This window comes from Papaver somniferum, chromosome 10 (assembly GCF_003573695.1).
Source record: "Papaver somniferum cultivar HN1 chromosome 10, ASM357369v1, whole genome shotgun sequence".
NCBI classification, from domain to species: domain Eukaryota; kingdom Viridiplantae; phylum Streptophyta; class Magnoliopsida; order Ranunculales; family Papaveraceae; genus Papaver; species Papaver somniferum.
Genome location: NC_039367.1, coordinates 107,462,143 through 107,534,231, shown reverse-complemented (window position 1 = coordinate 107,534,231; position 72,089 = coordinate 107,462,143). Strand labels below are relative to the sequence as shown.

The 72,089-nt window shown below is 36.0% G+C and overlaps 1 protein-coding gene and 2 non-coding genes across 3 annotated transcripts; 2 read left to right on the top strand and 1 right to left on the bottom strand.

The window, feature by feature from the left end:
• Positions 1-14,862: 14,862 nt before the first annotated feature.
• Positions 14,863-17,375, bottom strand: LOC113316065. The gene is made up of 3 exons (XM_026564297.1): positions 16,779-17,375; positions 15,590-16,658; positions 14,863-15,431 (listed from the first exon to the last, which is right to left on the bottom strand). Exons 1-3 carry the CDS (start codon positions 17,373-17,375, stop codon positions 14,863-14,865), a joined length of 2,235 nt encoding a protein of 744 aa, XP_026420082.1.
• Positions 17,376-45,870: 28,495 nt separating this feature from the next.
• LOC113319857 lies at positions 45,871-45,960 on the top strand. Its single transcript, XR_003345836.1, has one exon. It is a non-coding gene; the product is annotated as a small nucleolar RNA Z101 (small nucleolar RNA).
• A 1,038-nt stretch (positions 45,961-46,998) lies between these two features.
• On the top strand, positions 46,999-47,071 carry TRNAQ-UUG. The gene has a single exon. It is a non-coding gene; the product is annotated as a tRNA-Gln (tRNA).
• The last annotated feature ends 25,018 nt before the right edge of the window (positions 47,072-72,089 follow it).

The following is a 72,089-nucleotide window of genomic DNA, read 5'->3' as shown; positions in this document are numbered from 1 at the left end:
CTGGCACGCATATCACTCACGACACGCAAGATAACGCCTACTTGCATGGTTAAAGCATAAGCACGCCCAGGATTCCTGTCAACGATCATGTGGCCAAACTTCTTCCATATTGTCTCGTACAAGCGTGCATATCCAATGGGAACGTTGAATCCACCGATCAGTTCATGATATGGGAGTGAAGTGTCAAATGGAGGATCGAAAGCAACTCCTGCAGTTGGATATTCATACACTATTATACGGTTCTCAGTCACTGGAGCGGCTTCCACAACCAAAGCAATAATTCCTTCGGTATTCTCCGCTGCTGTCTCGGTTTCTTCTATCACTGAGGCAACAACCATCTGGGTTTCCATAACATCAGTAGCGACCTTCTCATGGCCTTGAAGTGCAGGGATGGTTGTCTCTTCATCAATAACTCCAGAATGGTTAGAGTTATCATCGTTGGCTCCAGTATCCTCAACTTCGGTATTTAGCACCTAATACGAAGATTACATGAGGTTAGAGTCACGAATCCAAAGGATATTATGAAACACAGTATACCAGCAAGGCAACATCATCAAGGTTCATCATAATACATTCAAGGCACGAGCAAATAACATAAAAGTCATGAAAACACGTTTTACGATGAGTCCGTCTGAAGAAACTGAACTCTGCTCTGTACTAAGAGACGAACTGGGAGCAATCTACAAGGAATTTGAGGATGGACATATACCATTCTCTTCGTATGGATGTCCTCTACGACATGTCAAAATTTCATGACAATCCGATGAACGAGCAAGTAGATGTGGAAACATATCATGTGATGCGCAATCTGAAAAAGTCCTGGAAGTCTCCTGGAAGTTTACTATTTCGCCTTTTTCAAGCTCTGAACGTGCTCAAAACTTAAAAAGCTTCTTTTCTAAAGCTTGGAAATTTTCCGGGTTTGAGTTTGCACATGCAGATCATCAAAATCCGATTCCAGACGAAGATGTTACGGCATTTTTACTAAAAGCTGGGTTCCGAATTTTCTGACGACGAAATTTGACTAAGTTTTCATATACGCACATGGATTCACATTCATTCATTCAAAAATCAGCACTTTTATACTTCTATGAAGAAGGTACAGGTATATGCTTACTTGAGAGGTATCCAAAGCGTTCAAGGAGTTGGGATTGTCCGTGTCAACGATGGGAGGATCATTACTTTCATTCGGCTCCAAATCCTTGGCACCGCCTGTGTCTCTATTCTCAAGAGACGGTCGAGTAGCAGCACTCTCCATTCCATAACGACATCCTCCTGGACATATTCTCAAACAATTAGCGTTTCATCAATAAAGCATCATAATCGAACATGTGAAGAGATACTTACAGCTTCTTCTTCATCGCTCAAGTCAGGAATTGCTTGCTCAAGGCGGAGAACCGAAGACCATCAATACTTGATGGAGCAAAATCTGCAACGGAATAACAATATCGGTTTCAAGATCCTAATAATATGGGCGAGAAAGAGTCACAACGAGGAAAATATTGGAAACTCACCAAAGCACCAACTGGGGACTTTACGGTATTAGGTAACAGCTTATAACCTTTATGCCTGCCTTCTCCGCCATGAATAACCGCCTCAGTCTCTGAGAAATCTACACCGATTCGAGGTCGTATATTACGACCGTCCTGTGGTGAAATCCAGTAATATAATCAGAATACAGTTCTTATAATTTCGTGAAGATTATATGAAGAAACATACCTGAGAGCATCCTGGAGACGACTTTCGTTATACACCAGAAAGATACTTCAATCTTGGTCGACTGGAAATCATCTCAGCCGAAGGAAGATCCTTGAATGGAGGTCTGGGAAATCTTACAAAGCCACGCAAACCCAAGTTGTGATCCCAGAATTCTACATAACCTGGGGTTACATAGGCGAATCTATCAGAACCAGGAAACCAGTAGCTACTCCCTTCCACGTGAGTATGATCCAAATGAGTCCTAGTTGCTCAACTGATGGCTTCCTTCTCCGTATGGTTGGAACACACTGATCCATACCATTTGTCGAGCCTCTATCAATATTATACTCCTCCACTGAAAGCTCTCCAAACGTGGCTGATAGCAAATGACCAGGGGTGCAACTCAACATGAAAGATCTTTCGCCATCACTCAGATCGCACCAGATCAAACTCGTGCTTTCTCCAGTATTGAAAGTCATCGGCTGAGAAACATAATCAGGGACTGACACCCACGGGCGAAAATTGAACTCAGATTCTTCATCTAACACATCAATGAAGCGTATTTTAGAACGAGGCTGCTTTGTGGACCAACGCATGATCCTAGCATTATCTTTCTCAGGGAAAGTATGGCGCGCATCAGTATTCGGTCCTTGCAGAACATTACGTGGAATAGGTGCATAATTCTTAAAGTGCTCCCACATCAAAGCTTGAAGAAACATCGTGTTGGCATAACACTCAATCTTCATAGAGCCGTTCGACACACTGGAGTCTATAATCAAGGAGTCCAGGTTGTAATACAAGGAGCCTATAAAACTACCTATCGGAAGTTGCTCACCTTGAGCCATCTTAATAGCAAAGGGAATCACAAAAGGCTTCAACAAGTTTCCATGTCTTCAAAAAGTCTCTGGACAACCATAAACATAAGAAAGCAGCAATGGGTAACATACCGTCGATGGGTTTATCAGAAACCTCGTCTTTGGGCCACCAGTGTGTCAACCAGGAAGCATAGCATCCTTTACTACCAGCCTTATTCGCTTTCTCCATTGCAGCTGTCAAGACATGAGAAACGGCGGTCTCCTCATCTGAAAGATCCCCAGGAGATTGCCCGTGATTGGGAGATGCATCAGAGGCCACGTCTTCCAAGGTAATGGTAAACTCTCCCCATCTACATATGAAAGTGTGAGTGGGAATGCACCAGCGAGCAAACAGAGCCACAATACCACTTGCGTCATGATAAATGAACAACTCTCCAGAAGCTTGAATAGCTCTCGTCACCTGCGCCTGGTCGAGCATAGTCCTCACATGAGGAAAACCCAACATATGCCTCGCCCAGCCGCAAATTTCTCCAAAGGTCGTCGAGAAAGCTTAAACTCTATGATTGATGAGGTGAAGATCCCTCGTTCAAGACAAAATCGAATCACTGTCTTAGGAGTCACCAATTTCTTCTGAGTAACAGTTCTGGGATTTATCAAAAGACGATACACTGGGATTTCAAATGTTGCTCAGCTCCTGGAATATCTTTTTCAAATGCATCATCTATGTTCGGGACATTCTTAATCCCAGGGATTTCGTCTTCGTCTCCCCCAACAAAGTTTCATCCATGCATGTCTCATCTCTAGAGATACATCATCAACGCACATCTCTTCCCTCGAGGCGTCGTCAGCTTGGGAATTGGTCATCTTTGCTGAGTAGCTGAAAAGGTTCACACTACATTCTACTTCAGTATGCCGTCCAGATATAAATCAAGGAAATACAAGCAAAAATGGTAATCTTAACTCTTACCTTTTATACTTCCACTAACAATAGTGATAGTAATGCTAGAGTTAACACCTCAAAATCGTTCGTCTCTTCGAAAACTGCAAAAACGAACGAAACTTTATTAATTTCCGAAACTGATTTTTCATGAAATCACGGACACAATTTTCATAATGTGAACATTCACACAACTGACCTATGAAGTTTATAACAATAAAATATTTCATCATAAATATTTGTCTATCTTCGAAGGTTCCTCAAAACACGTTTGATTTTTCGAAAAACAGCAATTAATGCAACTTGCATACATAAACTCAAGGATTTTATTAATGAAAACAAATCATGAAATAAAATATATCATCATATTTTGCACAATATATGTCACGGCTGCATATATATAAAAAAAAACTATTTTTCCTTCGTATCGTCGTTATTTGTCTTTAAAACGAAGGTTTATTTCAAAATACTGTGAAAGCTCACATCTCATACATATGATAAAGTTTTGTATTTACATGAAAGCTCATAAGAAAATTTTATCACTGGACACAAGTTCATCATATGAATTTTCCTTCGAGTCGTCGTAATTTGCTTTAAAACGAAGGATTATTTCGATTTCGTGAAAATTTACTCCTTTTATGATAAAACCGTGGTACACATGAGAACTCATACACTAAGTTTTATCACTGGACCTAAGTTCATATATTAAAAAATAATCTCTCCTAAATCAGGGATTATAGTTAGTTTTCAAAACTAACAATCGAACGAACATACGTTTTCAAAAACGAGGGTTTTTCATAAAACTCACACCAATATATACACACATGTATATGGTTTCATCATGACCAAAAACATGAACAACTCATGAAGGTCACAACATCAGGAAAAAAAAAACGCATGAACCTGGTCGGCCGGAAGTTGGTCGGTGGCAACGGCGACGGCGGCGGCGATCAGGTGGCGGCGCAACTTCAAGCTTTTCCTGCTGGCGTGAAGGAGGAGAGGTGATGGAGAGCTGGACGTGGAAAAATTAAAAAAAAAAAAGGATTAATTCCTTTTATACAATTTTTTTTTATTTCCAAAACCTAATTTTCCAAGGATTTCCTTATTGGGCCCGGCCCGCGAATCCTAACCGACCACGGACTCGTCGTCCAAACCAGCGGTTCAACACCAATTTATGCTCATCAAACGACGCTCCAATCATGACATCGAAGCCTTCATCAAGTCGTGGTTTGCTCATGCTCTCTAAATCCGGTAACGTCTCAACTTACGACTAAGTTCAATTACTAGTATTATTATTTATGGCCGGAAAATCACCATTTAATGCTGACTGAGGAACACAGCTTTCCTCAGTAAGCAGGGGACTTAATGTAGATGGTGGATTTTCGACAAGGGCTAAAATCGTAAACTATATTATACGAAGCTCTGATCCAGCAATCAGACGTGAGTATTGAGACACGGGTCTCTCATCGAATTCTCAACGGAGAGTACTTTCTCTCAGAGTACATGTAGATATGTAGTCTCACGACTGGACAACGACATATCTCATGAATACTGAACACTTTCAGTGATTATTTCTATATAGTATCACGAGATGGACGGCTCCTAGACAGCTTGCTCTGCTAGTATAGAGCGATAACGTCTTCAGGAACAAACAACGAGTTTACCCTGACTATATAAAGGATATGACTTACCGACAAGCTCATATCGGGATAATTAATGCTCCTAGACAGCTTGCTCTGCTAGTATAGAGCCACAAAGTTAATTATTCCTAATTAAGATTAATTCTGCCGTGACATTCACTACTGAATTCCCAGAATAATCTATTATTGCTCCTATTCCATGGTCGAATCCACGACTGGTCCCATGGAATGGCAATAACAATTGCTCCTATTCCATGGTCGAATCCACGACTGGTCCCATGGAATGGCAATAAAATTGTTCTGATTCTATGATCGAATCCACGGCTTGATCTCATAGAATAGCAATAACTATATTATCTCATTACTCCGATTTCATGATCGAATCCACAACTGGTCTCATAAATGGTAATAGATAAATCTTAATTACTCCGATTCTATGGTCGAATCTACGATCCCATGGAATGGTAATGCTCACTTTATTATTCTGAATTCGTAGTCGAATCCTCAGCTGATCTATGAATTAATAATAAACATCTTATTACTCAGTTTTGTGAATTATTCTCCGAATTCCACAATTAGTAATAAATAATCAACAACCGGGCGTCTGAGCTACCTCTAAGTAAGCCCCGATTCAAATGGTGAAGGTATTCAACGACGATACACTAACAGTCACCGCACGAACGAGTATTTCAAAATACAACGAAACGATGAACCTATGCAAAATAGGGAAGAAAATAATAAATAATTAAAAATATTGACCAGGTGCTGGGAGCACGGACACACGACCGACCGACCGTGTCGTGGTCAATCCCACGCCAGTTTTATATTTTTAATGCATTTTTATTATTTTCCATGATTTGATGAAAATTCTCTCATTTTATCAAATCTCCTTCGTCTCAAGGAAACTCCTCGGTTTCATGGTATTTTCATAAATTCGTAAAAAATAATATAAAATTAAGGAAAGAAGTGTGGGCGTGACCGTTGGCCAACCGGCCATGCCTTGGTCCCAGCCGGCCCCACACCTCACGGTTCCTCACGGTTCCTCATTATTTTATTATTATTATTATTTCTCTAATTTCATGAAAAAAACTCCTTGATTTCATGGTATTTTGCACAAATCATTAAATAATAAATAAAATTATGAAAACTTGTGGGACCGGGTCACTAGCCGGTCGTCCATGCCCTAGCCAGTCCCACATGCCCCTTGTTTTATTATTTTATTTTATTTTTCCTTGAATTCATCAAATTCCTTGATTTCATGGTATTTCTCTCAAATTAGGAAATTTTTTCTCAAATCATGAAAAATACTTAAAAAATATAAAAAATTATGAAAACTTGTGGGACCGGGCCCCTAGCCGGCCGGCCACGCCCCCACGGTCCCGCATGCCCGTGTTTTTATTATTTTAATATTTTTTGCTTCCTTGAACTCATGAAAACTCCTTAAATTCATGGAAACTCCCTAAATTCATCAAATTTCTTAAAATTCATGAATTCTTCATAAAATCATCAAAAATATTATAAAATTAAGTAAAATGGCACCACGGGACTGTGGTCACGATCGGCCGACCATGCCTTCGCCTCGGTGGTCCCACGCCTCCTTATTCCTTATTTTATAATTATTTTCCATCATTTCATGGTGTTTTCCTCAGTTTCGTCGAAACCCTAATTTTGGCATATTTTCTCGAATGGATGCTCAATTGCACGCCAGAAAATATCAAAATTCTCAGGACTGGGACACGGACGCCTTAGGGACACGAGCACACTATCTTGACCGACCAAGATTGGCTATTTGGCTTACAGAAGCCGGTCCCATCAAGTTTCACAGTTTTGACCTAATTTGCACAATTGCACGTATTAGGTCCAAGACTCTTCCAAACACTTTGGATTTTCATGAAGTGATCATTAGGCGGTCACGTGACTACCCAGGGCCGGTTTCATGACCCCATGGTCGGTCCCTCACTCCGTCATAATTAATTAGGTTTTCTCACCTAAGGCTCAGACGAGCATTTTCGAATAAATGATTAAACCAACATTTAATCATTCTTTCACCAACAAATCGTCAACTCTTCAGGAGTTCTTTGTATTTTCAAACTTGAGCATATGGACACTACATGGTTGATCCACGGTCCCATGTAGTCGCTCCCTCCTTCATCCCATGGTTAAACTTTTGACGAACCATGAATTAATCATCAATTGATCAAATTAGGGTTTCTGAATCCAAGGATCATCATTCCAGATTCCAACCTTAATAATTTTACGACGACCTCATGGTCATTAATTTTATTAATTATGCTCAGTTCAACGACCAGTATTCTAATTAATATTTTTGGCATGCTGCCAATAATCCATCAGATGAGCAACACATGCTCATACGATCAAATATTCAACAATTCATCACATGAGCAACACTTGCTCATATGATAAATATTTGCTCAAACCAAGGAATATTGGTTCAAAAATCAATATTCAACGATCCATCGAATGACCAATACTTGCTCACTTCATCGTAAGAACTATACCTCTGTCTCATGACATGTTCAATTCATGAGTTTCAGAATATCATGTTCAACTCAGCAACTACATGGACTCATCGTCCCATCAAACCACGAAGTCATCAATTGACTAACATACCACGAGACGTCAATCGTGTCACTTTAGGGGGATATCACTTAGGGTTTTGGTCTGGCGGTCTACGGCACGTGTGTTCAAACACACGATGGAATGTGAGCAAGTCGTGCAATCAGTTGAAGGAATTCACGAGGTAGTGGGTGGAAAATCGACCAAGTCTCCACACGTTGAGAAACTGGTTTCAAACACGATCTCCACTTCCCCACTCCTTGACTCCATCAACTATCACACTTCATGGGGTCATGGTGCCTAAAATTCCAGCAATATAAATAAGTCTCTGAATCATGATTGAGGGATCAGCATCAACAATATCATCAATCTCACGTCTCATCGACAACACGAGATCATCAACTCATCAATTGAGAAACTACTCTCAATTGAGCAATTTCAATCATTCAGAGCTTATCATATTCAGAATTCACACACCCACAATCTTTGATTACCATTGATTCCACACATTTCCCAGCTTCCCTCCTACAAATCAACCCATCCTCTCTTGTGACCGAATTTACTCTGGAACGGTCATTGTCTTGATTTAGGACGGAGTACTACAGATTGATCTCTCGAATATAAATCACCCCCTTTGCAGCGGTGCATCTTTTTGAGGTTTAACATTCGCTCGGTTTGAGGAGTCTCCTCCGTACGGTCGTCTCCTCAATTCCTTAAAAACCAGCAAATCGTTTTTCCCCATCTACAAAGTCGTGTTACGATATAGTTTTCTCTATACACATTTGAGATTTCGAGTTGAGTATATCTCGCTTACATATTTCTCGAAATATGTGTTGGTAAGCTTTCTCTTCGACCAAGTTCATCTTATATCATGAGAAAATTGCCTAGTAACATCTTACATGGTTTGTGTGATACAATCATTTGATGTAGGATTGGAATGTTTCGATAACGATTATTTCAATATCTTCAAAATTGTTTTGATGGTAATAGTGTGTGAAAATGGCTATTGTCATTATAGAAGAATGTTTCAATGACTGAAATAAATAGTTGATGATGTAACCATTTTTAGATATAAGCATATATAGTGTGTTCGCACATTAGTGTATAAATCCATAAACCGGGAACCAAGAGTATGCATATGTGTGTATACGAACTTGGAGAAGGAAACAAGATAAGTATGCGTACCCGTACGCATACTGGCGGAAGTTTTCGAACCGAAAATATCTGATGAGTTTGGGAATTACAAACTCCTAAACTAGTCACCTTAAGTATGCGTACCCGTACGCATACTGACGGAAGTTTTCGAACAGAAAATTTCTGCTGAGTTTGGAAACTTAACAAACTCAAAATCCGGTTGCTTAAGTACGCATACCCGTAGGCATACTTAAGCTGGTTACTTTGTCAAATCGGTCAGTTCATGAATTTAAACATTTAAATCATAAGGAATGCAATCTTTGCAAACCGTGGCTATAATGCTCATGATTGATTCAAGTGAATCAAACCGATTTGGTTTCGATTGTGTTTTCGATACAATTGAACAACTCTTTAACTAGTTTCATTTGAGTCATTTGAACTAGTTATGGTTAAGATGAATAAGGTTGATATGAGAGTAATCATATGGCTAACCTCGGTTAACTATTTGTGAACCAACCCGGTGTACACGTTTAGGTACGGTTACATAAACCTAAATGAGGGTACATTTCATTTGTGTGTAACAAGCTAAGTTCGATCTAACGGTTCAAAGATATTAGCTTGGTTGAATCAGTTTTTTCATCTAACGGTGAATATTGAATGCTTTGTTACCAAGGTAAATTGGATTGCAAACCCTGATTTGAAAACTATATAAAGGAGAACTCTAGCAACTGGGAAACCTAATCCCCACACCTCATTTGTGTTACTAGTTGCATAACTATAGTCTATTCTCCTTTAACCTTAGGTTTCTTCTCGAGACCCTGTAGGTTAACGACTTAAAGACTTCATTGGGATCGTGAAGCCAGACCCAACTATTATCTTTGTAGTTGCGTGATCTGATCTTGTTGTTTCTATCGTGCTAGTGCAATTGAAATAATTGGATCGAGATTTTATATCTCCGATAGGCAAGATAGAAAAGTAATCACAAACAAACTTCGTCTCATCGTTTGTGATTCCACAATAACTTGTTCCGCTAGTCGATTAAGTTTATTGTGAGGTGATTGATAATTCTAGGTTGTTCTTCGGGAATATAAGTCCGGGTTATCAATTGGTTCCTGTTCACCTTGATTTATCAAAATACGGAACAAAAACTCTTGGGTATTTATGTGGGAGACAGATTTATTCAATCTTATAGACTTTTCTGTGTGAGACAGATTTGTCTATCAAGTCTTCGACTTTGGGTCGCAGCAACTCTTAGTTGTGGGTGAGATCAGCTAATGGAATCAAGTGCGTAGTATCCTGCTGGGATCAGATACTAAGGAGCACAATTGTACCTTGAATCAGTGTGAGATTGATTAGGGTTCAACTACAGTCCAGTCCGAAGTTAATTGGTAGTGGGCTAGTGTCTGTAGCGGCTTAATACAGTGTGGTGTCCAATCTGGACTAGGTCCCGGGGTTTTTCTGCATTTGCGGTTTCCTCGTTAACAAAATTCTGGTGTCTGTGTTATTTCTTTTCCGCATTATATTTTGTTATATAATTGAAATATCATAGGTTGTGCATTAAGATCAATCAATTAGAATATCCAACCTTGGGTTGTTGATTTACATTGATTGACACTTGAACATTGGTCTTTGGTACCGTTCAAGTTACTCCTCTTATTCAATCGTGCTCGTAGATTTCTATTTGCTGATTGCGGATTGAATTAAGAGTTAGAGATATTAAACTCTTTGATATACTTTACTCTAGATTGAGTCTTAATGTCTAGTTGATTCTCTAGAAAGTATATTGGAGTAAGTCCTCTCATATTGCCAAAAGAATTATTGGGTGTGGTTGTTAGACCCCCGCATTTTCATATACTGTCATTCCAGACCGAAGTCAGGTGAAACAGTTTGCAAACGGGCATGCAAACTTGGTTCCCGGAATTTAACAGTTAAAATCGTTCGCATATAGGTATGCATACTTGGTTCTCGGACCTGAATCACTCTTACAACAGTTTGCATACGGGTATGCATACTATGCTATATCCAGACAATGGTTATTTGTTCGAAACTCCCATTTCAATCATTGAAACATCTTTAGAAGACGACAATAGCTGTCTCACACGAAATATTAGCTTATAAGTAATTTTCAAGTGATCGAATGATCAATACGAAACATTCCGAGTCTACATCAAATGACTTCCTCACACAAATCATGTAAGATGTTACAAGGCGATTTTCACATGATCATCTTTTGACTCATTATTTAGTTTCCAACAAATAAACTGTTTCCAACTAAACTCGTCAAGTATAATGATGAACGTAGTTAAAGCAAAAAACTTTCCAACGCATATTTCGAGAAAGATATAAGCGAGTTAAACTCAGCTCGAAATATCAAATGTGTATAATGTAAAGTCCATATATCTATACGAGTTAGTCTCAATAGGATATAAAATAGAATGGACTTCTGAGTGATAGATGAGTTCAAGTGTCTACTTACCTTTTGTTGATGAAGTTCCTCCAAGCTCCCCTTAGTAGATCTTCGTCTTCGATCGATGTAAGCTGTGAAGTCTAAATCTACTACACATTCTATCCTAATCCGAGACATAGCTATAAGTAGACTATAAATCAAGACTTATAGTTTTGACACTTAAACTTGACAAACAAGCTTGAGATAGCAACACTTGCGATTTTGACCGAGTAGTGCTCTAACAATCTTCCTTTTTTTTCAATTTTAGTGACAAAACTATCAATATGCATGGATACAAAATAAATAAACTTTGTAGCTTCTCATCCTAATGCTTGATTTCCTTGGTTATTCAACATTCCTTGAATTCTTCGTCACTCCAAGTACTCCAGTGATTCTGAACGTGTTCAACTCAGCATCATAGTTGTTGAAGATCCGTAGCCATAACAATAAGAAAACATATATTCTCAATTATTGTTATACAGTGACATAGTATTATTACACAACATCAAAGTTCAATTGTATCACAACTTTGACAATAATACTGCGGTGATATGTATCACTCCCCCTTAGTCAATACTTCATATCACAATGAAAACCACTCCCACTTACATAATGATCCGTAAACCATATGTATGTAGTGTGAACTACAAAATAATTCTCCCCCTTTTTGTCAATGTAAATTGGCATAGGTACAAAAATTAACGTGATCATAATGAAATTCTCATAAAGACACTTCATGACTAAAAGAGAACATATCAACTTTGTTTCGATGATTTCACATACTAGAAACTTAGTGTATTCATAAAGGAGTTTATAAAGATACAAGATAACTCCTACTATATTCCACAGCCGCACTCCCCACAAAGATTTGGCAATTAAGCACAAGTTCAATTAAGAACCCTTCACCATAAGATGTCATTCCCGAAAGAACAACAAGAGCGACCTTACTTTTACGAGAAAAGAAGGATTTCTTTGGACATTAACAAGTCACATGAAACATGAATTTGTATCCAGAAAACTCGAATAAATTAACCACAAGAGAACCTTAATGATTAATTTAATCGAAAACGCTCAACATAAGAAAACTTACGGAGCCATACAGTACTTTCACATAGAAGTGGATCAGGGAAAGATCGATACTGTGGAATATACAAAAGCTCATTCTATCTTTTATCAGTATTTCCATAATGACATAATAGACTTAACTTTTGACATATATGCGACAATCATAGTTCACGGACGTAAACACACATATCCCATAAATTTTTTGCAATATTTAAAACCATAAAGATTAATACTCCAAAATCATCTTCCAAATAATTTAGAAATTAAATAAATAACTCTAAAACATTACAAGATGAAAATCGTTGGCAATAGCTATGTGTAATCACAATATTTTTCATTCCAAACCCTAGTATCCTTCTTAAAACATAAGAATAAATTCTCATAATAAGTTTCCTAGACATTAATATTCTTGAAAAATTCTTTATCGTCCCCCAACTCCTTGTTGTCAATAGACATTGAAACATAAGGTTAATGAAGAAAGGAGTCAATTCGAACGAACCTTCTAAACTGATGTCGAACCAGGGCCTTCTGAATTTCAAGAGTTCTTAAAACAATAGCTTTTATTTGTTGAATCTCCTTCCTTGTTTCCTTCAACTCTTCAAGAACACCCGAAAACTTCCGAAGATTAGAGGGGATAGCCCTTGGTTTCTTCGTATTCTTCTTTTTTCTCTTCAAAGTTGTAGCGGAAAGGGATTTATCTTTTTTCCTTCATGATTGATGGATTAACAATCGTGTTAACATCTTTCCATCAGAAGATATGATGCTTGGAGTCATTCAATTATGGAATTGCGAGAGAAATACACAATTCAAGCTCTACAAGCAATCTTGTGACAAAAAGAATTTTCAGGGAAGGAAAAAAGGAATGTAGGGTTACGAAACCTATATACAGAGTAGGATTCACGTACGACCAACTCTTAACCCTAAAGAAGGTAGAATTGTCGATTTTAACCCTCTTTCAATGATCAAACAAGGGAAAAACCTTTTCAATACCAATTTATGATATGAAAAGATCAACAGAATTCCAGAAAAAAAAAATCTTTTCCTAATGCCTGATTCGTGCTCAACTCTTGTCTCTTTGAAACCAGGCACATGAGAAAAGATGCACCTTCAACACAATTAAGCTGTGTTGGGGTGAACAATAATCTGTCCACCATACAATTCTTATACAGAATTCTTAATACCCTTTTTCATTGATTGTTTAGACCTTGTTCTTTTCTGTAGAGGTTTATCTTTTACTTTAGAAATTAACTTCTTCGGAGAAATGTTGAGTTTACATACCTTAGATGAATTCAACTTCTGAACAAGTATGAGCTTGTTTGCTAATCGATTCTCTCTCTGTTGAAGTTTGTTGACATATCTTATTTTATGTTTTTACTTGAAACACTTAGAGAGTTCATGACCCTTAAAAGTACAATAAGAACATGTCAATGTGGATGCCGGTTCAGACACCATAGTTGAGCATGCTGCTAAAAAATTGAGGTACCTGAAACATGTGAGATGGAATTTTCAGTAGACAGGGAAAATCCATTTTATCCTCCAAAGTGGTTGAAGAAGTTTCTTTAGGAAGAACATCAAGATTAATTGATGTACGTATTGCTACAATTATCAAAGTCAATATTTTCACCAAGGAGTGCAACACTTGATTTTTCATCTTCATTTGAATCATCGTGATCATACATTTCATCAAGAGTTGCAGCAAGACCTTTGTTCCCAATGTATTTTCTACGATTTTGACACTCATTAGCAAAATGACCAAAACCTTTACACTTGAATGTTTTGAGGACAAATTAGACACATAAATGTGTCTATCATATGGGTAGAGGTTGCAAAAATCCAGGAGGAGCTATAGCTTCTGACTTATTACGCTGGCAAATATCACAGTGATTAATAAATTCCTTGATGGATTGTTTCATACCTTTCCAGTGAAAATTGAGTTGTAGGCGTTTGAATGTACGTAGAAATCCCGAATGACCACCAAGAGGAGAAGAATGAAACTCATGGAGTAATTTGGTATACCAAGCAGATGAAGGAGGTACTATAATAAGCCCTTTATAACGGGAGAACACCATCATTATAAGAATATTTGGATTGCATAGTTGTAGACTGCTAAATTTTATTGATAAGAATACTGAGTTCAGCATCATTATGGAATTCAGTAATGATGTCATTAATCCCTTCAAACACAGGAGCAGTGATTGCTAGTAGATGAATATCAGCTAATCGTGAAAGAACATCTGCAGTTTTATTTAAAGATCCACTTCGATAAATTATCTCATAGTCATAGCCAATGAGTTTACATAACCATCTTTGTTGATCAATAGAAGATAATATTTGCTCCAAGAAGTATTTTAAACTTCTATGATCTGTGTAAATTTTAAAGTGACGGCCAAGTAGATAGGGTCTCCACTTTTACGCTGAAGAGACAATAGCTAACATCTCCTTATCATAGACTGACAAATTCAAAAAAATTCCAGATAATGGTTTATTATAAAATGCAATAGGCTTACCAGATTGCATCAGCACTCCTCCTAATCCATTCCCAGAAGCATCACATTACAAATAAAAATCTTTAGAGAAATCTGGAAATGCTAAGACAGGAGTAGTGGTTAAAGCCAGTTTTAACTTGTTGAAAGCTTCTGTAGCTTCATCACTCCAAGTAAAGCAATCTTTCTTCAAAAGTTTGGTCAGTGCAGCACTTATCTTCCCATAGTCACACACAAATTTTCGATAATATCCTGCTAATCCTAAGAATCCTCTGAGATCTTTGATTGTAGAAGGAATGAGCCAATTTGTGATAGCTGAAATTTTATCAGGTTCAACTGCAATTCCATCTGCTGAAACAATGTGCCCTAAATAACTAATTGATGTCTTAGCAAAATCACACTTAGATTCTTTGAGGAATAACTTGTTTTCCGTGAGTAATTGAAAAACAATTTGTAGATGTTGAAGATATTCAGACATAGAATTGTTGTATATCAAAATATCGTCAAAAAATACAAGAACAAACTTGCGAAGATAAGGGCGAAATATATCATTCATGAGGCTCTGAAATGTTGCAGGAGCATTAGATAACCCAGACGGCATTACTAGGAACTCATAATGGACATCATGAGTCCTAAAAGCTGTTTTTTTCAATGTCTGAATCATATACTCTTATCTGATGATATCCAAAACACATGCCTTTTTACCATGAATTTCATCAATCAATTCATCAACCACAGGAATGGGAAATTATCTTTCATAGTAACCTTATTTAATGCTCTATAATCGACACACATACACCAAGTGCCATCTTTCTTGCGTACTAATAATGCTGGAGAAGAATATGGGCTACAGCTATGCCGAATGAACGCTGATGTTTGTAATTCTTGCACAATTTTCTCAATTTCTTCCTTTTGAAAGTGAGGGTATCGATAAGGTCTGACATTAATAGGGGCAATGTTTGGTAGTAGAGGAATATGATGATCATACAATCTTGAAGGTGGTAAAGAAGTAGGAGTGCAAAAAATATCATAAAAACTAGATAAGAGTTCTGAAATTTCTATAGATACCTTTGAAGTAGTTGTGGAAGAACCAGAAGTAGGAACCAATTGTAGAAGAATACCCTGATGTTCATGATGAATTAGTTTCTGCATTGAGATATTGTCAAGCAACACTACGGAAGTTGAGTTATCACCAATGAGAAGGTAATTGCGATCAGCTGAGTTGAATCGCATTTGTAACTTTGAAAAATCCCAACTGATATTCCCCAGAGATCGTAACCAGTGAACCCCAAGAACTGCATCACAACCACTTACTGGTAAGAGAAAAAATTCCGTAGAGAAACTATAATCTTGTAGCTTAACTGGAATATTTTTACATGATCCTTGAGTCTCAAGAAACCCACCATCACCCACCATTACTCGGATAGAAGTAGATTGATCAATAAAGCCACATCTCTTAGCAATTGTGGGATGTAAGAAATTATGGGTGGATCCAGAATCGATGAGAATTGTAATAATTTGGCCTTTGATATGACCTTGAATTCGCATTGTGTTGGGAAAAGGAGAACCCAATAGAGAATGTAATGAAATAGTAGTTGCAGGTTCTTTTGGAGAAGAAACCTCAGTTTCATTAATGGTAGTTGTCTGGGTCTCATTAATGAGTTCAATATCTTCTTCAGAGTCTTCTGGGGCACCCTCTAAAATAAGTAGTTTAGGTTTTTCACATAGATGACTTGGTTTGTATAACTGATCACAGTTGAAACAAAGACCTTGATCTCTTCTTATACGTTGCTCTTCTAACGTTAAGCGTTTAGCTCCAGGAGGAATAGTATTTCTTCGCTGTTGTGCACCTGTTGATTTAAGGATCTGTCGGAAAGGATTTGGTCGAGCAAAAGTTTAGGAAGAAGAATTTTGTAAAAATTCTTCCTGCTTAATAGCTTTCTTGAAAGCCATTGACAAAGTTGGAGGCTCCAATACTTAAACAACAGATCGAATCTCAGTTTTTAAGGATCGAATAAAAAGATCAATAATATATTCTTCAGGTAAATCAGTTACAAAATTCAAAATTTGTTCGAATTCTGCAATGTGGTCACGTACTGAACCAATTTGAAATATTGTGGATAAAGCCATACGAGGATTGACAAACTTTTTATCTGCAAAACGATCACAAATAAGAGAACAAAAGTGCAACCAAGTAGCGTCTGTTACCTTTCCTTGAACCCATCTATACCAAGCATTGGCTTCTCCCTTAAAGTGAGCAGTAGCAATTGATATTTTGTAAGCTTCAGCAACATTATGTAGATTGAAGTATTGATCAGCTTGAAAAATCCATCTTGCTGGATCTTTTCCATCAAATGTAGGGAACTTCAAATTGATGGGTGCTGCTCGAAGAGGAGAAATATTATCTGTAAAGTTAATTCCACCAGTGGAACCAAGCGCACCATTGTTGCCATGAGGAGTAGTAAAACCAGGTGGAGTTGTATTAAGAGGAAAACGTGGCAAAAGAATTTGTGTCATACTTCTAGCGATAGTATCACCAAGGGAATCTATGTCTTGCTTATTTGCTTGCAGCATAGTAGCCATTGCCTATTATCGTCCATTAGCGCAGCCATATGTTTGGTGTTCGAAGACTGTAATCTAGCAAATAAAAGTTCCATAGATCCTTCCAAATCATCATGACTTTCTGCCATAGCATGCATGAAATCATTGACTGATTTGGTGAGAGTTTCCTGGCTTGTTTTTAGACTTTGAACCTCCTCAGTTATCGTCATAAAAAAAAATTGGGTGAAAAATCGAACCTACTCTGAAATACCAGATGTCAGGATTCTAAACCTAACCAAGAGATGAGTAACACAAAACTTAAGAAAATCGAGAAATAACCCTTTTGATTTGGGACAAGCAACCTCAGAATAACAAAAATTAAAAGAAAAAACGATTGTATATTGATTGATTGCCTAAACAGACTTGAATTCTAAGTATTTATAATCAAACTAACTTGTGAAGCACGTAAACTAATTATAGGTTGTCTTAATTAAAGTAGTTGTTCAAAATATGGAAATATGGCATTGCAACACTAGCAAGCACACAACTCTCTGAGGCATTAAAAAGAAGAATTAGGCAGGAAACTAAACTGTCGGTCACAGCTGAATGGATAATAAGGTGGCCCTTATCCTAACGCGTGGGGTGCCAATAACCGTCCCATATATTTTGACCTTATCAACTAGGTCGAGAAGAAGAGAGCATTTTTCTTCCCCAATTTCAGTCTGTTGCTTCTGTGAGAGAAGAGGGAGGCAGGGCTGGAGAGATTTTAACCTAAATCGAGAATGAGAAGATCATGAGGAGTATTTACAAAGGATTTGGAAATTGGGGTTGTTCTCAGACTTCAAATTCAGAAAGAAGATGAGATTAAAACGAGGTGTTGCTGGTGGTGGAAGAGATCGATGGGTTTCATGGCTGCTGATGAAAGGATGGTTCGATTTTGACTGAAATTTGAGATGTGTTTGCAGTGGTGATGAACAATGTAACTGCAAATGTTGAATGAAGAACAAGAAAGGGCTGAGTTACTAGCAAGAAGAACTCGTGAGTGTTGTGGTCTGTTTGTGAAGGTTTTGGTCAGAAAATTAACAGGCAATGATGGATGGCGACATCTGGCGCAGTTTATTGATGTTGCAACTATATGCAGGTGAAACTGGAGAAAATATTGTTACTATGGCTAAGTTATGGTAGAATGGAGATGTAATTTGGGTGAGAAGCAGATGGTGTTGTTCCCCTTGATTCATTATGTTTGAATGGTTGGAACGAACTGAATATGCAGGGAACTCAAAGTACAAGGAAATCAGTCAAGCTGGTGTTTACTGTTGAAGTGGAGATGGACTTGAAGGAATTGCTGCGACTGAATGGGTTGGATTGAACAGAAAGCTGAGGATGATGGTTGTTGTTGTAGTTGCAAGTATTATTGTGTTATAGTGAGGACTTAACTGCAGGAGCTGGAGTTGAAGTATAGGATGATTTGTGTTTGCTGTGACAGTGTGGTTGAGCCGAGAAGGAGACGGGGTTTATGTTTTGCTGGTGGGTTGTCTGCCGGTGGAGATTAGAACCTGAAATAGTGAAGGGAGAAGGAATGTTGGTGATGCAGTATGTATGAAATTGTTGGGAATGATTGCAGTGAATAAACAAGTCAGGAAGAACAAGGATCTGAATTGTTGTTGCAGTTGGGATGAAGTGCAGTGGTAACTGGTGCCGGTAGACGAGGTGTTGCAGGCTAAACGTAAGAGATGGTGGATGATTTAAGTCAGGTGGTATGGTGAGATTATGGAGCTGTAAATGGATGGGGTTGAATCTGTTTTATCAAGAAGAGCATGAGTTTGTTGCTGCTAAATGTGGGATTGCAGTCAAGATTAGCTGAAATTGGTTGCGCTGGTGTTGGCCGAGAAAACGGTTTAGGCTGTGAGGTTATTTGCCCATGGTTCAATGTGTGAGTCGAGACTAGATGTGAACATGTCGTGTCTTGTAGGTGCTGGTAGGGCTGCAACATACTCCGGTACGACCCGATTCTCCCATGGAACCGGTCCCTGTACATGGTGTTGATCGGTACTGAAATTTGAGTATCGATACCTGTACTTGTACCAGGTGTTGTACCGGTACTCATGTACAAGTACGGTACCGGATTTTTTACCTGAAAAGAAACAATTCAAAATACTAAAAATAACGTTTCCAATTTTCCATAAGTTCAATGTTTCATAAGTTCATAATGCTAAAAAACAGTTCATTCTGTTACATATTTTCAATTTCCATAAGTTCATAATACTAATTAGATTATTCTAAGTACTTAAACAGCTAAACTGCATTGCTTTGTTCAGCTGAACCAAAGCACCATTTCCTCACCAACTCATCCATCCAGTCATCAAAGCACCACTTCTTCACTGCATTGCTTCTGTTAATCTGAGTCACTACCTGCAACTACCAACTCCTTATGTACCTTCCTGCCTGCAACAACAACCATATATACCATTCAGTTTTATCCCCACAATACATACTCAGCATCCCCACATCAACAACTTCAAAAATGCATCATTTCTTAAGAGATTGCAATCAATACTACTTTCATATGCATACAAAGAAAGTTGTTTCTACTCCTATGTATAGTTATTGTGTCCTGTCTCGAACAAAGTTTTCAAGAATAAATTTAAGGAAGTTGTTACATAAGAAAACAACCTTAAAAAAAGACTACACAGAAAGCTACCAACCTTGCTGTTGGGATTTTATGGACATCTATTCAAATGCTTTTGTAATCCAGCAGTGCCATTTACTTCATTGTGAGCAGCCTATCTTCTGTGGCAATGATGACATTCAGCATGAGTATCATTTATCCTAGTCATTTCCAACCAAACACTTGATCTCACTTTGCCGTGCTTCTTTTTGCTATCTTCAACTTCAACTGCTTCAGTTGTACTTGTTGGAGTTGCAGTTTCAGTTTCATCATTTGTGTGAGATGCAGCTTGAGAGGATGATCCAACCTCTATGTGTTGAGTTGTACTTGTAGTCGGAGTTGCATTTGATGTGGAATCTAACAAACATAAAATACAAACACAATGTTAGACTGAGATAAAATAATGCATTGTAAGGAAAAACATTAACTGAGTAACTGTCAAAAAGCAAGAACATACAATAATTTAGGTAAAAATTCAGACTATCAAATTTCAGTCATTATTAAATAATGGTAATTTACTAATTTGTCAGAAGATGTAGAGTACCCTGCATTTGCTACTCTGCTAGTTAAATGAATCTGTAAAATCTTTCAAAAGCAATGAAACAAGACTAAAAGGGTTTAGAAACAACCATGTATTTTCATTCAAAAGCTCAAGCACCAAATTACAAATCGAGGGCATCACTGGTACTCTGCTAGTATGAAAAAGAATAGAAAAGAGAAGTTCAAGCCAGACGCACTAAAAACCCCAAATCAATCTCATACAGAACTATATTCAAACAAACCCTAAAAACACCAAATCAATCTCATACAGAACGATATTCAAACAAACCTAAAAACCCCAAATCAATCTCAAACAAAACAATATTCAATCAAACCCTTAATCAATTTCAAATCCATTCAAACCCTAAATCAATCCATGAAGATTCAAACAAATTGAAGAAGAAGATGCAGAATAATTACCTGAGACTCAGATATGGTAAGGAAGAAGAACCAATCGAAGTATCGAACAGAGAGAAGAGTTAAGAAGAGATGTTGTTGCTGCTCTTCGAGAGAAAAAAAAGAAGAAGAAGATGAATGAATTGATTCTCGAACTCGATAGTCTATTATACTATACCTAGTAAGGACGATTGAGATTAAATCTATATCTAGATCTTACGGCTCACACTAACCGGTACTTATGGTACGGTTCAAGTCCGGTCCTCCCCAAGAACCGGTGTATGTACCGGTGTAGGCCGGTTCTCAACTTCCAGTACCGGTGTCTGTACCGGCTACACCGGTTCCGGTCCGGTCCCGGTCCGGTATTTCCGGTTCCACTCCAGTCCAGGTCATCTCAACCGGTTCTTGTGCAGCCCTAGGTGCTGGAATAACTTGTCAGTTTTGTGACTGATGGTTCTTTCATGGGCTTGTTCTAGTTATTTTGGGCCAAGCTTCAGCTGAGCAAATATTAGCCTGTGTTTGGATGTGGTGTAGATGGAGAAATCAGGGAAGGCAGAGATATATCTATCATCTTCCCCCCTTTAATGTCAGCAAGGGAAACAAAATCCTTAGCCATTTTTGGTATTCCGCACATATTTTTCGCCTCCTGCACGTATGTTTCGTACCCCGCACGTATGTTTGGTCTACCCACGTACTTTTGATTTATGTCGTGCGATTTGAAGTTCTTAAAAATCAGTCGTTTGATCGACATGGATCTCTCTGTAAACAAGCAACAACTGGGAGGACTAAAACTGAAATACTATTTATATATTTGTAAGGACCAGAAACGTAAAAAAGATGATTTCTCCCCGAGAGGTTCTTCTAGAGTTGCAGAATGGTGATTTTTTCATCGTCTAATCGTACCGATTCTTCTAATCATGCGCTGGTAATAATATCAATCTACTTAGGCTAACCCTACGGGCTAGATTTGATTGCTAGATTGGCCAAAAAGTGTTGCAAATCAAGAAAAAAGTGTGGGAAAAAAGTTAACACTCTATCTGGCTACTTCTCTCTTCTAGCATTTGCTCGCAGTTTAACTATCAGCGAGATTGAAACGCTGAACAGTGCGGCGGTCAAAAAGTGACAAAAACTCTGGATGATTCGGCGTTATGCGAATATTCCAGAGAATCAACACCGAACTGTTAGGCGCTAGTTTGGACGTTGTTCCATTCGGCGTTCTTCTCTGACGCTGCACCATCCAGCGCTTGAATATTTTTTTAACCAACGGCTATTTTTTCCTAGAATTATATTTCTACATGTTTTGCAATTTCTTTCAATCGTAGTTTGTTTCAAAATTTGAAAATTTATCAAAGTAAATGTAGCCGTTTGAGAATTTGTAATCTTCCATTACATTGCAAAACAAATGTTTAGAATAAATTTAAAAAATACATTAAATTAAAATAACTTAAAACATAAAAAGCTACATTGAAATTGAAATCCTACTTCTAAATAACTTAAAACATTATCACTTTAGTTTAGGGGATAGGGTCCAATCCATTACGGGCTAAAGTCTCGTTCTTCCATAATTTGTAGACGGGTCTCTCTCATCTATGGCTTCAACTAAGGCTCTATCCCCATTGGCGAAATCAAACTCAAAAACAGAGGAAAAGCCACAATTATCACAAAATTGTTTTGCTACCAGATTATCTTGCACTACAATTTTATAATACTTTTCAATATCTTTGAAACTACCTCTAAAGCTTACACTGCGAGACTCTTTCGTAACATCTTGACATACATGTCTATCACATTTCTTTGTCGAAACTATATCCAACTGGTCTTCTCTGAATGTATCGAGTCTTCTCAACGCCGAACAGAGCGGCGCGTCAACTTAGCTGACTATGGTCAAACGTCGGTTGGTTCGGCGTTCCCCAAACGCTCTACTGTTCGGCGTTTCACTGCTACATTGACCATCCCATAGCGGTTAGGAGGTTGCCCTATCTGACGTGGATGACCAATCTAGCCGCTAAATATTTAGCCCATAGGACTAAGCCTTATATTATGATTTCTATTGTGTTGGATTTGATTTCAAAATTGATTTGGGTTTAGATCTTGGTTGTATATGAATTGATTTAGATTTTTCTTTATGAATCTGATATGATTTAAGCTCTCTATCGAGATCTTATTTTGAGCATCAGTGATTCTATTTGCTAGATTTGTTAAAATAAAGCTGGACATTGTTTATCACTTAGTAGTGAGCCTGGGAAATCTGTCAAGTTCGTTTACACTTATGCATGCAAATCTGTAAAATTTTATCGATTGTTGTTTGATGAATTGAACGAGATATTTCTCTCTTTCTTTAAAGCTTATGACTCATATATCTACTTACTTTATGATTCAACATAAAGTTTGATATGGATGTCCTTTTGAGTGTTTTTTTTGGATTTGATAATGAATCGTGCCTTTGATTGTTAGTAGTGCAATCCATTGATTTAGCCTTGGTAACATTTTTTGAACTCTCTTCGTTCTTTGTAAATGTTGATTAATGTCTAAGAAAATCCGATAACTTTGATCATGCAGGAAGGCATTATCATTTCTTTGACCTTCAATTTTTTTCAAGACTTTGTTTGCTTGAGTATTTCAAAGCTCTAAGCCAACAACTGACCTATAAGGGTAATATTAGAGAATCATGACTGTGTGAATGTGTATGAATTAGAATAATGTTGCAGTAAGAACGAAACTTTCTAAAAACATGCTTTAGGAATTTTGCAGTCTCTTAGTCGCAAGAGAACTTTTCGTGACTTGCTTTCTCCATCATTTCTTATGTGACATGGAATGGTCTAACCGGATTGGTGTATTTGAAACCCAACGTTTGACGTGCAACGCACGTACATTCTACTTGTTGTTATAAAAAGGTATGGTGTTTGTCACCATGATGACAAAAGCTATCAGACATACGACGTTTAATATAGACCTGATCCAAAGGTCGGGAAGCTCCGTATGGAATAATAATCATTAGACGACCCAGAAAGGCTCACGGTATTCAAAAAGTAATACCAATTTTTTTTTAAAAAAACACGGGATTCTGTTACATAGATATATATTTTTCAAATCAATAAAAATTATGTGTTCATCGTTCCTGTCCCCGGATCTCTTTCTGCCTTAAACCTCTCTCCCGCTCTCCGTGTTTCCCAATTTTGTCAGCACACACAAAAAAAAATCAACAGTTAGCATAAGTGTTATTATTGACCTCATGGATTTCAGAGTAAGTGAAGCATTGGTTTAGCTCGATTAGGACTCCGCTACCGTTGTTTCTCTTATTGTAGCTGATAATAGGACTATTTGATGATTGGGTTATCTAATTTTGTGCATTCACGTTCTTTTTACTTTTGGTTTATAAAATTCCTAATTGGTCGATTGATATATAACAGGTAACTGATTTTAGGATCTCTTTTGTTGTTTCTCACTAACATAAATCAAGCAAAAGACGATCTCCATAATGGAGTCCCCGCCTAAAGGTAATATATTCTTAACATTATTTTTGATGGATAAGGTTTAAGCACATTTGATTCTCAGAGGTACTAATTTTGGTTTATTTTTCATCATAAAAAGAGTTTATTATCGAGGAATAAGGTTCACATCTTTATATTTTGATTTTCGCAGCGAGGGACTAAGTCATTCTGATTACTTTCTTCTGCTATTTCTTCTTCTTTGGGAATCAAATACCTTGGTGAGACAGATCAATTTCAAATTGAAGTTTGATGAATAAACAAAGAAAATAGTTAGAGAAATAAATTAATTTGTTTATTTTTAATCTTTTTGATAGGAACCGGAAGGTCTTATATGATGAGTGAGTGAATCCAATACACCTTCTGGTATAACTTCGACGGCAATTGGTAATTTTATCAATTTATATAGAAATATCTTGCAGAATCTAACATATATCAGTGCATTTTTTTTTAATGTAATACCTAATAGAATACCTAGACTTAATGTCATGTCCCATGTAGTAGTTAAGGGCACCCACCGTGTTAGGGGCACCCTTGGTAATGTTGGCTTGCTAGCTCGTGTGTGTGGCACGTTGTGTGTGGCGTGTCGTAGAGTTGTTACCCTAGTTAATAAAGATTTTGTACTCCTCTTTGAAGATATCGAATAGAATTATTGTTTTGTTGTTCATCCCTCTTTGAGGTTTATCCTTCATTTTCACAGTGTAGATCCTGTGGATCTGAGTCTGATTATCCATTTGTAGTGTAGATAACTACAATTGGCATCAGAGCAGTTCCGGTCCTTAGAAATTTTCCATGGCGGAGCTTGAAGAAGATACACCGCTGCAGCTCGAAGCCTTGAAGAAAGAAGGTAAAACAAGAGCAGAATTAGAAAATTTTTGTTGTTTGTATCGGTTTCATTATGAAGAGAATCAATCTCCATGAAGAGAATCAATCTCCAACCAGAGAGTGCAATCTTAAGAAGTTTTCTCAGCTCGTGGACAAGGCAAGGAAGAGGTTGATATTGATCCTTTACTTTAAGGGTACTACAACAATTCCTAAGCAATCATCTGTAACAGTGGATAAAATTGGTGAAGAAGAGAAAGAAGAATCTTCCGATTTTGGGTTAATTCCTTCTTATTTCTTTGAAGAAAAAGAGGATTCAGATGCTGATTTGAGTTTTCAATTTCATGAAATTTCCAAAGCTGTAGTTAATGATTTCGTTAAGAAGAATTTTGTCAAATTGAGCAAGGAGAGTCTCAAACAGGTACTATTAACCCTAACTCACAGACTATTAATGGGTAACTATTCTTCCAGTATTATGAATTCTTCTCGTTGCTTATTCGATCGTGGAAAATACAGATTGAAGTTTGATTCTAAATTGAGGTTTCCTGATTGCATGGGTTTTCAATTTTTGGATAGATTGTATAGGAAAATTGTTCAAAAGCTGGTTTATCATGGTGGGTATCAATCAAATGGGTTTTCTAGTGATTCAGTTGCTTGTATGCTAGCGATTGATGGTGTTTTTACTACTGTTTGGTATATGTTTGATAAAATGCTTCACTGCGAAGTTATGAGAAGGTTATTTGATCGTGGAAAGCAGTTTGAAGCTATTAACAGGTTGTATTTCGTCACACACCTAACTCAAATTACTTCTATGTGTGATACTTCATCCAGTGATTTGTATACTCGACTGATATTTGATCTAGGAAGAGATTTAGAGGGATCTATTTTAGTGGATCGATACACTGATGAAATGGTGTCGAATTTTGTTCATTAGTGCCGGCTAGAACGTTTGCTGGTGATATCAAATACGTTTTTAATCTTTATAGATGGTGACAATTGTTATTGTGCGAAGATGTGTAGAGGTAAATGTCTTCGCTGTGGCTTTGGTTTTGCTCGAATCTTATTGATCGTGGTAAACCAATTGAATCTGTTGTGAGGTGTTTTTCTTATAAGGGAAATATTCCCAAATTCTGCGTTGCTCCTTGTTTATTTGTTGGTAATGGATTGAATTTCGTGGATGGTCATGATGGAAAATATGCTTATGAGCTTAATTTCAAACTTGGGTACCGTTTCGCAGTGGTAATTTATTCCACGAATATGGTTCTGTTTGTTAAATACGGTGACCAAAGTGATGGTGGTAAGATGTTTGAGGGCTCGGTGTTTCGGTTGGATAAAGAGATTAAGAATGGTGATGTCAGCAAGTTGTTTGCTAAATATATCAGTCGCCGTACACAACTGAAAGAGGCTTGGAAGGTAATCATTCGACAGTACAAACTATTTCCCTTCTTAACAGGATATGAATTAACCTTGTTTACTTTCGGCTTATGGATTGTGAGACATGGTGGTGGTACTATCTGGCTCCTCATTGAGTTACCTAGATCACTTCGATCTCTATATGGTTTTGATCAGTACAGAGAAGTGAAAATTTTGAAAGAGGCTTGGAAGGTAATCATTCGACAGTACAACCTATTTCCCTTCTTAACAGGATATGAATTAACCTTGTTTACTTTCGGCTTATGGATTGTGAGACATGGTGGTGGTACTATCTGGCTCCTCATTGAGTTACCTAGATCACTTCGATCTCTATATGGTTTTGATCAGTACAGAGAAGTGAAAATTTTGAAAGTACAATATGGGTCCTATAGAAGTATTTGTGATTATTATCAGCTTATCAGCAGTTAAACATGGTTTATCTACACTTGTCAAAAGCTTATTGTTGAGTTTATTATATGTACCATGGTGGTGTTCCAGCAGAATGGAATCATCTGAATGGGGAAGGGCTATCCTGAACAAGGTCGTAGAAAATGAGGCAATGGTGGGTGGTGCTCTACATAGTTCGGGCAGATTGCAAGACAAGATTGAATCAAAAGAGGTTGTGAAAGCCGTTGAAAGAGCCTTGTCTGCTATGGGAATTATGGGATCATTTTTCTTCTCACCGATTATTGAATTCAATTTAGTCGAAAATGATGCGTGGGTCCTAAAAGAAAAGTCCAAACTGGCTCGACTGGGCACGACAGAACTAAGAGAGATGGTGATGATAGCGCTCTTGGTTACCATTGTTATGTTATTGTTCGATTGCAGCTATCCTCGTTATGTAGCTGACCTGGGAATTTATAGAAATCCAGATGGTGCTGGTGTATGTGATGAGAGACGGAAAATGTCAGATTTTGCTTCATCCTTTGCGAATTATAAAAGAGAGTTATATAATCCAATGGCTGCTGATAGTGGAAAATTCCTTCGCAGTCAGTTGTGTTCTTTCATTGTTTCTCAAATGGGCTTTCGTATTGAAGATGTTGGAGCTCTGTATGTTGGACAATTAGAGGTTGAGGAGGAGAATATTAAGGCATTTTTGAAATGTACTGAGCTGGGTATTCTAGCCTTGACTGTTGTTCGATAGTACTTCACTTTTCACACTCGAGTATTAGGTCTGCCATTTCCAAACAACAGATGTTATAGATGAGTGGAGTTCTGCAAACGAGGTGTGGGGTTCAAGAATGAAACCACAAATGCTGATGGAATTCCTTATGAACAACTATGTGTGTTGTGGTACCAGGCAACAAAAGGTTATAAATGGACAGAACTGGTGGTAAAGAAAGTGAATTTTCTTATCGTCATTCACAAGATACTGAACCTGATGCATCATGAGTTCAAGCAAATTCTTATATTCCTGGTAGGTAAGGTACAAGTTCAGAATGGTAACAAGACAAGGTGCAATGGCGGAACATCTGTAAAGGTGCAAACAATGTTAATACAGAGAATCTAAAGGAATTTTGTAGTACTTGATTCTAAACTAGTAAAAGACCGTGCAGTTATGAAAAAGGGGATCAAGGTGCTACAATGGGAAAAAGAAGAAGCTGTAGTCATTATCATAATAGATAACCGGGTGCAGAATGGAAGTATAGCTCCTAGAGCGGTGACAAGTAGCTTCAAGCAGCCGAAGACTTTTTGTTTTAGAAAATATAAGAAACTTGAGTTGCTTGTCGGCAATGAAATAATATTTTTATCACTTGACTAAAAGATGGAGAAATATGTGTAGCGAAATGGCTGGCCTTGTAGATGAGAGATATCTCATATTATCATTTATCAATGCTATGTTTGCAACAAACTTGTTGTATGTCCAAATTTTCAGAATCAAGAATACGATTACAATGACTGAATTGTGAGAACTTCAAGAAGAATGCATTGCTCTAGAGGAAAGACAAAATGAAATGGAATCATATCCAGTTGCGAACACCAGCTCACAAACAACGAATGAAAGCTTATTACCCAAGCTAATAAACACAGTGGAGAATACTTCGCAAGTATAACAAGAAAAGGTGACAAGTAACAATCAGCAGAAATTGGTAGCTATGGGGAGCCGAGATCAAGAAGAGTATGAAAGAGAAAGAAATTTCTACAATCGTGGAGGAAATAATAAGATTCAAAGACTCGATCAACCGCAAGAAACTTATGGAGGTCAAAGACCAAACTTTAATAGAGGACAAGGAGGTCACAAAATAATATGGGAAGAAATCAAGATGCCACCTCTAAAGGCAAGTGTGGAGAAGATATGGGAAGCTATAATTTTGATGGAGAATATACCAACACCATGGAACATGGGAACGGAACCACTTCCAAACCACAGAAATCATGAATTTTGTTCTTATCATCATTTTCATGGACATACCACAAACGATTGCAGAAATGTAAAGAGATTCATTTTGAGAATGATAAATCAAGGAAAACTAAACGACTTTCTGGTAGGGCATCCGCAATCTCAACCATTACCACCACCGCCAGAACATCACAAAGTGAATACGATGAAAAAGAAAGAAACATTCTTCATAGAAGTTGGTGCAAAAGCAAAAAATCTATTCTGTCACTCTATCGTACATTCATATAAGACAATTGAAGATTTTCATGTTAATGTTTTGTGTAGAGTGTTCGCAAGAGATAATAATGGAAGAGAAATTATGAATATTGCGAAAATCTCGCCACTAGAGGAATGGCAGAAACGGATCATTTCTTTTACTGCAGAAGAAATTCCCGAAGGAGAAGAGGTGCATGACAATCCATTGGTAATAAAATTAGAAATTAATCCAAAACTAAAAGAAGATGAGGATGATGAAGCTGAAGATTCATGGGCAATCAATAGAATTCTAGTCGATACTGGAAGCTCTGTGAACATCTTATTTTATCATACTTATAAAACCATGGGTGGAAGAGATGATGATCTTATACCATCAACATATAAGATATATGGTTTTAATGATACTGCTAACAAGCCTAAAGGGGAGGTTACTGTGCAAATTCCATTGAAGGGAATATCTTCTGAAATCTCATTCTGTGTCGTTATTAATTGGTCGACCTTGGCTACATGGGATTCTAGGTGTATCTTCAACTTTCCACCAATGTATCAAATTCCCTCACCCCAATGGTGTAGGAATCATAAAGGGAGATTGGGTTGAAGGAAAGAGATGTTACAAAACTGAGATAGAATCTTGCGAAGGAAGAGCAAACAAGAAGGAAAACTGGCGACACAAAATCAAAGATGTACAAAGAAGTGAGAGGTTGATGGTGGATACAATCGAAAAGAAAGGAGAAGAGATGTTGCGAAATTAATGCTAGCTCAGAATAAAAAGGATGAACATACCACTACAAAGGAAGCAGTAGCAGAAAATAATAAAGAAGCAGAGGATGGCAAAGGTAATAAAAACAAGAAATGTATGAATGATTAAGTTGTTGCGATAATCTCGCAATAAGTAAAATTCTCAAAAACACATTTGATTGAACAACAAAATTGAGATTGCGAAATTCAGATACAATATAATGATTTGCGATACTCTCACAGAGATAATAAATTTTACAGAAAATAATCAGAGAAGAATGACAAAACAGAAAGAGGCGAACCTTTATGGCGTACACCCTAGTTCGCGAATACAATTTCGCAAGAGGAAAATGTAAGACCTAAAGTACGTCATATAAGGGGGTACCTATTGCATGGCTCAGGGAAAGGCTACACTGTCACCGGAACCTGAGTCATGGAGATTTGGGGTCAATAAAGCCCATTCGGCAGAGGCACCTTGGATTCTCAGCTTAAGCATATGACTTAGGTTGGGCGACTAAGGTAATAAGGACTCTCCCAAGGAGTGCATAATCTGATCAAGGCGCCGAGGTACACGGTTGAGTCAAGAGTTCCGGGGGCGTTTGAAGCGTCCTTGCCATTCTTGACAAGTCTCGACTCATACTGCACTCGGCCTGAAGAAAACCCCACTTAGGGTGCAATCTCGCAACCATAAACCCTATAGGTAAAAGGTATAAGAGGCTGCAAAAACAACTGGTTGTTGTTAAGACTGGATGGGAGGAGCTAACCTTGTATGGTAGAAGTACGCCTCCTTGAAGGGGCAACTAGGGGGAAGATAAGGGCGGCACCCTCCATTAGGGAGCTGATAAGTGTCTTAAGACGCAAATGTCATAAGGATTTTTATTCGTAAGAATATCAAGGCTTGTCATATTTGTGCAACAATCCTGAAGAGGCAATAATACAAAAGAAAAAGATAAGACGAGATCAATGGGTTTTCGCATGATAGTGCGAAGATGTCCTGCGATTTCGTCGCAAGACGGCAATGTCATGCGGCTTTATTTTCGCAAGAATATTTAGGCCTGTCATATTGTCGCAACATTCCTGAAGAGGCTATAATACAAAAGAAAAAGTTAAGGCAATATCAATGGGTTTTTGCATGAAAGTGTAAGGACGTCCTGCGATTTTGTCGCAATGACAAGAGGTGGCATAATAAGACCTTTAATTAGGAAGGCAAAATAAGACCACACAGGAATGAGAAAAGAAACAAAATTCACTTCGCAAAAGGTTGCGAAATTATACAATAAGAAAAATTGTATGAAATCTCTCATTTGGATTCAAATGACAGAGGCAAGTATGAGAATGTATGAAATTAGAAAATGTTATTTGTCTCCATATGAGAGATTTACTCAAAAATTCAAGAATTAATGATTATATCGATTAACTATATTGCAAAGAAGAATTTTTTTAATTTACGCAGGTCAAAATGAAAGAAAACAAATATACAGAAGGAAGAAATAAATGTACAAGTATTACAAAGAATCAAAGAAAGAAGTAAAGACTATTTCTTGGTTAATCCTTCATTATCCTTATCAGACTTGTTTTCTTCTTCATCTGCGTCAGAATCTTCATCACCATCAGAACTTCCATCACTATCAGATTCTTCATCGTCAGCTTCGCTATCAGAGATAATCAAACTGGGAGTATTCTGTGGGATTTCTTCTAGAAGACAAGGATAATCAGAATGTGGGATATTATGATCATCACAAACCATTTGGATGGTTTGATTGCGAAAATGCATAGTGTTATTCTTAAAATTCGCAACGGTGATCTTGATTTGATTCTTTAATCTAGAATACTTGTCGTTGCGAGAAGAAAGATTCTTTGCGAGTTCCTCCTTTTCAGCTTCAAGTTCTTCAATCTTTTCACGATATTTATTTTCAGAATCTGCGAACAAAAGACAATCAATTATTAACTTGATGAAAATTCATAAGAAGCAAAAGATTAGTGAAGAAGAGCAATTAGCAACCTTCTCTGTCAGAAATCATATCTCTAATCAAGGCTGTATGTTCAACTTGGAGACTAACATTTACGCCTAAATATTTTCTAGCATCATCTATAATTTTCGCATCCCAGACAAATTTATCCTCACTAATTATGAGAAGACGAGAACGAATTTGATTTTCCCTTTCGCAGAGTTCAATATTCTTGCGGTTAGCTTCATCTCGCTCAAGTTGAACTTCAAGGAGAGCCTCTTGGAATTTCGCCAAAGCCTTGGCACCTTGATCAGAGATACGATCCTTATCATCTATGAGACCGCTAATTTTGGTTCTTAACTCTTTGGTTTTCTCTTTGGAATCAATAAGGAGACGCTTAAATCTGTTGGCTAAGCCTAAACTGGATCTATGATCAATTTCTAAGAGGCGAAATTTCGATCTAAGTTCATCTAGAGAAAGAGATGAAATTCTATCATTTGAGAAGCTATTTAAGGAATTGTTAAGACGTTCAAGAAGGGTATCACTATCAAAGGCATTAGGAAATGAGCGAAGAAGGGTAGCTTCATCAGAAAGACCATAAATGTCTGCAAAAAAGATCATTTAAATAAGATAAAACAATAGGTGAATGAATAAAGAGAAAAGATAAAAGTAACATACCGTAAAGCTGATTATTAGCTTGTTGAAGACTAGAAATTTTATTCTTATACGAGGAAGAATCAATTTCTAATTGTCTATTTTTCTCGCGAAGACCTTTAACTTCAGCTTCCAATTCTTCATTTTTTTGCGAAGTTGAAGATTCTTCTTTTCAAGATTTTCGCGTCTTCTCTCTAGATCTGAGGCAACGGCAAAAGAAGCTTTTCCAGCCTGTGAAAATATATAAAAAAATATTAATATAGAAAGAGATTTTGAGTTATAACAATGAAGAAGTAAAAGGATAAAAGTATACCAGACTATTGAGAGAATGCAAGAAGTCGGGAGTCATTGATCTAGAAACTCCACGAAGAGAGCTATCACCATCTAGTAAAGGGACATCACAAAGGGTAGCGAGAGATTTGCAGGTATTTGCGAATTGTATATCTCCCATTCCTTGTATAGAATCAGAAAAGAGGCCAGAAAGCTTAGCCATAGAAGATTCAGGTGGAGAATCTTCAGTTGCAGTAAGATCATCGTTATCCTCATCACCCTTGTCACTTTCGGAATTTTCGTTAGGAGGAACATTTGAAGGAGAAGAAGAACAAACTTTTCTTTTCTTTGGAGGAGGACCAGTTGATTTTTCCCTGCGAAGAGCAGCTTTACCTTTATCACCAATCTTCGCAGCATCAGCAGTTTCTTCTACTTCAGCGATAATCTTCACACACAGATAGAAATAAGAAATGGAAGCATGGAAGTAACAGTACTATTTAAAGTCATAAGAGAAAATTTCTTACCTCATCTGTGTATGAGCGAAGAGCTAACATGGTACTAGATTTCCCAGTCCTGTTATAACTATCCTTCAGTTTTTGGATCTGCGGAATGTCACAAGAGTTAGCGAACAGAATAGTAAAAATCAATAAAGAAATATAAAATGAGTTAAAGGGGAGAAACATACCTCTTTCTCCTTCTCGGGCCAAGAGAAAACCCAAGGTTGATATGCAGCGAGATTCGCAGGAAGAACGTTTGATCCAGCAATGTAGGGTCCCTTTAGCATTAAAGGAAAAACACACCATTTATCATCTTTGGATTGGCGAGGAGTTGTGTTTTACCAGAATGGCGGTAAATATCTTGCATAAGAATTTTGGCTTCATCAATGTTATATTTCCTTTTTAATCGAATACCCCAGCGAGTATTCTCTTTCTTCATGGAGATAAGTTTGTATTTCTCAAAGAAATTCGCCACTGTATACTTCTCAGCAACTATCTCTAGGTTTGCGAATTTTGGATCCCTAAGTTCTTTGGAGTAAAGAGATCCTCTACCAGCACCACGATTAGCGAACTCTAGCATCAGATGGATGCAATCCCCACTTAGTTGGAAGATGGCTCGCGAAAATCCCGAATGAGCGAAAATTTCATAAAATAAAGGAAGATCTGGGTTATAAAGAGTAAAAGGAGACCTGCAAGAATCTGACCTAGCGAAATTATGATTGATTCATCATCACAATATTGATCAGAGAAAAGCTTGACAGAAAGAATTGATTTGGCATTCTCACCAGAAATGGTGGAGAGTGTGAAACCTTTATCAGCAAGATCTTTTTGGACATCTTGTAAATTCTTCTCATATCTATGACCACTTGGAGCCATGTTTGAATATAGAGTATGGGAATGTATAGAAAGTAAAGGGATTGAAGGAAGAAAAAATTACAGCAGCAGAATTTGCAGAAGAATAACAGAGATGCAGAGATGAGAGAATAAAAATAGAAGAGAGAGTAAAAAGAAAAGTGGAAAAAAGGGGTAAGAAGAGTATATAAAGAAGATTTTTTACTCGAAGAAATAAATACCATTAAGACGAAGAGACGTGAGCGGTTGAAAAGTAGCGGTTACAGAAGACGTGTCGAGAAATAAATGGAAGAGAGAGTACGTGTGATAAATGTGGAATATGAAAAGATAAGCAGCTGCGGCATTTCTCACATCATTCTCTACTTTGCAGATAAGATATGAGAAGAGGCAAGATGTAGGATCAGAATTTCGCAATGACAATGTTTCAGCGAAGTTATCAACGACACAGTATAACAGCGTCGCAGAACAGTTTCAGAAATGATAGAATAAATGACGTCATCTAAGGTCACGAGAAAGATGTGATAGTCTTGCGAATATTAGAGAGTTTGCGAAATTAAGATCTGTAAGGTTGCGAGAATGTCGCAAACCATATCCGAAAATAAAGGGAAGATTAGCTGTCATCCACTATGTATTTCCTTATAAATAGTCATTTGAGTTGTAAAGAATGGGGGAGATCTTTTTTGAGTAAGAAACAAGTAAATAGGAGAGAGAAAGTTCAGAGCAGAGATCATTCTTGACTTCTTTATCTTTCTTGTAAGAACATTCAAAAATTAATCAATAAAATTAAGAATATAAACCTAAAAATGAGTTGATCAACAATGAAATCATATGAGGGGAGTAGTGTAGGATTTCCTGCAACTATAATTTTCTAGAAGCAATTGGCAGAAGAAGTTTCCTTTGCTAGAGGTGGGAGTATATTTGTGTCAACAGCTCTATGTGCAAGCTAATTACGAAGAACCCGTGAAGATTTACGTTCATGCCCAGATGGAAGACAACAACTTTCTCGGATTGCGGGCAACCTTATTCAGCAGATGGAGATTGAGAAGTGCAAGGTAGTCAGAGAAAATCATTTCAACTTCAGTCTCATCCTTGAGGACAAGGATGTCTTAGATGGGTTGGTATTTGTCATGTCCCATGTAGTAGTTAAGGGCACCCACCGTGTTAGGGGCACCCTTGGTAATGTTATCTTGCTAGCTCGTGTGTGTGGCATATTGTAGAGTTGTTGCCCTAGTTAATAAAGAGTCTGTACTCCTCTTTGAAGATATCGAATAGAATTATTTTTTTGTTGTCCATCCCTCTTTGGGGTTTATCCTTCATTTTCACAGTGTATATCCTGTGGGTCTGAGTCTGATTATCCATTTGTAGTGTAGATCACTACACTTAATACTAATTGGCATGTGTTCCTTCCTTACCATAGATTTATGTTTCCGTCCTCTGATAATATGTCGAATAACTTCAAGTTCCAGTCATGTTGATTATGATTAGTAATACCCTTGGTGTGATTATTAATATTTAGAACTTACCCTTGGTGTGATTATTAATATTTAGAACTTACCCTTGGTGTGATTATTTAGTGTATCCAAGTTCTCTGAGTTGCATTCAAACTTGATATTGTGTGAAAAAGTTCGCTTGCTTATGTTTCAAGAGCTATGGGAGATGAGCTCACTGTTATAATTGGTGCAAATGTGTCTCGGGTATTTTTTTTTCCTCATTTATCTTACCTGTAAGCAAGATCTTGGAGATATTAGGTGTTTAGCATTGGAAAAAGTAGTCGACGTCCTTTAGCTTCCCTATAGGTATGGATCCCTGGGATGCCCCTAGATAGTAACCGGTGATAAATCAAGTTGGTGAGTAGATATGTACATTTTCTATACCTGCCACATCTGGATGCAACATCAGCAATATGGGTATGGTTTATTGGTTGGGAAAATTAGGCTAAGGCCCAACCCATGGATAACCCATAATATGAGGTCCTTAATTAAAAAAAGCTTAAATCTAGGCCCCGAGTTATTAAAAGACATCCATGCCCTTTTATATATTGTCAAGCCCCAAATTAAATAAAATTTAAATTTAAGCCCAAAATTATTAAATGTAGGCCCAAAATTATTAAAGTATAGTGTGAGTGTGTAAAAAGAAGTTACACATGCATATGGTATGTGTATCCAGAAGTTACACATCCTTATATCATGTGTAATGCAAAGTTACACATCAAAAAAAAGACATTAAAAAGAACGCATACAAAAAATACATGTATTACTTTAATATTCATTTATAATAATTTTTTAGCATGTGTAACTAGAAGTTACACATGCATGTTGAGAGTTACATATGCATATATCTAGTGTAATTGAGAGTTACACATGTATCTGACTTGCGTATTCAGCGTCAACTTCAATTCCAGCGAGACCAATACCAAAAATAAGCAATTAGCTTTTATGAATTTATCGGAAACCTGAAATATAACAACAAACAATCAGTTTTTATAAGATTAAATGAACAGTACATACAATAATGTATAGTTTCACATGAATCTGACTAATGTAACTCCTAGTTACACATTCATATTGGAATTCAGCACCAGAAACAACCACTACTTCTGGTTCTGGTTCTACTTTTTCTTCCTTTCTAACCACAATCACATTAGATTTCACAACTGAATCTAGCAAAATCCACATCTTCCCAGTGTAATTGGTAATGCACATGCATTTTCCTAGTGTAATTAAGAGTTCACATGCATTTTCCTCATGTAACTAAGAGCTACAGATGTTCATAGAATGTTAAGAACTGAGAAGAGAATCAAATTTCTTGGAGTTCAGATTTACCTCCTAGAGTTGTGCTGCAGTATCTTGAATCTAACACCTTGCATTACTAATTTTAGCACGAAAAGTTACCTGAAAAGCAAAATTAAACAGCAAAAAAGGCTTAGCTGAAGTATAAGAACTTAACCCTATAACAACTAAAAGTTACACATATTAAACCTAAACCTGAAGTATGAGGAAAAAAAAAAAGCTCACGTGCAATACTTCATGTATGATTTCACACTAAATCTATCAAAATCTCAGCATCTTCCTAGTGTAACTGGCAGTTACACGTGCATTTTCCTAGTGTAACTAAGAGTTACACATGCATTTTCCTAATGTAACTAAAAGTTACACATGCTCGTATACAAATCACCTCGGAGACATGAATACTAGATACTTCAGTTGTAGAAGGCTAAGGAAATACATATACAGATATAACCCAAGAATCCTTTCTCATGGTTTTCATTGACAAAACCATTTAAAGAATCAGATCAAAGAAAAAATTTACTAAAAAGAATCAATCAATAATATTACAAGAACAATCAAAGTGAAACCAATTTTTCGTTGAACTCTACAAACACTGAAAATCAGATTCATACAGAAACTTAGTACACCAGCGACTTGTGTAACTGAGAGTTACACATGCATGTGTGTAACTAGGAGATACCCATGCATCTGACTTGGTGTAACTGACAGTTACACATGCATATGACTAGCTGATGGAATGTTGGCTATTCTGAATTTTAGCTATGATAACTTAGAAAATGAAAAATTAAAGCCTTGTTTCTTATATGGCTCGTTATACCCGGAATACCATTCCATTGAGAAAGATCATCCTTACCCTAAATCTGCTAAGTGTATGCAAGAAGATAGTGTCGATAGTCTCCACCACTATATATCTTGTTAAGTATAGTAGCCCACTACTTAAATATCAAAATGTTTTGATGTAAAAGATACCCAATTACAAAGTAAACTCTCATACCTTATTTTCAGTTTTGTCCAAGTCTATCATAGCCTGGTCAATTTGGGACTGCAGTGTTGGATCCATTCCAACTAGAACTTCAGACACCTTCTCGTTGATATTTTTAACAACTCTTCTAACAACTTTTCCAAGATATTTTTCTTTTGTCACCATCACGTAACTCACGAGCCTCATACCTGAGATCAACATATGCAGATAAGAATTTTCACAAAGATCTAAAAACAAATGTACTTTTTTATTACAGGGAACATTGCTAAAACCTACATTCCATAAGAAGTTCCGCTCGGAGCTGCAGCTCTAAACATCCCTTTATTCGTGTAAAGGTCGACTATAATGTGGACTCCAGAAGTTACATTATGGAAGAATGTAATCAGCAGATACACATACTTAAATGCATGTGTAATAAACAATTATCAGCGACCAGAGCAGGATCATTTAAGGAAGTGTAATAAAATGATACACATACTTAAATACATGTGTAATCAGCAATTACACATCCAAAATGCAAGTGTAACCAGAAATTACACATCATAATGCATCTGTAACTAAAAAATCAATAGATAATAACATCAAATCGATTACACTTCAATAGGAGGATAATCTAAGTAAATTGTAATGAACAAAACTCATCATACATTATTCAAGTTTCAAACCAAACAAACACAACCAATTTTTGAATGAGAAAAGGCACATTAGATTGCAGTACCATTTTGATCTAGCTTGTGCTCCATCCATGGGTAAGCGGTGTCCAAGCAATCTTTGTAAATCATGAGCTTCAGAGGTGCTTTCCTCTGATAATCTCAAACATCTCGATATACTAACAGCTGGACCACCTACACGAAATCACATTATATCATGTTAAAGAAACTGTTGTTTCAAAGTGGTTCAGTACAGATCAATAATCAGAAAATATTGTAGAAGATAAAGCAAAAGAATTTAGAATGAGACATTTCATATATTAAATATGTATAAAAGTAAGCACCATAAAATCTAATAGTCTCTACCGACACGTTACAATCTAACAACGAGCCATTGTTCAGTCACACCATCACAACTAAATTTATTCAGTCACGTCATCTTCTCAACCAACTAAATTTGATCATTTTAGCATGTGTAACTAGGAGTTACACATGCATCTTGCTAGTGTAATTAATAGTTACACATGCATATAAAATGTGTAACTAGGAGTCACACATACATACGAGTCAAATGATATATTAAGTCAGATGGTATACACATACAAAATGCATGTGAGATCGACTGTTACACATATAAAATACGTGTGTTTCTAGCTTACAATAACTAAGAGACTGCAACCGTAATGTGTGTTTCTAATATGATTATAGACAACAAATGTAAGTGGATGTAATAACCGCTACTTAAATAGACACAAAAACAACTGCAATTTATTAAAATAAACATAAACATGCAAGTAGCCTTTACAATATTTGGAAAACGTAAGCCAGCAAAATAATAAATGGTCTTTGTAGTTCGTTTCTTAATCAACACACGACATGTTTTACCTTTCTAACAATACATTTTTATATTAAACAAAAATAATTAATATAAAGTCAAAATTACACATACTTTGTGATAAAAGCAGTACAAAAATCTGTGGAAGGTGATAAATGATTGACACTTTTCTGTCCTAAAAGTGCATTTTAAACCACCTACTCAACTAACAGTTCATTAACATACCTGATGAGCATGATAGGAAATGCCATTAAATAACCTGGAGTTTTTAGTGGCCACTCAAAAGGAATTAGGGGCCAACAATAAAACAAAAAAGGTCACCCAATCCTAAATTGTGTTCACCCCTTATCTCCCATATTTCGTAATGGAAAAATTACCCTTCAATATTCGGTAGTTTGAGCAGGATTCGGGTGATAAAAAAATTTGAGGGATTTTTTTTTTTTTTTTTTTTTTTTTTTTTTTTTCGAACTTTGGTACAACCATAATCGGTAGTAAAGTGTGTTACTTTAACTTCCGAATGTATATTGGTCCCAAAATGAGATTTTTCCAAAATCCTTTAATTTTCGACTTTGGTACAACCATAATCGGTAGTAAAGTCTGTTACTTTAACTTCCGAATGTATATTGGTCCCAAAATGAGATTTTTCCAAAATCCTTTAATTTTCGACTTTGGTACAACCATAATCGGTAATAAAGTGTGTTACTTTAACCTCCGAATATACTAAATTTTCGAATTTTAGCACTACCATAATCGGTAGTAAATTTGACTTCCGAACGTATATTGGCCCCAAAATGAGATTTTTCCAAAATCCTAAAATTTTCGAACTTTGGTACTACCATAATCGGTAGTAAAGTGTGTTACTTTAACCTCCGAATATACTCAATTTTCGAACTTTTAGCACTACCATAATCGGTAGTAAATTTGATTTCCGAATGTATATTGGCCCCAAAATGTGATTTTGCAAAATCCTAAACTTTTCGAATTTTGGTACTACCATAATCGGTAGTAAAGTGTGTTACTTTAACCTCCGAATATATTCAATTTTCGAATATTAGTACTACCATAATCGGTAGTAAATTTGACTTCCGAATGTATATTGGCCCCAAAATATGATTTTGCCAAAATCCTAAAATTTTCGAACTTTAGTACTACCATAATCGGTAGTAAAGTGTGTTACTTTAACCTCCGAATATACTAAATTTTCGAATTTTAGTACTACCATAATCGGAAGTGAATTGTGTTAATAAATGATGCTTATTATCTGCCGATTGTGTTCATGGCCTCAAATTCAAATTTTCAAAACTTAACAAAAATTTCAAAATTTTCTACTTTCACAATCGGTAGTTGATGGTGTTCATTATCTATCGATTGTGCGTAACTTTTTGTACAGAGAAATTTAATTTTTAGAATCAAGAATAATCGGTAGATAATAATCTACTTTACCTACCGATTATGGTTGATGTTCTTAAGAAACGAAGAACATCAACCATACTCGGTAGGTAAAGTAGATTATTATCTACCGATTATGTTTCTGCTAGTGTAAATCCAAGAACATCAACCATAATCGGTAGGTAAAATAGATAGTTATCTACCGATTATGTTTCTGCTACTGTAAATCCAAGAAAATTTTCGGATCAAATTTTTGATTTCAAGTAATCAAATCCTAATTTTGAACCACAACTACTATCATCTGTTCGTTTTGTTTGTTGAACTCCTTTTTTTTTGATGTTCTAAGTTTCAACTTTAAGATTAATGAATTTTGGGTTTTAATTTTAAACAATCAATCATAACATTTGTTTGATCGATGATCTTTGTTTTCAATCAAAATTAAAATGATGGAAAAAAATTTCAATGGGTGGAAAAGAGAAGAAGAAGTGGAATGATATGATTATGAAAATAAAGGATATAAGTTTAGATTTAGTATAAAGGTGAAGGACAATATAGACAACTTTTTATTTTTAAGACATCCCTTAACCTCCTTCAATGGATGGGAATAAAAAGGTGGCCCCTAATTCTTTTTGAGTGGCCCCTAAAAACGCCAGGTTAAATAAGTGATCATGAGAACATGTGGCCTTCCAGCAGGATTAATTTTGAATGGTATATAAGACTCCACCTCCATAATTGGGGATTCATCTCTGCAAATAAAAAGGCAGGTGTCAGAATGCGCACACTATATCTGTACCATGTGAATACATATAATACAATAGAAAACAGATGTTCATGTATTATGACTATTAGTTTATTTTCTCAATTTTCCCTTCCACAAGCCTACTTGAGTAAATTTGTTGCTTCTAGTTATATCTACAAGTACTTCGTAGAGATCTGTACAAGGTCCTGCAACCTTTTGTACAACTTAGTAAATGAATAGCTTTTTTAAGATACACAACATTTCCTATCATGCAAGTTAGATCAGCAGTTGCAATAGCATGTGGCATCTACCGATTCAAAGCAATTAGAGATTATAAAAACAAAACATTGTAATGCTTCAATAACTGCTTGTGTTTTAAGAAACATTAGCTTAAATTAAATAAATTACGCATATACATTTAATTTAAGATAATATTAAAGATTTTCCGAATTAAAAAAATTGCACAAATTAAAGAAGAGAGTGAATACTTAACTTCTCAATTTTCTGTTATGTCATATGTTGCTCTTAGAAAATTCATTTTGTAATCGTTGTGGGTCAACCATTCCATCACCAATAGTGGTTGTCCTGTAGATAAAATTTTTGTCAAAACCAATTAAATACTTGTTTCATGTCTCATATAATAAAATTCATATACTTCAAACAGATGAAGAACATTTATGAGTTTAATCTAGCTCGAAATTTGAATGTATAATAAACTCGGATCCTATTTAACGGGTCATAGAGATTAATAAGCTCTGAGTTCATAAACGAACTTAGATTTTCGATCGGAAAAACAGATTAAAAGTTGGATCGAGTTTCAGTTTGAAACCCTAGAAAAATTTTTGACAAAATTTTTCGAAAATTTTAATCTCAAAAGAGAGATTAACATGAAATAGTTATAGATCTATACTCTGATTATGTTTTGAATAAAGATTTCTAGATGAAATCAGATCGATTAGGTTTCAAAAACAAAACAGAAATATTTTTTTACGATATCGATTTGGAAATCAACAAATCAGAAGTTTAAATCGAATGAAAAGATGAAGATACATTAAACTTATCTTTCTCATCATGATTTGATGATTAAGTTTTCATTTCTAGTAGTTGCTAACGATTTTCATTTAGTTTCTTCATCAATATGCACTGAATCCTCAAGAACAAGAATAATTGACGATGTCGTTATGTTTGAATTCGATTTTGAGTGAAAAATCTCGTTTGAGATCTGAAAATGAAAAATCTAAAGAGAAACCATCTCTGCAGAAAGTGAATCTCGTCTGAAAGAGAGAGAATAAAATTTGAAAATGAAAATCTTATTATGATTTTTCCTCTTGTATATATTCAAAAGGGTAGTATTGTCATTACTAAAATTCATAATAATTAATTATGGGCCAAATCTGAAGAAAATTTGATTTTCTGGGCCTAGCAATATCATTTCCCTAAAGTATGAAGCTGACAATGAATGATCCATTTAATGGGGCTTCTATATGTTAAACCCATATAGAAGGGGGTTACAGTATTTTTCACTTATTGGTTTTGGTGTTTGTGCTTGTTTTTTCCTTTAATAAAGCTTTTGTGTGAGTTTGTCGAACAATTACTGTAAAAGTAAATTTTGGAAATAAGCATAGGCTAGCATGTTGTAGTTTTTTTCCCCAAAATTCACAATATAAAGTAGATTTGGGCATCAAATGTTGTATATATTGATCTTTTTGTATTCATGAGAGACCGAATTATGGAACTGCAGTATTCTCTTGGTCATATACCCGGCTTGACGCAACTACATGACTTTATGCGTCTTCCAGTAATCCATTTGATCATAAAGTCATCAGTCTCAGAATTTCACCTGCCATCATGTAGTTTACTATTGACCTTTCTCAACCATCTCTTGCTAACCTCTCACTTTTTTATTATTTGTTTGCTTTTAAGCCTCCATTGTACCAAAAGTACCAACAGCAATCGAAAGAATGGGAAAGGGTTATGAGCAAACTTGACAGGTTCACAGATGGCTGCAACTTACAGGCTGTCCTGGAAGCCATCAGTGTTCGCGCTTTCTGTTTAGGTATATCACCTCTACCCCTCTGTATTGGAGATATGAACCAAGAAATAAAAATAAAATAAAGCTCCTAGATGAGTATAAAATAATGATCCATTGTAAATAGTAGTTAAACAAAAAATCACTGATTAATAGTCAATAGTTTATCTTTGCATTCTTCGTTGCATCAGGTAGAAAATCTAATGGGTGTGAAGAGAGGGGTATTCTCCTTGACTAGAACTAGAACTTACAAGATACTCGATTAGTGTTACTTTTGCACTACATAAAAGCCAACAATTTTGTTTTAAGATATTGCAGCTGCAGGGGTCTAGCATTAAACACTTACAATTTTTTTGATCAGGCAAAAAGGATTTTATTCTTGCGCAAATGCATAAAGAAGTACCTAAAAATGTTATTTGTACATGTGATGCACTTCTCTGCGAGGGTGACATCAATTGTGTTGACAGGTTCAATGTCTCTGATGCCAAGTTTGAATCCAGTCTGCAAACAATGAACAACGGTTAGATCAAGTGGGATACATTGGTTACAATAATACTAATTCTATTCCAAGCCAGACGTTACTCTGAGCAGTTCAAATATAGTTATCCGAGCAGTTCAGGTACTTAAACTAGCCGTCTTAGCTGAACTACTCTTCTTTTGGGAACCTAAACAACTGCTATATTCAATTACATGCAACTATATTGAGGACTTACGTATATTTATACTGCTATATTTAAAACTTTTCTTTTTTTCGCCAAAATAAATTGAAAGAGGATATTGGCATTTACGATTTTGATAAAGAGATCATTTGAACATGAATATGGATACTTCCTTCCCATATGGGTGTAGATACTTTGTGATTAAGAAATTTTGTTACTCTCCTCCAACGTAAGTATGGATACTTTAACTTGATATTGACATCTATAATTTTGATGTTCTCACCATTAAGTTCATACATCCGGTTGAGGATTAAGACGAAAAATAATTGGAGATCACAGAACCAGTAGTGAAGAAGAACTCTTCCTTGAAAACAAAGAGAAAAAAAAATGAAATTTCTCCTTGAATTTGTAATGTGTTCCCCTGTTTACGCTGATTTCAAGTTCGAAAGTATGAATTTTGGATTGTGTTGATTTCATGTCTTCTCCATTCTTTTGTTGGGAAAAAATGACTGTATTAAGCATACAACGGTTGTGGAAATGGCTTGAGAGAATTAGATTCTGTGGTTGCATTCTCTCTTCTTTTCTATTCGTCAAATCCGTCTTACGACGCCTGGCAAGTCAGGTATCTATGGGAAACAATCCAGCGCGAAGAAGCCAGCCATATTCTATGCCTATCTTGCCGTCTGGCCTCTTCCTTTACTGTTATACTAACAATGACCAAGCTTCATAAGTATCCGCATTTACAGGACCGATACTATGGACCATCTTTGGGGTAAAGCTCACTTTATTTGACAGAAGTCCTTCCGGGGTGTCAAAATCCTGCAACCTAGCTAGCATCAAGGAGGTGAACATGAATGCCGACGATTATGGTATTCAGTCGGTAAAAAATAATTAGCATGCCACATATTTTAAGTTCTTCTATAATAGTTTAACATCTCATCTGCAGCTGCAATTTGCTTGGTTGGCAAACCATTTAATGCTTCTCCAAATAGCACATAGGCATGATAACTTAAATTGGAATCTAATTGTTTTACACTTTTACTTTTCGTGCTGTGCTCTGGAGTTACAGAATGGCTGAATAAAACAATATCAGAAGAGGCATTATGGCCCACAAGGATATGGTGCTCGATGTGTATTTGCATGAAAATAGAAATGAGTTGGAATCCTTGGCTGAAAAAACAAGTTCACAGGCACGACAACATTGCAATGTATTGTTGGTGGTGTTTGGTATCTTTTGTGAATTCACACTGCCATAGGGTACTTGCATGTTTCTGCATGTCGAAATTAATTCTTTTCGGTTATGTCAGGATATTGCCACTGCTAATCACATAAGCTTTACGCTCATGTTATTCAGTCAGAGAGGAGGGGTGTACAGATTACTCCTGTTATTTGATTCTGTATTCTCATATATTCATCCTTGCATTTTATTGAATTTGCACCTCAGCTGTCAGACAAGTCCTTCGAGCAAGGTCAGTTTTTCCACCTCTATTGTTATTTACACGAACTTCCTTTACTCTTTGCATAGCTTTTATTAGCCTTTTCTGAATGATAGTTGTGGTTTTCTTTAACTATTGAATGTAAAAGTGCGCAAATGAGGAAATTCTATTGGTAAATGGTAATGTGCTTCTGAATACTTCGTTGATGTTAACACCTTGGAGATCTGGTGCCCAGAAGAAATCCTTTTTTGTTTGTTTTGTTATTGTTTTCCCTCATTTTATTTTGTTTCAGTATTCGAAATAATGAGGAGATGATTAGGTAAATTCCTTATGTATTTGGTCGTCAAACTGATGGCACAATAGTATTAGCTCTAGGAACGCCAGTATCTATTATGATCTGAACTTTCGAATGTGTACAACAAACCCATGAAGAATCTTACAGGGCCTTTCATAACGAGCAAATCAGTTCATGTTTTAGCAAATGTTTGTGACACACTTCTTCGACTTGAGCCAAAACTAGCCAACCGAATTGCAAACGTAGTTGATATAATAGTATGTTAACAGGAAATATATGTATCACATATAGCAGTTTGATGATAATCACCAACTGCCAAAGGAGACTGAATAACTGATCTGGGTCTCTTTGCTGGAGCATCAAGTTTCTTCTCATGGAATTTCATATTTGAGCTCAACAAATTGGCCTTAATTTTCTCCATTTATCGTAACCAATGTGCTCAATGGTTGAAGCAGGTGAATCAGACAGTGGAGCCCCTGCATCAACGTATTTGGATCAGATGATGGTTTTCAACCAAGGACTAATCCCTGGAAGGCTTCGTAACATATGTCTTGCATTTGTATGCCAAATTTCCTTTTACAAGTGTGGTTGTCGGGTATAGTTAACTCTAGATCCATAGATGATTTTTCCTTTGCATCTCTTAGATATAGGGAACCTGTTTCCTTATAAATTTATTTTTGTATCAAATATGTTCAACTTCCGAGACCATCCAGAAAGCCAAGTCATTTTATTCATTGTAATGGATCGAAAGTGCTCGATTGGTATGAACCGGTGATTGTGAACTTAATTTTCCTAAATGAAATTGCCAAGTATCGATAAGTTTATTATGATGCGAAGACTGATTTTTTGATGTTAAATATTAAAGTCATAATAAATTTTTGTTATGTGAAAATTCTACAATATAGTGACCCAAGATGATGTATGATTATAAATCTCATCTCTTTATCGGAGCTCATTCAGTTTCCATGTATTGCCACTTGCCATCTTAGCTCAGCTGGAAGAGCTCGTGGTTTTGAACTATGTAGTCGTGGGTTCGATTCTCACAGATGGCGGAGGGACCCTATGGTTGTACGCATGTTTTGGTGCAACTAATCTATCATGGTTTTTTTTTGCAGTACCAAATCTTATTACTTATCGCACTTATATTAAAGTAAACTTCACTGGAGATTAACAGGTCTCTAGGTAGCCAACTGAGGTAGTTCACTGTCTCTGCAGATCAATTATGGTATTTTTATTCCTTTTATCAATCCACTTATACTTCTTATTTATCAAGGTTCACGGGTGCTTCATTACACGTCTAAGGTTCGAATTGAGGCATCTTGTATTGTTTTATAGGTACTCAAAATGTTTTCATAGGTAATCAAATGTTTTTGTTTTTAATCCTTTAGAGGTAAAAATTTATATGCTGGGTTCTCAAAGACCGTGGGCATGACTGGGCATTAGGAACCTATTACCAGCAAAAATTCTGCAAACTCTATGCATAAAGACTGAATATTACTTTTTTTTTGCAGGGTTTTCAAGGTATTACCGAGTGTAAGCTTTGTAAACTGTTTGTGCAATAAGTAAATGATTAACCTTACCTGGAATTAAGACTCATGCATGGACATAATATGCTATGGTGGTCATTGATAGTAATTGTTCATAACTTTTCAGATCGAATTTTTTTTACGTGTATATTATGCGTAACTTTTGATACACAATTCATAAAACTCCAGTTAGGAGAACTTTACTCGCAGGTACTATCTGTTTTTAAGCCAAGTCTACATGTTTCTAGCCTATGCTGCTTTGGGGTATTTGGTTGTTTGTTGACAAGAGCATTTAGTTAATGGTAATTGTTGCCTCCGTTGTATATATATTTCACATGTACAATATTGCACATACGACAGTATCTACTTTCAAAATCGATGCAGTAGTCTCTTGGTTGGCAATTTACAAAAACAATTCAAAAGTCTAGCCTAACTTAATATTAACAGTTCTCTCGATTCCAATTCAAGGAAGCAACATACTTCAATGTTTAAATTGTGAATTGTTGTTCCTCGCATATTATACCAGATCAGTATTGCTGAAAAATCTTCTTCCATGTCTTAACTTGATCAGCGAGACTAGCCATATTTACATCTCTGTTTTTGCTGGACTACGAATCATAAAAAACGGACAGGGAGTTTCATAGAAAACAATACTTCCTTGATGTTTTTAAGGTATGCTTAGGAAGTAACCCGACCAACTATTGATATAATTGCTCTTTGTTACTATACAGTTATGCTTAGTCTTGCATTCTATATACTATCATTCTGAATCTGGTGGCAGAAAAACTGTTTACTGCCTTATTGTCTCGAAGTTTGTGTTTGTATTCATATTTTGAATTTTTTTATTGATATTTGAGGTATATTCACAGCTTCAACTGACGTTGTTTTAAAGCCAGAGTAGCGATCACGAAGAGGCAACTGCCACTATTATGGTTTACATGGAATGATTTACAACTTTGATCTTAAGAACCTAAGAGAATGAGAAAAGAGTTTTCTAGTGCACCGATTGTTCCTTCCATATTTGTTAATGAACTGTGAAATTGGGTTAAATGATGGAGATGAAGCTTTTTTGTCAATTTTTTAGGTTAGTTTCTGTTTATATTTAAGATTTTCATCAATTTTTAAACGGTCTTAATGATTTTTATTATTTTCGAGATACAAGCCAACGATATTATATGAGCTATGATTATTATAATTTCTAGCTAATGATCTTGGGTTTTCTAGCTAAATATTCTTTAGAATATATTCATAACACAAACATAACTCAACAATATCTTTCAAGTTATGGGACGCATATGAAAACTACAATGCACTTTATTAATCTTTGCATACAAATGCTGATTCGTATTTTTTAATGGTAGAGCTTTGATACAACAGTGGAACAACACGATAATTTCAGTTGGTGGGGTAATTTGATTAATTTTGGAGAGTTATTCATGATTATGGATGTGGTAAATCTGAATAGTAGAATCTGAAACTGCATGGTTTGAAGGTGGTGCAACCTCTAGATTAACTTTATGAGGAAAAAAAACTCTATTTTTGTGGGGCTCATTTGATTATCAGAAAACATTGGAGCTACCTGGAATTTCCTAAGCTCTAGAAAGGGTTAAAAGTTTACAGCAAACCCGAGAAATACTTTTGCACCAGTATTAATGGCAAGCTGATTTTCTTTTCATCCTATCTTGCAGCTAAAGATGGAAAATTTTCTTACTTACTCAAAGGAGAAGAAGAAGAAAGTAATGAGTTGATAGTAAATCAAGTGACCTGGGTTCGTACCAAGCCAGTAAAAGGTACCAAAACCCCTCATCCTCTAAAAAGTACCATAACTTTTATTTTTCTATATTTTTTTGCCAGTGTTTCGGGTCTTGGTGATGGTAGTGGTAATGGTAGTGGTGGATATGAAGGGAACAATTGTTATTCATCATCAAGTTAAAGAGAAAAAGTTAGGATGGTTCACCAAATAAGTTCAATTTAGGTAAAATTAAACCCATTTTGAGAACAAAGTTTATGTTGAATCTCCTTTTGTGCCATCAATGAAAGAAAATGAAGTTGAAGAATATGTCTTAAGAGACTACAGTCGGAAGAAAAGATGTTACTAAGAGAGAAGCTAAATCATATTGCAGTTCATATATACAAATACATTTGTAAAAATTGATCTTTATCCTGTCTTATGTAGGCACGGCTTGCATATTGGTAAGCGGATGATAACACAACAAATGTAGGTTATGGAAGCTCACTTAATGTGCTCTTTATTTTGTGTAGGACCCAAGTCATACAACATCAATTGGTTTGATTTAATACTGGATGCTCTAATGGTTATTAGGTCAAACCAAGTTGCTCGAGCTGAATTGAATATCATTTGTATACTATATCATGTTGATTAAGTAGAATAAATAGTCCTCTTCGGTGAGCTGACCATCTTAGAATCGGTTCAACTATAAGTAGACGTGCAACACTATCCTCCTTCTCTGTTTGCTAATTATTTATTCTATTGACTTCATTACAGAAAGGTTGTTGAGAATCAAATCAGAAAAAAGAACTTGGTTATTGATGACTGCAATGCTAACAACCTGTTTATGTATTTGGATACAAAGATTCAGTTTTGTAAATCCAAGGTTTGTGTTGCTTTAAAACCTCAATATTACTTCCCTCTAAAATATATATTTAGTAGGGTTTTGACAGTCATAATATGCAACACATCTTTACTAAATGGCTTGACATAGTCCTTTTCGCTGACCGAGTTCTGGATTCCAATAACAAAGAGTCTACAAAAGAAATTCATGAAGCGCATTGAGCTTTGAACTAAAGTTGTCTATGCATACAAATCTGAACTTGATATTCCGTACCTGGCTTATCCATGGACTCGAATAATTTTTCAGGTGACAAATTTGGTTCCAAGTGCAAGTACTTTCCTCTAAGGTCACGATGTATTAAAATGCTCAACTGCTTTTCTGCTTTTCTATGCCTAACATTTGTTTCGATAACTCTATTTGTTTCAATGTGGTACTCTTTGATTGGAATTTAAGCCTATAGAATAATGCCTTTAACTTTATTTATAAATTTTTTGTAAGTAAACTAACTCAAAATAACAAGTAAGAAGCATTGTGCTTTTACTGTTTGTATAATGACTTTTTGTCTTATTTTCCAACACCGTAAATTAAGATGATATGCTTATTTTCGTGCGTAAAATAAAATTAAGACTATCTAAAACTACAAAATTAATTTATACAGGCTTAGATCAGGATACAATGGAATCACAATGGTTGGCCCACCGCAACCGGATGACCCCAACGAATATAGAAAGACCATATAGGATTCAACTGACAGTGAAATATGGTAAGTGTATATTTTGTTGAATTTTTTACATGCTAGAATTAAAACATAATTAAATATGTGATGCTTTGAGTAAATGACATGGTAAAATATTCACCAACGAGGCGACAGGGCTTGCTTGAGAACATAGAATGGTACTACATGGCTTGCAGGAAGATGTAATAAAAAGGTTGAGTAAGACAAAAGCGAGGAACCTTGGTGTACCAAGTGAAAAATTAAATTTGAAAATGATGTACCATGAATGAACGAAATTTAAATAAATGGATGGACAATACACCGAGGCTTACTAACACCTTAGAATACACGCATGTATAAATTGAATTTGGATGTAAAGGATGACAGAGATGCAACAACGTTCACAGCGCTGGGAAAGACTGCAGAAAAGTTGATAAGATACATTGCCAAAAAATATGTAGGATGACGTGGAACAACACAATGAGGTGACGACATATTAGTAAGAACATTTAACTTGAGTATAGATAGATGTACTACGAACGCTTTCTCACCATGTTATTTATTTCCAAAAGCATATTAACAAGGGAGAAAAGGCACACAAGGTGGTTCAACCGAATCAGATATTGGTAATCTAAAATACAATATAAACATCCAATCTGATAATTTTAAGTTCCAACAAGCACTCAATCCAGGAGGCTTTTAGAGGATTCAGATGTTGATACAAAATACCAGGTAGCTTTGCAAGTGATTGGTATTAAAGTACTTTCCATTTTCAAATATGAATCATTGTTTACATATAAAGCTCATATTCTCTACAGGGTTCTGGACGTGAAAAATATGTTACACATACTACCAAAGATAAAGGACTAGGAGACATGTAAGAGGGGTTGGAAACGTGTATTAAGAAACAACAAGGAAGCAAAGCAACCAAACATACTAGCTAATGAAAAAGGGATTCGGTGAAAACTAAAAAAGAAAGTAGACTCTGATAATGACGAGTAGGCAGCCAATGATTGAGAAAGTAAGATCAAGTGATCGATATTTTTTTCAAGATATTTTTTCTGATTGAATTGTGTGCCTAAATATTTTGGGTGAAATTGTGTGCCTAAATATTTTATTAGTACCGACTACGTTGTAATTTTTTTAATGTAGTGTTGAAAGTATGTGCCTTAAAAATTAAATATGTACCTTAGGAATAAAATATGTACATTTACGAAGAAAAATGAAAGGTTGAGCCGGGGACGTAAGGCCCCGGTGATACCTAGTTACTATTATAAAGGGAACTCCCCTTAGGCACCGTGTATGAACAGTAAATGAAGCTGCAACTTTTGGAAATCCTATTTTGCCCTTATTTTTATAACTCTCTCGAATATGTCTTTTAAATTAAACGAGGCTAAAATGGTAAACGTACAAAACAAACTTAAGAAAGAGCAGATCACATCTGGGGGTCCATAAATAAATAAAATAAATACTAAGATACAAACACGAAGGGGATGGCACGTGCTTAGAGAAGCTGTCAAAAAATTTCAATTTCCTAAATATGTCGTGACCAAATGAGGAATGTGTTACACGTAAAATGTAGGGAATGATAGTAATTTGAATAATTTAAATGTTAACCGATAAGAAGCTGTGAATCCCAGACCCTTGACAGTAGAGTAGATAAAAAAGTATTTTCAGCTTGCACGTGCACATGCACGTGCGGAACAATCTTGTACATTATATAAAAGAAGTGGGTTCTATTCAAATCTATTATCCTTTCTTCTACTTTGATTCTAGGGTTTAGAACATGATACTTTCTTCTTTGTTTTTTGTTATAACTCCGTTAACACAAGTAGATAATTTATTTTTATTGGTTAAAGATGTTGTCGGATTTTGCAAGCATGGTATTTGATTTATGAATTAGTTTTCTCTCAATATTATCGTTCAATTTATACGGTTTATAACAATAACATGATTGATGTATTGCAATATGATTTGTGTGTTTGTTTAGTTAAGGCTAGAATTAATTGAACTCACATCCATATCTATAGCTAATTATGGTTTATCATCGAGCGATAACCTTGAATACGAGTAGCATGATATGATTACGGATTGTAGTGATACTTTCTTGTAATCATATGTAGAAATTGACCTTTGTTCGAATTGTTTGCGCAATGTATTTCAATTGCATTGATTAGCCTATTTCACCATTCTTAATGCACCTTTGGGAATTGAACTTTATTAGCGCAAGACGTCGGGTTATTCTCAAGGAAGCATTCATGCGTGCATCGTTTTACATGCAAGTGTGATGATTTTAGGAAATTAACGGAGTAACTTGCTCTCTTGATACTCTAGGGATTTTGATGATAGCGAGATTAAATATGAATCCTAATCATACATTCAATACTTGTTTACCATTGAAGATGAAACCTTTATCCAATATTTTCACATCCTTGATTTGCGTGCTTTGTTTCCTTGTTTTGCTTTTATATTAGTTTAGTTACATAAAAATCAGAAAATCCCCCCATTGTTTTATATATGAAACCGAAACATATTGACAACCTAAGTCCTATCTGTGGGAACGATCCTTTCTTGCCCTTGTTATATAATATATTTGAGTAGTAAGAAAGTAATATTATTATTGACGCATACGAAAATGATCAAATTTTGGCGCCGCTGCCGGGGAGGCAGCAGGTTTTTATTTGTTTTTTGGTTTCTTATTTTTGTTTTAGTTTTTCTTATTTTCTGGTTTTTAACTTTGTTTTGAGAACTCTTGTTTCAGGTACTTATTATGGAAGGAGCATATTGGAACAACGGATACGGTTTTTAACCTCCTCAACACTATGACAATTGCCCACCAACTTTGGGATACAATCAAAACCAGTTTATTGGCTATGATGCATATCCTACAGAACTTTATGGTGATTTCATACATATCAACAAAAACCTTGTAGTGGGTATGTAAGTCAAGCACCAAAGAGGGACAATTCTAATTCCAATTGGATTTATTCAAGTTGTATGCAAGTTATGAATGGATTACAAGGATTGCAACAAAGACTAGACCAACTTGACCGTGGTAGAGAGAACGTCGCACAAACTAATTTCTGCAACACTTTTTCTTACCCGACTCTAGGTCGTAGTTATGATCATTCACCCATTCAAAGGGAAGAGTCATGGGATAGATAACCTATTGTAGTCAATGGTGGTAAGCATGTGAACGTCAAGAAACTTGCACAAAAACTATACAAGTTGGAAGATGATGGATCCTCGGAAGAGCTTGTCAATGAAATTAGTAGGACCATTCGTATGGAACTTAAACGGCGTTGTGATATAGGTTGGGAAACCGACGACGATTCTTATTACGGTGAGTCTGAAAATGAAGACGAAGATGAGTATGTTGAGAATGAGAGCGATATGACCAATATTGTTGAAAACCCGATTGAGCTTGCAAATGATTGTAATGATGATGTTTGTGTCGAGACTTTGGTTAAGGCAGAAACGGTCGAAGAACGGTTGCAAGGTTTGATAGAGGACCACGATATAAAAGAGGTGAATAATTCACTTGAATTTTTCAAGGATGAGGATATCATGATACAAGAGATTGTGCAAGGTTTGTCTAACCTTTTGTATATTGTTTCTTCTACTTTACCTCTTATTGGCTTGAATGTATGTGAAAAAGCGGGGGTACAACAACCACACTCAATATTTCGCTTAGCAATATGTATGGACAAACTCCAATATACTTTCTAGAGAATCAACTAGATAGTCAGACTCAATCTAGATAAAAAGTATATCAAAGAGTTTATATCTCAATCTCTCGATTTGATATATACTCAAGCAAATAGAAATCTGCGAGTCTTTATCAAATACTAGAGAGATAACTTGGATGGTACCAAAGACCAATATCCAAGTCTCAATCAATTTAAATAACAACCAAAAGGTCGGATATTCTAATTGATTGAAAAATGCACAACCTGTGATATTTCAATTATATAAACAAATATAATGCGGAAATAGAAATAATACAGACACCAGAATTTTGTTAACGAGGAAACCACAAATGCAGAAAAACCCCGGGACCTAGTCCAGATTGAACACACATTGTAATAAGCCGCTACAGACACTAACCTACTCCAAACTAACTTCGATCTGGACTTTAGTTGAACCCAAATCAATCCCACACTGATCCAAGGTACAGTTATGCTCCTACCCTCTGATCCCAGCAGGATGCTACATACTTGATTCCCTTAGATGATCTCACCCACAACTAAGAGTTGCTACGAACCAACGTCGAAGACTTTAATAAACAAAACTGTATCACACCGAAAAGTCTACGGTAATAGATAAATCCGTCTCCCACGAAGATACCTACGAGTTTTATTCCGTATTTTGATAAATCAAGGTGAACAGAAACCAATCGATAAACCAGACTTATATTCCCGAAGAACATCATAGTATTATCAATCACCTCACAATAATCTTAATCAACGCAGCGAAAAAAGATATTGTGGAATCACAAACGATGAGACGAAGTGTTTGTGATTACTTTTCTATCTTGCCTATCGGAGATATAAATCTCAAGCCAATTATTACAATTCTACTCAAAACGATAGAAACAAAAAGTTCAGATCACACAACTACAAGAAAAGTAGTATCGGTCTGGGTTCACAATCCCAGTGAAGTCTTTAGTCGTTAACCTGGTTTAGAAGAAGAAACCAAAGGTTAAAGGAGAATCGACTCTAGCTTAGCACAACTAGTATCACACGTAATGTTTGGGGATTAGGTTTCCCAGTTGCTAGAGTTCTCCCTAATATAGTCTTTCAAATCAGGGTTTTAGCTTGGTAACAAAGCATTCAATATCCACCGTTAGATGAAAACCTGATTAGATTCAAGATAATATTTCTCAACCGTTGGATGGAAACCTTCGCTAGTTACACACAAATGAAATGTCCAATTTTGGGTTTATGTAACCGTTCCCAAACATTAACATTTGTTGGTTCAACAATAGTTAACCAAATGGTTAGACATATGATCACTTTCATATCCACCATATTCTTCTTCACCATAACTAGTTCAAATGACTCAAATGAACTAGTTAGAGAGTTGTTCAATTGCTTAGATCTTATGTAGCGAAAACGGTTTGATTCACTCGAATCGTTTCATGAACTTTATAGCCACGGTTTGCAAAAGCATTCCTTAGTTTATATAAACATGAGTTCAAGAACAACCAATTTTAGATATAACCTTCTCAAGTTCTCGGACTGGGTTCGCAGAGTTAAGCTCACGGAAGGAGTTCACAAACTCCAGCATAAATTCTCGGGTCGAGAACTTCCGTCATTTCGTGAACTGAGTTCGCGGACTTGGCTCACGCCACATTCCGTTTCTCTTGATCAACAAAATTCGCAAACTTTGGTTCAAGGAATAAGGACTTATACACATATGTGTTTCCACAACAATGCTTATATCCTACCGATGGTTATGTAATCTAAACTCTCATTTCAATCATTGAAACATTCTCAGAGGACGTTATATAGTCGTTATTCACAGACCATTTTTCGTCAGAGTAATTTCCAAAGTGATTGAAACATAACATGACATTCGTCACTAGGTAAAGATGAATTTGGCTAAATCGAAAGCTTACCAACACATATTTCGAGAAATAGATAGGCGGGTTAAACTCGGCTCGAAATAGAAAATGTGTATAATGAAAGTCTATATATCAAAACGACTTTTGTCTGAAGAATAGGAAATAGAGTAAATAGACTTTTGAGTGACAAATAAGTTCAAGTCTCCACATACCTTTTAGTCGATGAAGTTCCACTAGTTCCTTGAGTATTCCTTCGTCTTGTATGATGATTGTCATGGAGTCTTGAGCTCAACTACACTTTCTATCCTAGTCTGAGACCTTTAGCTATTATAGGTTAGAAATCAAGACTTATAGTTTTGATCACTAACATTGACAAACATGCTTGAGATAGCAACGCATGTGAGTTCGAACGAATAATGCTCTAACAATCTCCCCCTTTGTCAATTTTAGTGACAAAACTATTAATACATATGGAATACAAAAAATAAATAAATTAACTTTTGTAGCTCCTATTCCACATGCCTAATCTTCAACATTACTCGAAATCTTCGTCACTTCCAAGTACTCCAATGATCCCATCATCATTGTTGAAAATTCTTAGCTATAACAACAAGAAAACAATAGTTCTCAATCATTGTTATACAGTGTCATAGTATCATTACACAGCGTGAAAGTCCAATTGTATCACAACTTCAACAACAATACTATGGTGATGTGTATCACTCCCCCTTAGTCAATACTCCATCTCACATGGAAACCGCTCCCCCTTACATAATGATCCGAAAACTATATGTATTTGTAGTGTGAACTACATATTAATTCTCCCCCCTTTTATCAATAAAATTGGCAAAGGTACAAGAAAGGGATCCTATGAAATTTCCGAAAGAGACATTTCATGACCAAAGAAAGCAAAAGTATATCATCTTATTTAGATGCAATCATAAAGACGAAGATAAATGCATTCATCAAGGAGTTTAAAGATACAAGATAACCCCTTTAATATTCCACATCCGCACTCCCCACAAAGATTTGGCAATTAAGTGCAAGTTCATTTAAGAACTCTCCCCCATAGTATGTCATTCCCGAAAGAACAACAAGAGCGAACTTAATTTCAAAAGAAAAGAAGGATTTCTTTAGACATAACAAATCACATACAAGTATGAATTTGAATCCAAAATACTCAATTAAATTAACCACAAGAGAATCATGATTAATTTAATCGAAAAATGCTCAACATAAGTGAACTTATGGAGACTAAAAAAGATACAATTAGATTAATCACAAGTGAACTCATAATTAATCTAATCGAAATACACAACCAAACTAATCATAAAAGTAATCAATTTAATTGGTCATGCTCGTCATAAGAAAACTTACGGAGCAACAACTAAATAACTAAACAAGATGATTAATTTAGTTGAATATGCTCGACATAAAGTACCTCACGGAACAACAACATATCTAATCATAAAAATAATCAACTTGGTCGTTTAATGCTCAACATAAGGCACTTTACGGATCCTCACAATAATACATAAAAAAAGGATCAGGGAAGATCAATTACTGCGGAATACACAAGGATTCATTCTATTTTCCATCACTATTCGGATAACGACATTCAATAGACATAATCCTTGAAAACAAAAGATTTTAACCTATCTTCCAACAATAATTGAAAATACAGGCTTAACTTTTGTATTTGTCAAAAGTCCATTCATTCCTTTATCAACATATGAATATCGACTTACGAAAGGCTTTACTTTTGACAAGATATGGGACAATCATAGTTCACGGACACAAACACACATGTCCCATAAACAATTGCAATATATAAACCCATAAAGATTAATACTGCAAAAATCATCTTCCAAACAAATTTAGAATTTAAACCAATAAATCTAAAGACATGAAGATGAAAACGTTGGACATAGCTATGTGTAATCACAATAATGGCTATCCCAAACTTTAGTTATTCTTCTAAAAAAAATAAGAAAAATAGAATTCTCATCCGAAGACTTACTAGTCGTTGTAGATCTTTCTCAGAGCCTCTACTGAGAAATCCTTCTCATTATTGAAAAACCCATTGATTATGGGATCGTTCAATTCCTCCAAATCTTCAGAAATATCAGTTAACTCACTAAGTTCTCTTTTTAGTTCACGCAAGGTGTTCTTTAAAAGAGACAACATTTGTTCATAGTGGGCTATCTCTTCCAAAGACGAAACAATTTGAGATTTTAAATTGTTTCTTTTGTTGATGAAATCTTTCACCAAACCTCTGAAGTTATTATCAAGTTGATAAAAAGACAAGAGGCAGTTAGAGGAAGAACCTTCTCCACACTTTGTAGTCGTCACTTTCTTTACCCTTGAGGAAGAGATTCCTTTACACAGATACACATTAATTGCTTCGACTGCATCCCTGCTTGTGGTGCCTCTGGTTGCAGGAGCCATGAAACTGTATCTTTTTAGGGAAAAAAAAGAAGTCTACAAAAGTATTAAATAAACTTGTGAAATGTCTAAACCCTAGAAGAATAAGTCTTCCATAGTTTAAAGATTCAATATCTATATTGTTAGGAGATTTTTTCTTTAACAAAAATAAATACACTACTTGAGTCACAAAGACGCAAAACCCCATTTTCTCAAGTTAAAGATGAGGATGCGAACGTCTCTAGAATTAGACAGACACACTGTGAGCCAGACGCTCCCTTTGTTTACCAAGGCTTGTTGTATAAACAGATTTCCTACCTCTTCTGATTCTGGAAGCATTGGTTTTATGATACCCATGTTGATTATCCAGATTCATCTTTTGCATGTTCTTTTGCAGTCTGGAAATTGTTTTGTTGTTCCTCTTGAAACTCCAACACATGCTTTGAACATGATTTGCATTTCCACAAAACGAACAAATCAAGGATCATTTGTCTTGTTGAAGTGCCTTCTGTTTATCACAACCGTCAACCTTTATTTTTTCATGAATGGAAAAAACGAGGTTGACAATACCTGCAGTCTCGCTTTTAAATCCTAAACCATTTGTGTTTCCAAAGGATTTTTGACCAAATAACATTGCTGTGATTTTGTCAGAACTTCCAGATAATCTTTGTATATCATCCTTAAGAGTATCATTATGATTAATTTTCTATCTTGCCTATCGGAGATATAAATCTCAAGCCAATTATTACAATTCTACTCAAAACGATAGATACAACAAGATCAGATCACATAACTACAAGAAAAGTAGTATCGGTCTGGCTTCACAATCCCAATGAAGTGTTTAAGTCGTTAACCTGGTTTAGAAGAAGAAACCAAAGGTTAAAGGAGAATCGAATCTAGCTTAGCACAACTAGTATCACACGTAAGGTGTGGGGATTAGGTTTCCCAGTTGCTAGAGTTCTCCCTTATATAGTCTTGCAAATCAGGGTTTGCAATCAATGTTAGCTTGGTAACAAAGAATTCAATATCCACCGTTAGATGAAAACCTGATTAGATTCAAGCTAATATTTCTCAACCGTTGGATCGAAACCTTAGCTTGTTACACACAAATGAAATGTCCAATTTTGGGTTTATGTAACCGTTCCCAAACATTAACATTTGTTGGTTCAACAATAGTTAACCAAATGGTTAGCCATATGATCACTTTCATATCCACCATATTCTTCTTCACCATAACTAGTTCAAATGACTCAAATGAACTAGTTAGAGAGTTGTTCAATTGCTTAGATCTTATGTAACTACACAAGACACAAACGAAGCAAAAAAGATTCACTCGAATCGGTTCATGAACTTTATATCCATGGTTTGCAAAAGCATTCCTTAGTTTATATAAACATGAGTTCAAGAACAACCGATTTTAGATATAACCTTCCCAAGTTCGCGGACTGGGTTCGTGGAGTTAAGCTCACGGAAGGAGTTCATAAACTCCAGCAGAAATTCTCGGGTCGAGAACTTCCGCCAGTTCGCGGACTTGGCTCACGCCACATTCCATTTCTCTTGATCAACAAAGTTCGCAAACTTTGGTTTAAGGAATAAGGACTTATACATATATGTGTTTCCACAACAATGCTATATAATCTAAACTCTCATTTCAATCATTGAAACATTCTCAAAGGACGTTATATAGTCGTTATTCACATACCATTTTTCGTCGGAGCAATTTCCAAAGTGATTGAAACATAACATGACATTCGTCACTAGGTAAAGATGAATTTGGATAAAGCGAAAGCTTACCAACACATATTTCGAGAAATAGATAGGCGAGTTAAACTCGGCTCGAAATAGAAAATGTGTATAATGAAAGTCTATATATCAAAACGACTTTTGTCTCAAGAATAGGAGATAGAGTAAATAGAGTTTTGAGTGACAGATAAGTTCAAGTCTCCACATACCTTTTAGTCGATGAAGTTCCACCAGTTCCTTGAGTAGTCCTTCGTCTTGTATGATGATTGCCATGGAGTCTTGAGCTCAACTACACTTTCTATCCTAGTCCGAGACCTTTAGCTATAATAGGCTAGAAATCAAGACTTATAGTTTTGATCACTAACATTGAGAAACATGCTTGAGATAGCAACGCGTGCGAGTGTGACCGAGCAATGCTCTAACAATATGTGCCTCGATAGTATTGTTGAATGACTTTGTTTCTCGATATCCTACATTAGAGATACTTAATTCTCATACTATGCAGGTTTTGGAACAGGAAACCGTAGAAGTTCCTGATTTCTAGTGTTATTTTGATGTTATTTTTTCATACTTAATTTTCCTCTTTGTGTTATTTTTTTTTTTGTGTTTAGGAGATTATTTTATGAGTTTGTAGTGCTATTTGGATGTTATTTTTTCTCCGGGGTGGGGAGGCCTTGAGCCTCCTATTTTATAATTCTTGTAACTACGTTTTTTTTGCTTTAATAAACCATTTTGACCTAGCAAAAAAAAAAGAAAAAAAAAAGCTGATTTTTATATTTTTTATACACTTCCAAGTGTGGACAAGAATAAGTGTGGGGGAAACTTTTATTAGTAAATAGCTTCGTTTCTGTTTTATATTACTAATATTTGTGTGAACCGAGTGTTTTCAAAACATGTTCTATCGGTGGATCCCCAACTTTTCAGATTATTAGTGTATGGGGAATTTGTCTTGCAAGTCGGGCAGATGACTTTAAACCAAGCGCTAAGCGGGAGGCAACCCACTGGTTTCGTATTTATTACCTTTCGTTTTGATATAGGAAAAACTCCAACTTTTAGAGATTTTTGAAAATTTAGAATGAACACTAGCCTTTCTAAGTAGATGGAATTTTTTCTTGACGATGAGGTATATATTGGCTGAGTTGGGATTAGATGCCAACTAAATAGCTTGTTTAGTGTTTATCCTCTATCGTTCAGAAGTAGCTTTGAGTTGGAGTATCAGTTTTATAATTATATTCCTATATTTTGTTTATTTTTATTTTTACGCATTTTATCTTTATTTTCTCATTTTGTATATCATGTTAGGAATTTCCCACTTTAAATTTTACTTTGAATGACTAATTTTACATTGAGGACAATGTAAAGTTTAAGTGTGGGGAGTGTTTCTCATATAAAGTTTTTACCTTGTTATATATGATAAAACAAAAAACAAAAAAATACTCCCAAGTCTAGAAACTTGTGCGTTGCACTAATGGAAACATCATGGTTGTAGGAGTTGAGGGACCTATTAATAAAGTCTATTTATAAAAGGACAGGGCTCAGGTGTTAGAAATAACATGATAGTTGTCACCATATCTTGGAGTCGTCACCATATCACCTTCTGTTTTTATTTTTGCAAACTTTTTGTTTCTCTAAGTTATTTAGTGGGGCACCAACATCGAATTGTTATCACTACTAGGATGAAGTAGAGTGATTGAGTTACTAAAAAAAAAAAAGACCAGACCAAACCAATTAGACCAATCGGAATAAAAATATATTGACACTTTGATAGCAATATATGTGTGTTCACCCTGTCTTCGTCGCCTAAACAAGCGTCGAATGCAGGATCTGAAAAACCGGGGGTCTAACAGCCACTCCCAATATTTCGTTTAGGAAATCTGTATGGACTAACTCCAATATAATTCCAAGAAAATCAACTAGACAGTCATACTCAATCAAGGAAATATATCCAAGAGTTGTATCTTTGTTTCTCAATGTAATCAGCAAATCAAACAGATGGAATCATTGAGCCTGATTATTATGAGAAACAACCTGAACGGTACCAAAGACCAATGTTCAAGTGTCAATCAATTTCAATCAACAACCAAAGGTTGGATTTACCAATTGATTGAACTACGCACAATCTGTGATATTTCAATTATATAAACAAATATAATGCGGAAAAAAAATAACACAGACACCAAAAGTTTTATTAACGAGGAAACCGCAACTGCAGAAAAACCCCGGGACCTAGTCCAGATTTGAATACCACACTGTATTAAGCCGCTACAGACTCTATCCTACTACAAGTTAACAATTCGAACTGGAATGTAGTTGATCCCTAACCAATCTCACACTGATTTAGGTACAGTCACGTTCCTTACGCATCTTGAACCACGTCGAATTCTGCGCACTTGATTCCCTCAGCTGATCTCACCCACAACTAAGATTTTCTACGACCTAAAGTCGAAGACTTGATAAACAAATATGTCTCATATAGAAAAGTCTATTGAATAGATAAGTCTGTCTCCCACAGAAATACCTACGAGTTTTTGTTCTGTCTTTTGATAAATCAAGGTGAACATGAACCAATTGATACACCGGACTTATATTCCCGAAAAAAACCTACTAATATCAATCACCTCACAATAATCTTAATCGTATGGAAGCGAAACAACATATTGTGGAATTACAAACGATGAGACGAAGATGTTTGTGACTACTTTTTATTTTACCTATCAGAGATTAAATCTCGAGCAAATCTTAGGGAAAATAGTATTCAATATGATAGAACAAAGTAAGATCAAAACACGCAACTACAGAGAAACTAGTTGGTTCTGGATTCAAAATCCCAATGAAGTCTATAAGTAGTTAACCTATAATGGTTTTAGGAAAAACCTAGGTTAAAGGATAATTTACTCTAGTCGTAACTAATATCACACAGGAGGTGTGGGGATTAGGTTTCCCAGTTGCTCGAGTTCTCCCTTATATAGTCTTCAAATCAGGGTTTGCAATGAACGTTACCTTGGTAACAAAGCATTCAATATTCACCGTTAGATGAAAACCTGATTAGAGTCAAGCTAATATCTTTCAACTGTAAGATCGAACTTATCTTGTTATACACAAATGAAATGTGACTTCATTTAGATTGAGTAACCGTACCTAAACGTGTGCACATAGTTGGCTCAACAATAGTAAACCGAAGTTATCCATATGAACACTTTCATATCAACCTTGTTCATCTTAATCACAACTAGTTCAAATGACTCAACTGAAACTAGTTCTAGAGTTGTTCAATTGTTTATATTCTCATAGAAGTATACAAGACACAATTGAAGCAAAATTGATTTTGATTCACTCGAATCAATTCATGAACATTATAACCACAGTTTTCAAAAGATTGCATTCCTTATTATATAAATGTAGTTGTTCATAAACAAACCGATTTTAGAACTTAACTCACTCAAGTATGCAAACGAGTACGCATACTTAAGTAGCCGGACTTGGTATGGGTTTGCCAGTATGCGGACGGGTATGCATACTGTCGTACATGACCAAACTCAGTTGAATTTCCGGACTTGAACTTTTAAGCCGGTACTCATAAGAGTATGCATACTAAGTTCCCGGACTTCAACTATCAAACCAGTACGCATACGGGTATGCATACTATGGTTCCCAGACTTGGAATAACTTTCAACAGTTAGCATACAAGTATGCATACTATGCTATATCCAATCAATGTTTAATCATTTTAAACTCCATGTTAATCATTGAAACATTCTTGGAAGACGTAATAGCTGTCTCACACAAACTATTAGCTTCAAAGCAATTTTCAAGTGATCAATAGATCAATACGAAACATACCGAGTCTTTATCAAATGACGGTCTCACATAAATCTTGTAAGATGTTACCAGGCGATTTTCACATGATCATCTTTTGACATTCATCAAGAATAAAGATGAACTTGGTTAAAGTGAAAGGTTATCAACACATATTTCGAGAAATATGTAAGCGAGTTAAACTCAGCTCGAAATATCAAATGTGTAAAATATAAAGTCTGTATAGATATACGACTTTTGTCTCAATATGAGATAAAATAGAAATAGACTTCGGAGTGATAGATGAGTTCAAGTCTCCACATGCCATTTGTTGATGAAGTTCCACAAGCTCTCCTTAGTAGTTCTTCGTCTTCAATCGATGAACGTCGTGAAGTCTAAAGCTCAACTACACATTTTATCCTAATCCGTGACATAGATATAAGTAGACTAGAAATCAATACTTATAGTTTTGGCAACTAAACTTGACAAACAAGCTTGAGATAGCAATGCTTACGAGTTCGACCGAGTAGTGATCTAACAATCTCCCCCTTTGTCAATTTTATTTACAAAACTATCAATACATATGGATTACAAAATAAATAGACTTTGTAGCTTCTTTTACAAATGTTTGATTTCCTTGGTTCTTCAAAAATACTCGAAATCTTCGTCACTTCCAAGTACTCCAGTGATTCTGAATGTGTTCAACTCAGCATCATAGTTGTTGAAGATTCGTAGCCATAACAATAAGAAAGTAATTTGTTCTCAATCATTGTCATACAGTATCATAGTATTATCACACGACATCAAAGTCCAATTGTATCACAACTTTGACAATAATGCTACGGTGATATATATCACTCCCCCTTACATAATGAACCGTAAACCATATGTATTTGTAGTGTGAACTACACAATAATTCTCTCCCTTTTTGTCAATATAAATTAGCAAAGGTACAAAAACTAGTGGGATTATAATGAAATTCTCATAGAGATACTTCATGACTAAAAGAGAACATATCAACTTTGTTTCGATGATTTCACATAGTTAAAACTTAGTGTATTCATCAAGGAGTTCATTAAGATACAAAAAAACTCCTACAATATTCCACAGACGTACTTCCCACAAAGATTTGGCAATTAAGCACAAGTTCAAAAAGAACTCTCCCCCATAAAATATCATTCCCGAAAGAACAACAAGAGCGACCTTACTTTCACAAGAAAAGAAGGATCTCTTTGGACATTTTGATACTAAACAAAAACAAACTACTACAACTAGAAAAAAATAAGAAATTGAAACAACACTTCACTGAAACTTCAAGCATTTATTGCCCAAAAGATATTGATAGATCTAGGGGCAATACAACAGCGAGAAATATAATGAACCAAAACAACACCAACAGACTGCCGTAAGTGTTGAAACGTAGCAGTGTCTAGAGGTTCGGTGAGAATATTAGCCAATTATTGTTCGGAAGGCACAAATTCCATACTAATGATATCATTTTCATAGAGATCTCTAATAAAATGATACCTGATGTCAATGTGCTTAGTTCTTGAGTTCTCAATAGGATTCTCAGTCATGCGAATTGCGCTAGAGTTATCACAAAAGATTTTCATTATTCCAGTGTCAATTCCATAATCAGCAAGCATTTGTTTCATCCATAGAAGTTGAGTACAACATGATCTTGTAGCAATGTATTCTGCTTCACATGTTGAGAGAGATTGTGAATTTTGTTTCTTGCTATGCCAAGCCACAAGATTCAGTCATATATAGTAGAAACCTCCAGATGTACTCTTTCTGTCTTCCACACATCCTACCCAGTCATCATCCGAATAGGTAGTAAGATCAGTGTTAGTATCAAAAGTATAAGAGAGACCATTACCCAATATTGTGTTGAATGTATCACATGATCCTTTTTGCAGTTGCAAGATGAGACTCCTTTGGGTTAGCCTGAAATCTAGCACAACAACCAACACTAAAAGCAATTTCAGGTCTAGTAGTTGTTAGATATAAAAGGCTTCCAATGATAGATCGATAAAGCTTTTGATCCACACTTACTGCTTTCTCATCTCGATATAGTTTACCAGTGGTGGGCATAGGAGTTAGTTTTCGAGTTGACTTATCAAGACCGAACCTTGTCACAAGATCTTTAGCATATTTTTCTTGAGATAAATAAATTTCATCCTTATGTTGTTGAATCTGTAATCCTAAAAAGAATTTTAATTCACCAACATTGCTCATTTCAAACTCCTTAGCAAGAGAGCCTTGGAAATCTTTTGCAAGTTTCTCAGAAGTTGATCCATAGATGATATCATCTACATAAACTTGAGAAATGACAACATCCTTCCCACTCCATTTGGTAAACAATATTTTATCAGCTCCACCTCTCGAAAAACCTTTCCTAAGAAGAGAAGTAGTTAGTGTTTTGAACCAGACACGAGGTGCTTGTTTTAACCCATATAATGCCTTTTTGAGCTTAAGGACATGATCTGGGAAATCAGGATTTTCAAATCCCTTAGGTTGAGCGGCATAGACCTCTTCCTTTAAATTTCCGTTTAGGAATGCGGATTTTATGTCCATTTGAAACAGCTTAACCTTAAGAAAACAAGCATGAGATAATAACAAACGAATGGACTCAAGGCGTGCCACAGGAGCAAAGGTTTCGTCAAAATCGATACCTTCAATCTGTGAATATCCCTGAGCGACAAGTCTGGCTTTGTTTCTGACAATGGTCTGATATTCATCAGACTTGTTCTTGAATATCCATTTGGTACCAAAAATATTGATATTGGAGGGACAAAGTACAAGCTCCCATACATCTTGTCTTTGAAAATGATTTAACTCTTCATGCATTGCATTCACCCAAAATGGATCACTAAGAGCTTCATCAATATTTTTCGGTTCTACTTACGATAGATAACAACCAAAATTGCAAATATTTTTAAGTTGTCCTCTCGTCTTAGTTGTATAATCCTTTCCTCCAATGATACTGTTAGTATCATGATTCCTTTGAACCCAGAGGTGCCGAGGAGGAACACGTTCTTGTTCAACAAGAATAGTCTGGTTAGGGATTTTCTCCTCGTCATTAGAAATGTGAGGATCAGCAACTGTTGGAACAACTTCTACTGATTCTGGAATTTCCTTGACTTTCTCAATTTTCTCAGTTGGAGGAAATTCAGCAGGAGAGCTATCATGACGAAAATTTCTTAGATCGTCGATGATGCCATTTGCATATTCCATGATAACTTGGCTTCCGAGATTAAAAACTTGAAAACCACGACTATCATATGAATAGCCAAGAAAGATACCTTCATCTCTTTTAGAATCCCTTTATGTTCTCGATATTTCATAATGTAGCACTTACTTCCAAACACTATGAGATAGTGTAGGTTGGGTTTCTTACCATACCAAAACTCATAAGGAGTATTTAGGGTTGACCTTAGGTAGACACGGTTGATCAAATAGCATGTTGTGAAAACAACTTCTCCCCAAAACTTCAACGATAAGTTTTTGTTATGGAGCATTACCCTTGCCACTTCCTGAATGTTCCTATTCTTCCTTTCTGCAACTCCACTTGTTGTGGAGTAATAGGTAGTGAGTATTGTTGAATAATCCCCAGTTTGTCACCAAATTCAAACACCTTGGTGTATTTGAAATCAGTTCCACAGTCACTTCTATTTTCTTTAGCTTGCGACCTTGTTCGTTCTGGATTCTATTAACAATAATCTTGAATTCATCAAGGGTTTCATTCTTATGAGACAAAAAAGTCACCCAAGTGAATCTGGTGTGATCATCTACCATAACTAAAGCATACTTCTTCCCAACAACAATAGGTTATTAAATAGGACCGAAGAGATCCATATGAATTAAATCAAGTTGAGCTTTAGTGAGGATATCTCGAGATGATTTATGTGGAACTTTCGTTTGTTTACCCTTTTGACAGGCACCACAAACACCCTCAATCTTGGCATTCATTTTGGGAACACCTCTAACAAGTTCTTTGTTTATGATCTTAGTTAGAAGGCGGTAATTGATGTGACCAAAATGTTCACGCCAAAGATGAGTAGATTCCACCTTAGTCAAATTGCAACAATTGCTAAACTGAGTATCTAAAAGATAATAGTTATTTTTACCACGAGTTCCCTGAAAAATTACTTTTCCAGTTTTGTCTACAATGTCACATCCATTCGCATTGAAGACAACTTTATGGCCTTTGTCACAAATTTGACTAACAAAATGAAGATTAGCAGTCATACCTTTAACGTATACTACATCATGAATTTCAGGAACCCCATGCAGTTTGATCGTCCCCTTCTTTCTTATGTAGCAACAACTCCCATCTCCAAAAGTTACTGGTCCTCCTTCAAAGTCGTTTGAGTTCATAAACCACGAAAGATCTCTAGTCATATGTCGGCTACATCCACTATCAAGAAACCATTTAAAGGGTGATGTTTTAGAGCAAAAGCTCTCATACTAACACTACTAACCCGATTGGGTTTTATTGTTAGAATTGTACACCTTTTGATAGAAAAAAAAAACGTTTGCTCAACTTTCTTGTGAAGATTACTAGCAACCTTTAGATTTTCTTGAAGTCAATACATGTATGCTGAAAATGATTATGAAACCACAAAACATATATGAATCCACATCAACAAACTCATCTGAGAGGTTCTGAGTTACATCAGGTTTCAAAAAGCCTAAACCTCGCTTATCTCCTGACTTTCGACAATTCTTCATGGAAGAATGAAAGGAGTTATTCATATCCATAGAAGTGACTTTGACATAATTCAAATCCTTATAATTTGCAATATCTGCAACAGGATCATAATTGATCCGGATTTGTTCATCCAACTTCTTCTGGAGAATAATTAGCTCTTTAGAACGTTCTCGAAGATCGGAGTTTTTGATATAGATTTCGCAATGAATACCATCAACTTTCCTTATCAATCGTTGTTTTTCTCGACAAAGATTTATGATGATTTTTTCTAGATCAAAGCACTTAACCTCATCGAAGGTTTCTAGAACACACTCGGAGTTGAGAATATCTAATTCTAGTGAAGCGTTTATGGAGATAGCACTACTGTACATAGAGTTAGAATGCTACAAACATGGACTTATGAGGTCTTAAACGTGTTTTCCTGCTCTGATACCAATTGAAAAACCGGGGGTCTAGCAACCACACCCAATATTTTGTTTATGCAATCTTTATGGACTAACTCCAATATATTTCCAAGAGAATCAACTAGACAGTCAGACTCAATCAAGGAAAATACATCCAACAGTTATATCTCAATGTCTCAAATCAATCTGCAATCGAACAGATAGAAATCTGTGAGCCGGATTAATATGAGAAATAACTTGGATGGTACCAGAGACCAATATCGAAGCGTCAATCAATTTCAATCAACAACCAAAGGTTGGATTCACCAATTGACTGAACTACGCACAACCTATGATATTTCAATTATATAAAAATATAATGCGGAAAAGAAATAACACAGACACCAGTAATTTTGTTAACGAGGAAACCGCAAATGCAGAAAAACCTCGGGACCTAGTCCAGATTTTGTTAAGCCGCTACAGACTCTAGCCTACTACAAGTTAACTTCGGACTGGAATGTAGTTGATCCCTAACCAATCTCACACTGATTAAGGTGCAGTCGCGTTCCTTAGGTACGCATACCCAAGCTGGTTAATTCTCAAATCGGTTGTTCATGAACTTAAAACAATAATTTATAAGGAATGCAATCTTTGCAAACCGTGGCTATATTGTTCATTCATTGATTCAAGTGAATCAACCCGATTTTGTTTCAATTGTGTCTATGAATAAAGACCTAAGCAATGGAACAACTCTTGAACTAGTTCTTATGAGTCATTTGAACTAGTTATGAGAAAGATGAATACGGTTAATATGAAAGTACTCATATGGCTAACCATTGGTTAAGTATTTGTGAACCAACTAAGTGTACATGTTTAGGTACGGTTACTCAAACCTAAATGAATACATTTCATTTGTGTGTGACAAGCTAAGTTTCGATCTAATGGTTGAAAGATATTAGCTTGGAGAAATCAGGTTTTTCACCAAACGGTGAATATTGAATGCTTTGTTACCAAGGTAACTTGGATTGCAAGCCCTTATTTGAAAACTATATAAAGGAGACATCTAGCAATTGGAAAAACTAATCCACACACCTCCTGTGTGATACTAGTTGGTTTTGCTAGAGTGTATTCTCCTTTACCGTAGGTTTGTTCTCGAGACCCTGTCGGTTAACGACTGAAAGACTTCAATAGGATTGTGAAGCCAGACGAAACTACTTTCTTGTAGTTGAGCGATCTGATCTTGCCATTTTCTATCGTAGGAGTTCAATTGAATAATTGACTTGATATTATATCTCCGATAGGGAAAGATAAAAAGAAATCACAAACATCTTCGTCTCATCGTTTGTGATTCCACAATATCTAGTTTCGCTACCATACGATTTAGATTATTGATAATTCTAGGCTGTTCTTCGGGAATATAAGTCCGGATTATCAATTAGTTCATGTTCACCTTGATTTATCAAAAGACGAAACAAAAACTCTTGGATATTTCTGTGGGAGACAGATTTATTCAACCCTATAGACTTTTCTGTGTGAGACAGATTTGTCTATCAAGTCTTCGACTTTGGGTCATAGCAACTCTTAGTTGTGGGTGAGATCATCTAAGGGAATCAAGTGCGTAGTATCCTGCTGGGATCAGAGATGTAAGGAGCGCAACTGTACCTTGAATCAGTGTGAGATTGATTAGGGTTCAACTACAGTCCAGATCGAAGTTAGTTTGTAGTAGGCTAGTGTCTGTATCGGCTTAATACAGTGTGGTGTTCAATCTGGACTAGGTCCCGGGGTTTTTCTGTATTTGCGGTTTCCTCGTTAACAAAATTTCTGGTGTCTGTGTTATTTCTATTCCGCATTATATTTCGTTATATAATTGAAATATCACAGGTTGTGCGTTGAGATCAAGCAATTATAATATCCATCCTTTGGTTGTTGATTTACATTGATTGACACTTGGATATTGGTCTTTGGTACCATCCAATTTTATCTCTCTAGTATTTGATAAAGACTCGCAGATTTCCATTTGCTTGAGTAAAGATCAAATCGAGAGATAGAGATATTAACTCCTTAATATACTTTTTATTAAGATTGAGTCTGACTGTCTAGTTGATTCTCTTAAAAGTATATTAGAGTTAGTCCATACAGATTACTAATCAAAATATTGGGTGAGGTTGTTGTACCCCCGCTTTTTCAATTGGTATCAGAGCAGGAAAACACGTTCAAGACCTTACCAGTCTGTGTTTGTAGCGATCTGACTCTATGGACAGAGGTGCTATTTCTATTAACGTACCACAAGTCTTCGATGGCTCTAATTACTTATGGTGGAAAATTGCTATGCGAGCTTTTCTTCAAACACGTGATTTTCAATCATGGGTATATGTAGTTAATGGATATGATGCTCCCGTTGTGGCAATAGGAAATGTAAACGTTCCAAAGAATATTGGTGATTACAGTCTTGCCGAGATACTTGCTGCAAAGAAAAATTCCTACGGTTTGAATGCCATCGTACATGCCATTACCCCAAATCTTCAGCACCATGTGTCAAACTGCACTGGGTCTAAAGATGCGTGGGATTTCTTAGAAACCGTATTCGAAGGTAATACCAGTTAAAAGGAAGCTAGGCTTAAAATCCTTAAT

Coding starts and splice junctions, on each gene's coding strand:
- LOC113316065 (XM_026564297.1), bottom strand. CDS start 17,375: ATGGCTACTATGCTGCAAGCAAATAAGCAAGACATAGATTCCCTTGGT. Junction 16,659..16,778: donor TAAAAACTGAGATTCGATCT/GTTGTTTAAGTA, acceptor CCTTTCCGACAG/ATCCTTAAATCAACAGGTGC. Junction 15,432..15,589: donor CAAGAAAGATGGCACTTGGT/GTATGTGTGTCG, acceptor TGAAAAAAACAG/CTTTTAGGACTCATGATGTC.